General features: G+C 41.0%; 1 protein-coding gene and 2 long non-coding RNA genes across 3 annotated transcripts in view; 2 read left to right on the top strand and 1 right to left on the bottom strand.

Annotated features, from left to right (window-relative positions):
• The window catches only part of LOC121396100, a 7862-nt gene extending 2124 nt beyond the window's left edge, over positions 1 to 5738 (top strand). The window contains exons 3-4 of the long non-coding RNA XR_005962819.1: positions 3365 to 3488; positions 5177 to 5738. This is a non-coding gene — a long non-coding RNA (uncharacterized LOC121396100). The remainder of the gene's footprint in view (positions 1 to 3364; positions 3489 to 5176) is intronic.
• Positions 1803 to 9154, bottom strand: LOC121396070 (coatomer subunit delta-like). Its single transcript, XM_041570669.1, has 7 exons — positions 8822 to 9154; positions 7077 to 7256; positions 4627 to 4838; positions 3859 to 4023; positions 3359 to 3524; positions 3008 to 3155; positions 1803 to 2176 (listed from the first exon to the last, which is right to left on the bottom strand). The coding sequence occupies exons 1-7, from the start codon at positions 9137 to 9139 to the stop codon at positions 2064 to 2066; spliced, it is 1302 nt and encodes a 433-aa protein (XP_041426603.1). The 5' UTR covers positions 9140 to 9154; the 3' UTR covers positions 1803 to 2063.
• Positions 9155 to 46455: 37301 nt separating this feature from the next.
• On the top strand, positions 46456 to 71240 carry LOC121396098. The gene is made up of 5 exons (XR_005962817.1): positions 46456 to 46740; positions 51349 to 51499; positions 65036 to 65152; positions 68015 to 68345; positions 71180 to 71240. It is a non-coding gene; the product is annotated as an uncharacterized LOC121396098 (long non-coding RNA).
• The last annotated feature ends 849 nt before the right edge of the window (positions 71241 to 72089 follow it).

Below are 72089 nucleotides of genomic sequence, written 5' to 3'. Positions count from 1 at the left end.
CTGAATTGAAAAAAGTGTTTGGAAGGTGAACAACCCCTTTACAGAGGGTCCAGTATATCCATTTAGCTGTAAATTTAGTGACATATTCAGGGGCTGTAGCTGAGATTTCCTCAGAATGGTATAATTCACTCATTTTGTTTATCCAGTCCTGGATTATTGGGGGCTGCAGCGATTTCTATCATGTGGGGATCAGCAGTTTTGCCACATTGAATAGATGAGGTGCTATAGTAGAGAGGGACGGTGAAACATTTCTGGGACCATATAAAGGAACAAGGATACAGGCTGAGTTATACAGGGAACAATGAGTATATTTTGTGTATTATAATGCATAATGTACCCCTACTGTAAATTATAAGGATTTTACAAGTTAGTGGTCCTCTGGCCATATAAAGGCACAAGGCTGCAGGTTTAGTTATACAGGGATCTCTCTGTACAGGCTTTGAGCAAACTTACGGACTGTTCCAGCTAAACTGTACTTAGTACAGGGGAATAGATATGCTGCCATAGTTTTATGGGATCTCGATGTACAGTCTATGAGCAAATTTAGTGGTCGGTTGCTGCTGGATTGTGCTTAAGGGATACGGTCATGGGAAAACATTTTTGTTTCAAAACACATCAGTTAATAGTGTTGTGCCAACAGAATTCTGCACTGAAATCCGTTTTTCAAAAGAGCAAACCTTAGTACAAGGGAAATCCTATGCTGCCATAGTTTTATGGGATCTTTCTGTATAGGCTATGAGCAAACTTAGGGACTGTTCCTGCTGAATTGTGCTTAGTACAAGGGAAATCCTATGCTGCCATAGTTTTATTGGATCACTCTGTATAGGCTATGAGCAAAATAGCAAACAGGGACAGTTCTTGCTGAATTGTGCTTAGTACAGGGGAATACCTATGCTGCCATTGCTGAAGCATTGTTGCTGGCGTGGTGTTTCAGGGGCTCAAAAGTAATTGGACAAATTAAAAAACTGAAAATAAAATGTTCATTTCTAATACTTGGTTGAAAACCCTTTTCTGGCAATGACAAGCCGACATCTTGAACTCATGGACATCACCAGATTCTGGGTTTGCTCCTTTTTAATGCTCTGCCAGGCCTTTACTGTAGCAGCTTTCAGTTGTTTTTTAGAGGTTTTTTTTAGCAAAGTCCAATCTAGCCTTTCTATTCTTGATGCTTAGGATTGGCTTGCACCTTGCAGTGCACCCTCTGTATTTACTTTCACGCAGTCTTCTCTTTATGGTTGACTTGGATATCGATACGCCTACCTCCTGGAGAGTGTTGTTCACTTGTTTGGCTGTTGTGAATCGGTTTCTCTTCACCATGGAAATGATTCTGCGATCATCCACCACTGTTGTCTTCTGTGGACGTCCAGGTCTTTTTGCGTTGCTGAGCTCACCAGTGATTTCTTTGTTTCTCGGGATGAACCAAACTGTAGATTTTGCCACTCCTAATATTGTAGCAATTTCTCGGATGGGTTTTTTCTGGTTTTGCAGCTTAAGAATGGCTTGTTTCACCTGCATGGAGAGCTCCGTTGACTGCATGTTGTCTGTTCACAACAAAATCTTCCAAGTACAAGTACCCCCCTCATATCAGCTACAGGGATTTTTACCTGCTTCATTGATAATGACATAACAAAGGAATTGCCCACACCTGCCCATAAAATATCCAATTGTCCAATTACCTTTGAGCCCCTGAAATGAAGTGATTACATTTTTATGCAATCTTTTTGTTCAACCTCTGCAGTTCAACTGCATCTGAGTTGTTTTATTTAAAATTCATTGTGGTAATGTACAGAACCAAAATTAGAAAAAAAGTTGTCTGTCCAAAGATTTATGGACCTAACTGTATACTGCCAATGGTAATATGTAGCATCCATAGAATATCACTAGGGGGAGATTCTTCCAAGCTATAAATAGGAGTCGTAGCTTAATACTGAATACAGAACATCCTTATACTTGGACCTTCAGGAAAAACACACACTATGAATAGGTTGCCTGCAAAAAGGAGAGAATGAGATTGTTGCTATACCCATGTTTACACTGTAAATGTTGTGCCTTGTTTGCATCACTTACGGTAGAGGAATGGTAATGACAACGTCATTCAGCTCCAGCCTTTCTTCTTGAAGCTCATATTCTATGTTAACATCACAGCCATTCCCACTTTCTGATGGCCAACAGTTAACTAAGGTAAGAAAAAGACATTTGCACACATATTAAAATGTTTTGTTAGCAATTTTATTTCATCCTTTTTACAAACAGTTAAGGCATTTTCTGGCCCCCCGGTGTAGTTCTATGCTAGATGGTAACCTTTAGATTTCATCAATTGATAAATACGATTCTAAAATCTCATAGGCTCCGCCATTACCACGCTAAGGTTTGACGTATTGTAAATTTGAAAACAGGCCGCAATTGGTCCGCAGACTTTGGACCTGCCTGGTGTATTTGTTTCAGAAAGACAACTGTAGTTTATATAAACAAACTGCTGTGTAGACTTCGGGCAGCCATTCAAGCCCAGGATACACAGTAGATAAATTCTGAAGAATCCCATTGTATACTACAGAGCTTATCAGCTATGAGTTCTGTGCCTTTACTCCCTTTTCAGCTTTGAATGGCTGCCCCTGTGGCTACACAGCAGCTTGCAGCTTTCTGTATCTAACAACTCAGTTTTACCAGTGCAGGGCAACAGTACATCATTGTCATTCCTTTAAAACATTTTCATTTTTGGTGTTCCTGTTCCTTTAATAAAAACATATAAGTGTCAATAAGTGAAGGAGAAAAGACTAGTACAGAAGATTTGGTATATAAAATATAGTATTTTAATTCATTATTTTAGGCTCAAGTCAGTATTGCTTGAAACAATTAGCTATTTTTCACTTTACCTGGTTTTCATTCTTATCTCATATGCTGTGTGTGGCGATCTTTTAAATAAGGCTTGTCCATATATTAATGTGTAATATCAACTTTAATATGGATTTGGGCGTCCTGTTTGTAACCAAGTTAACTCAGTACTTACTGGTGAGGGGAATAAAAGACTCCTCTGTGGTCTGTAGTCTCCACTTCAAGACGCCCACATCACTATTCACGGGGAAGGATTTTTCCGGGTTTTTCAGCCCAATTACCGAATCCAAAGTGAAACGTTTTTTGTCTACATTAGGATGAGTCTGAGACAAGAAAACAAAATAATATATGGCATCCATTGATAATCAGACTGAATGTCTATAAAAAGATTTCACTTAATTTTTCAGCCTTTCCACCACTGTACCACTGTAAATGAGTGTACAAAGCATGGTATACAAAGACATTGTTAAAAAGGTCTACTTGTTTGTGTATTTAAAATTAATATTAATCCATTTTGATTCCTTACCTGCAGCTGTACTCCTTTTTTATCTTCATTATCAATGTGGACACGAATCCTGCCAAACTTGTCATCCAACACCCTGAGCATGATAAGTCCATGGACCTCCATATTCTGAAGGCCTCCATCACGACTGCAGGTAAGGGAGATTTTTTCTTCAACTCTTAAGTGAACACTGTGGATAAAAATAAAGATTTAGTCTATAAAATGTCAAGGGTTGTTTTTCTACAAAATAAAAAAAAAGTATCAGAAATCTGTTCACATTTCACTGAAAAAATATTCCCATGGCCCCGTTGGGAGATGCAAAGCAGACATAGGGATTATAGCATGAAAGGAAAGCGATTTGGCACAAGCTTGTTTTGTTTAACCAACAAATTGTTACAGATATAAAAAAATAACTTTTCTATTGATACCGCACAGAAAATACCGGTTAAAACAGATTGAAGCCTATTTTACCACAACTGAAAATATCAGACTGTCATTGTAAATTCTCAACACTCAACACTGACCTCTCCATGTTCACAGGGGGAGCAAGCACTTTGGCCACTTCTGACGGTCTCTTGCCAGATGAAGGGGTGACGATAGTTTCTCCTTCAGATTTCAGTTTGTCCACAAAATGATCCACCTCCTTTCCTTTTGCTCCAAGTTTCAGGGCTTTGCCAGAACCAGAAGGCCTACAGGTGGCAAGAAAATAAGCTTCATCTAAACACTTTTTGATAACCATAATTCTACACTTCCCACTAAATAATAATAATAATATGCAGTTAAATGAGAAGGAAAGGCTAAAACTAAGTAATCTTTATCAGAAAGGTCTACTTTATATAAATACACTAGTAAACCCTCAACATAATGTTGCTCTGAGTCCTCTATCAAAAGAAACACAGCATTTCTTTCCTTCTAGTGTGTATACATGGGCTTCTGTATCAGACTTCCTGTTTTCAGTTTAAACCTTCAGGGCTAGGACTTGAGCATGCTCAGTTTGCTCCTCTCTCCCTCCTCCCCTCTCTGCTGTAATCTGAGCCCAGAGCTATGAGGGAGCAGGGAGAGACTCGGGCAGGAAATGATGTCACACCAAGCTAATATGGCAGCTGCTTTCCTAAACAAACAGAGTTTCTAGAGCTGTTTACTCGGGTATGGTAAAGAATTCTGCAGAATAAATAGTTTTATAGCTTGCACTATTGTGGCTAATCTATTGGCAATAAACTGCTAAGGTAGATTTGCTTCTATTTTAATCTGGTTTGCAGTTACATTTCTTAAATGTATTCTCCCTTGTATACCTTGATGGAACAGGAGCACTCTTTGTTTTCTCTGGTTCAATAATAGTCTCTGAAATCAGCGACACTGCATTGTTAGACATGGAGGAGCCACCTGAACTTCCAAATCCGCCAAATCCAGGGGCCTTCTTTCCCTGCCGCTCTGCATCCCTTCTGGCCTGCTGAAGCTCCTTGGCCTTACGTCTCATCTCTGCCTTGGCTTCTCTTTCCTGTGTCTGTAAAGAATGTAGAAAGAAAATTACATAAACACAAATCAGAAACTTTTTTTTTTTTTAAATGTTTTGGGGAAAGCATTCGGATTTAACTATTTTGCACACATGCAAGTTTAATGTGGACAATACCCTTAAAAATAATATTATATACGTATTTACATATATGGTGGGAGTGCCCCAAGGCAGTCCTTTTCTGGATACGAATATACACGATGATTACAAATGTGACAGGACTTTCACTTAAAAAGGATCCAGGGGAAGCATTGATCAACAAGCGAATCCCAGGAATTAACAAATTCACCAGGAAATTAATAACGCATATTTTCTCTGCCTCCAAACAGGTCATTGCAGCAGCCTGGAAGTCTCCCATCTTGGACTTTCCTGAGGTTAAACGGAGGCTGGATAATGATCTCATTCTGGAGAAACTAACTAGCTACACAAATGGTGCGCAGAAATCTTTCCACAAAGTCTGGTCCCCCTGGTTATCATACCGAAATATCTCTTTAACCTAAATGCTCTTAGTTGCCCTCCCACTCTGACTCAAGGGATACCCTAAATTTTCTTGACCCAATGCTGAACCTGTAAGTGCAGAAATGACGACAGTACTCGCACGTGTTAAAGGCAAATGTTTGTTTGGTTTATCTGTTTCCTTTTGATCATTTCTTTTCTTCATTTTCATTCTTCCTTTTTCTTTTCTTTTTTGTATAATTTCCTTGCCTGCTACTTAGGCTACTCTATTACACAACTCAGGAATGTACTTTATGTACCAATGCGACACAATACTGCTGCAGCCTGGGAATTGTCCAGTGCCTGCAGATTCTGAGTTTTACTATGTACCCATTTTTGCTACATGCTGATCTTTGAAAATAAAAATTTTAAATAAAAAAAAAAATATTATATAAATATATATGATTATTATTAAATGTGAATGGGGGGGGCACTAATTCTGATCGATAGCCATGTGCTATGTATCCAGGTCTGTTCAGAAATTGGGCTGATGCACTACATTGACTAAAGCAATGCATCAGCAGGTGAGGAAGTGAAGACATTCAGCTCCTCCTCACTTTCTGCTGTTCTGATCTGTTTGCCCCATGAGCTGAGTGAACAGGCAGAGAATGCATACCAGCCTTAAAGAAAAGGCTAAAATGAAGTAAGAAAGGTCTATATAAATACACCAGTCAACCCTCAAAGTAATGCTGCTCTGAGTCCTCTGTCAAAAAAGCACAGCATTTCTTTCCTCTATTGTGTACACATGGGCTTCTGTATCAGACTTCCTGTTTTCAGCATAAACCTCCAGGGCTAGGGCTTGAGCATGCTCAGTTTGCTCCTCTCTCCCTCTCTGCTGTAATCAGAGCCCAGAGCTATGAGCAGGCAGGAAGTGATGTCACACCAAGCTGATATGGCAGCTGCTATCCTAAACAAACAGAGAGAGCTTCTAGAGTTTACTCAGGTATGGTAAAGCATTCTGCGGAATAAATATAGTGTTGTAGCTTGCATTATTATTGCTAATCTATTGGCAATAAACTGCTTTGGTGGCTTTCCTTCTCCTTTAAGTTAAACGGGAGCTAAAAGAGGTGATTTTGGGTGCTTCTCTGCTGACCGAAACATGCGTCAGAAATGGTGCAGAAAGGTGCACTGCATTAAGGTTCTGATAAAAATCCCAATAGTAATTATTTTGACATCCCACAAACGTATTGATAAAAGTGCAGAGGGTTCAGAATACCCTTGGTAAAATATAAGAACTCAAATTCTCTAAACTAATCGATGGTACCAATCAAGGTCAATAGAAACGAAGGTTAGGAAAAAGTGCCTGTGGCTATATAGTTACTTCCATAACTTTCTTTAATGGATCATTAAATATCCATTACTACAGCTAATTAAAGGACAAACCAGTTATACACTGAAAAGAAATAAGAGCTAAGATCAGAAAGTGTAACGAGATTCAGACTGATTCTTAAGTTACAGATTAAAGAGAACATTCTCCATAAGTATGATATGCCATACCTCCTGCATAAGTCCTTATTGTGGCTTCCCATAAAACAAAGAATAACTTACAAACTCGTCCTCATGAACTTCATATGGCAGTGTCCCTCACTGTAACCTACAGCATTTAATATCCCACCTATTTGTGTCTGTAAGTTACCCTTCCATTTAGATTGTAAGTTATATGGGGCAGGGACCTCCATCCTCTTGTCTGACACTAAGCTCTAAATCTTTATTGTACATGTAATGTAGCCTTACCTCTCTGACTGCCCGGAACACCTTTTCCTCATGTGAGTCCATCTCTGTGAAAGTTCTTATTTGAGCCAAATTCACATTCTCTCTGTATCCAAGAGCTACAATCTCATCAAATGCAAAGATCAGGTCAAAGCAGTGGTCTGAAATCTCGGTCTCTTCCAGAGCTCTGCAGTACTCCGGAATCTAGATTAGGAGCATACAACAACATATATTATGAAATATGCATGGATCATCTATATATTAAAAAATTACCACCCTTGTCGAGCTGGCAAATTGTAAGGACCAAAGGTTAATTTACATTATGAGCAAACCTACACTATGCTACACTCTGCATCCATTCCAAAACATATTAACACATTTTGAAATATAGAGTATGGAGGCTCAGTTACCATTTATAGTCATCGGGGGAGAAGACATTTAGCTTTATATATTAGTATTATCACATATCTATCTATCTATCTATCTATCTATCTATCTATATATAGATATATAGATATGTTCTAATACTAATACTAGTATATAAAGCTAAATGTCTTCTCCCCCGATGACTGGTATTTATGGGAACAGAGACTCTCTGTAACATGTATTCAACATTGATAAGCATCTCAAGCTTGACAATATATGATGTGGTGTGTGTGTGTGTGTGTGTATATACATATACACACACACATACATAACATCATATATTGTAAACCTTGAGATGCTTATCAATGTTGAATACATGTTACAGAGATTCTCTGTTCCCATAAATACCAGTCATGTATACATAGCGTGCTTGTGCTATGTCATCATTTACTTTAAGTGTACACTCCTGAAGTGTGTCAGCTTGTAGAAAGGGGACTGGGGAGAGACAAAGCAGATAAGCATACATCATTGAGTGTGGAAGGAGCTGAAGTAGTCACCACACATTTTCACACAGGATTGCAACTAAGACAAAACAAGGAATTTAAAAAAAAAACAAAAAACCCTTTAAGGTTAGATTTATTATGGTTTGACTTGTAAATTCGAATTTAAATTCAAACTGGAATTCGAGATTTATCATACCTTGACCTTGGGAACACCTCAAATTCGATAGTACGCCACGCAAAACCTGGCGAGTTCATGTAGAGGTCAATGGCAGAGGTCCAGTGACCCATTTGAAGATGTTAATAGTTTTCCTGATATTCAAATTTATTTTTTTTTGGAGAAAAAAAAAACTCTATTCGAGTTTAGTCAAATTCAATTTCAGGTCAGTAATATTCTTTTGAGTTTTTTCTTAAATAAGATACTATTCAAGTTTCGAGGTCATTTGAGTTCATTCAAGGTAAAGAAAAACTCTATAACTAGACCTTTGATAAATATGCTCCTTAATGGCCTTCCATTTTAAATCTTAGGGTCTGGCCACACAGGCCCATTCGGGGAAATTAGTCGCCAGGGCGACAAATCCCCTCTTCTTCGCTGCGATTAATCTCCCCGATCTGCCTTCCACCGGCTAAAATAAAAATCGCTTGGAGGCAGATATTCAGAGCACTTTGTTTTCCGAAGTCGCCCGAAGTTTCCTCGTGAGGCAATTACGCAGACTTCACAAAACGAAGCGCTCCGAGTGCCTACCCCCAGGTGATTTTCATTTTAGCCGGCAGAAGGCAGATCGGGGAAGATTAGTCGCGAAGAAGAGGAGATGTCGCCTGGTGACTAATCTCGACGAATCTGCCCGTGTGGCCAGACCCTTAATTGTACAGGTGTCCGAGCAGAACACTCTGTGTACTTACCACCCTCGAGAACAGTCTGAGTGTTTCAAGGTCCTCCAGGATGTTGCTGTTCTTGGTAGTGATAAGAACCATGTAGAGCTTCTCCATGGGTTGGTAAACATACCGAACACTTTCAGTCTCAACAAACGTATGTTGCTTTCCTGTGTTCAGAAGCTTTGGAAAAGCGGCCAAAAGTCCTTCGATACGTGTGCGGGTCATCTCAACAAATTGCCTCGATACAATGGCCTTACCAGCCTTGGTGCACACTGCTGCCGCCAGCAACACCTGAGTAACAATATAAAAAGCCAATCCTAGCACTGGAATTTTAAAAGCAGTCATACAGTTAATGAATTTATTTAAAAGCAACAGAAGAAAAACTATTATCCGCACCTTTGCCGTTGTTAACATTTCTACACATACTCTGCCTCAGGGCAAATGCTAAAAGATTATGGGTTTGTAGGTCTCCTGCTTTTCAGTTTATATTAAAAAAAAAGTGTCATCTATGCATGTAATCAATGGGCGCCCAGAGATACGTGAGCATTGAAACAGAAAAGCTAAACCAAATTCTTCATACTGGTGGCTCAGAAGACTGAGTCAAAGTAAACTTTAAAGACAAAGTAACACCCAATCTCCTGGAGATGTTTGTTTTGCACTGCAGTCTGCCTGTCACAGTTCTGTGCATGTTCAATATGGTGTTTGTCCTTCAGTAAAAACACCATAGTAAAATCAAGAATGATGACAAACAGGGGCATCTATTGCGGTTTCATCAAAAGTCAGTGGAACAAAGGAATGCCCATCGCCGTGGCCCTAAGGCCACGTTTCCCAACCAGTGGCTCACAAGCAACATGTTGTTCACTGACCCCTTGGATGTTGTTCCCAGTGGCCTCAAACCAGGTTCTTATTTGTAAATTGTTGGCCTGAAGGCAAACTTTAGTTGTATAAAAACAGGGTACTGTCAAACAAAACCTCCTGTATGCTGCCAGTCCACATAGGAACTACTAATGGCCAATCACAGTCCAAATCTGGCACATCCAGGAATTCTTTTCATGCTTGTGTTGCTGTCCAACTTTCTTTACATTTGAATGAGGCTTACGGACACAAAAGGTTGGGTACCCCAGCTCTAAGGTATCCAAACTGCAGTAGTATACTACAATGTAAGTAGTAATTTTGAATAGATGTTTTAGAGACAATGTTATGTAATAAAAGGCACTAAGTTTGCCCAGGGGCAACAACCCATAGCAACCAATCAGCAGGTAGCATGTACTTGTCACCTGTTTAAATGAAAGAATCTTATTGGTTGTCATGGGTTACTACATCTGGGCAAACTTAGTGCCTTATATTACATATGGGGGAATATATCTTATTTTCTTTTGGGCAGGGGCACACAGGCAGATTCGGGGGGGATTTAGTCACCTGGCGACTAATCGCCTCTTCTGTGGGCGACAATCTCCCTGAACTGCCTTCCCCCTGCTAAAATTAAACAATTACCAAGAAATACACTCCCTCTTTCATTTACTTAAAGGGATACTGTCATGGGAAAACATGTTTTTTTTTTCAAAATGCATCAGATAATAGTGCTGCTCCAGCAGAATTCTGCACTGAAATCTCTGTTTCAAAAGAGCAAACTGCAAGTTTGAGTGATATCACCCCCTCCCTTCCCCCCAGCAGCCTAACAATAGAACAATGGGAAAGTAACCAGATAGCAGCTCCCTAACACAAGATAACAGCTGCCTGGTAGATCCAAAAACAGCACTCAGTAGTAAAAATCCAGGTCCCAGTGTGACACATTCAGTTACATTGAGTATGAGAAACAATAGCCTAGTTCCATAGTTTAGCACAGGCTCTTTCTGAAAGCACATGACCAGGCAAAATGACCTGAGATGCACCTACACACCAATATTACAAGTAAAAAAAATACACTTACTGGTTCAGGAATGAAATTTTATGCGGTGGAGTGAATTATTTGTAGTGTAAACAGTGTAATTTAGAAATAAAAACGACACCATAACAATCATGAAAGAATCCCTTTAATTGGCCTATTTTAAGCACTGAGCTGACTCAATGAAGCATTAAATCGATACACAGATTTGCAGTGGGTACAAAAAAAAACATATTTTTGCTTTTAAGAGTAAAAAGAGCAGTAACACCAACAAATGAAAGTGTATTAAATTCATTAAAATATAATGCACTATTGGCCTGCACTGGTAAAACTGGTTTGTTTAATTCAGCAACTCGACTATAGTTTATATAAACAAGCTGCTGTGTAGCCATGGGGTCAGCCATTCAAGCTGGAAAAAGGAGAAAAGGCACAGGATAAACATATCTAACACTTGTGCTGATCAGTTGAGAGTTTGTAGCCAGTATGGAATTAAAGATTTTGAAATATTGGATTTATACAAAAATATGAAAAGTGGATATATTCAGCCTCTACAGAAAAAGGAGAACTGCTACCTGAGCATGGATTAAAGATTTTCACAAACCATTTACAGGGCTAGTATAGACATATGCTTAACATGAGAAAAGTACATACAAAATCAAAAAACGTGCTGGAAATGTATTCTGCGTATTCTTTTAATAATAAAAACAATCCATATAGTCAAAATTTTGCTATTATAAATTGGAAAATTGGGTTGTTAACCATATAACACACCCCTCCCTTTCCTAAACTGCAGACTATAGTAGGCTTTGAGATAAGGAGCAGCACGAGACAACGTAAGTGGATAGTCAAACATGCTTATTTTTGTTTGATTGTTTTCTTTGACTATTATTACTGCAACTCATGGACAATAGCCATATACAACGCAAATGACCATGTCACTACAAAAATAATGCAGATAATAATTTAGTGCTAAGAGAATACTAAATATTTACTAACGGTATACCAGTTAAGTAATAAACAAAAATACATATTATACAGTTTGGTAATGTCAAAATATCCCATAGATACACCCATATCCAAATAGACTAGGATGGCCATAAGTAGATGAAAACACACAAAAAAAACAACATAAATCAGGAAAAGAGTGAACACAAAGTCCAGAAAGGTAAACAAGATGAAACTGAACAAAAATGAATTGTTAAGAGAATGTCACATAGGCACAGATAAGTGACTTTAGATGGAGCGCAGCATTGGTGCCAATTTCCTGCACCATTATTTGTGAGGTCTATCATTGTTCCCCCAGTCTCTACCCCATATAATAACACATGTCTTTGCTCCACCAGTCTTTCTCTGTATCCACATCTAAATAATGCCTGTTACGTCTCTCCCAGCCTCTCTGTATTCTATATAAACAATACAGCTCTGCTCCCCCAATTGGTCTCTGCAGCCCATTGAAATAATGCCTGGCGGTCAACCTGTCTTTAGTAAACCATATAAACCATATAAATCATTCTTGACACTGTCCCATCCAGTCTATGTACCCATATAAATAATGTCACTGCTCCACCAGTCTGCCTCTGCATCCCATATAAATAATAACTTGCTGTCAATTTTCCATAGTCTGTCCCTGTATCTCATATCAACACAGAATGGCTGTCACTGCCCCCCCCCTATGTCTATTTATCTCAAACGAAGAGGATGGCTGTCACTGCTCCCCGGGTCTGTCTCTGCATCCCATATAAATAATAATAATCATCAGAATAACCCCCAGCTGAGAGCTTGTTTTCATCCTGCCCCCGCTGTGCTTATGTCTCCCTGTACTTTACCTTCCCTGTCCTGTCACGGTAGCTGCTAGTTCCAAGTTGCTAACAGGCCGTGGGTGACGTCACACACACGCGAATGTCTCGGGGAACGTCTCCGTCACGTGACATTCAGCGCATATTCGGCGCCTTCTTCAAATGGTGGTCAATCGGGGATTGCCTGGGCTGGAGAAGAACCCTGCCACAGTGCAGCACTGAATGAGTATGGGGCTGAGCTGGGTAGCATTAGGTTTTTTTCTTGGGGCAGGATTTTACTGCGGTCTTCCTTACTGTAATATGGGGGCGTTTGCTATTCAGTGGAGGCTGCTAATCTTTTACATACTTACATTTGCTGTTGCTGGACGTGTCTCTGTATGGTGTGTGCCCTTAATTTAAGAGCTTATTGGAGCCTACTTATTTATGAAATTTTTTTTATGCCCTGCCTGCCCTCTGCCCCCTCTGTGTTCCATGCCCTCTGCCCCCTCTGTGTTCAATGCCCTGCCTTCCCTATGCTCCATATGAAAACTAGAAGCGCCGAAGTGAAGGTCCTGGGAGAGGAGAGCAGCGATCCTCAAGTGAGTAACAAGCAGCCTTACCACTCCAGTCATGTGGTTCACTAAGCAACAATTCAGAAAGCACACAGACAGGCTGCCAGAAACACTGGATCCATGGGCCAACACGGTTAAAAAAATTTCAATTTTATTCAGAATGTTGCATTAAAAGCATTGTGCAAACGTAAATGAATTGCAGGCAGAGTGAGAGCATGGCTTGACATGTTTCGTGACTCAAACTAGTCACTTCCTCAAGAAGCCAATGCGCTCTCTGCCAGATACCCGTATATGTAGCTAACCCCCTCTGCTGTTCACTTAGGGAAATAGATAAAACAACATAGTAATTAAGTTATAAATTAAATGCTACAAAGACAGATATATAAAAACACACAGTCACTACTATCGCCCATCATAAATGAATATGAATAGTATAAATATGGCCCTTAAAGAATTAATCACTTTACACCCTAATAGTATAAAGAATTATTCTGGGTTAATATAGATTGAAATATATAATATAATAAGGACCGTCTACATACAATATATACTCATGTGTGCTTATTGTATAATTTAGCAGAATGCAATTTGGAGGAGATTGTAACATTGGGGATACATATTGGTAAACGATATAATATACAGAATGCAGTGTAATTGCCATAATACATAAAAACAATAAATATATATATAACTATACTAATGTATCCACATCTAGAATACAATCTCGCAAGAGAAAGAGGGGGAAGATGTAGCCACAAAAATAGAAAGCTGTCAAATCATGTAATGTAACTCAGTCAATCTACAAAGAGACTAACTTCCCAATCCCTATTCAGGCCGCTGGGCATAATGGTATCTAGAGTGTAAATCCAAAGGCCTCCCTCTTGAGGAGTCGCTTTTCCATATCTCCTTTTCTGACACCTGGGTTTACTAGATCAATAATTTGAAAAGAGATGCATGTACTACCGTCGTGTTTCTCTAATAGATGTTTTGCCACTGCTGAACTCTTATCGTACTTAGAAACACATCTTAAGTGCTCAGAGATCCGTTTCCTGACCGGTCTAATGGTCTTACCAATATACTGTACACCACACCTACATGTAATGAGATAGACCACGTATTTGGTGCCACAATTAGCAAAAAAGTTAATCTTTAAGACTGGGTGCCTGTCCTGGAGGTGAATTCCTTTGAGGGCCTCATAAAACCACATGCAGGGGCGTAACTACAGAGGAAGCAGACCCTGCGGCTGCAGGGGGGCCCAGGAGGTACAGGGGGCCCCATGAGGCTCTCATTGATGAGCAATTTGAACATATGTTGGTAAAACAGGACAGACACTGGATATGTTGGGGGCCCTAAAATTAATTTGCTGTGGGGCCCAGCAACATCTAGTTACGCCACTGACCACATGAATGACATCGTGGCCTCCCGCACTTATAACATCCCTTGATACTCAGCCAATTGGACTTGGCCGTGTTACTAGCCTCTGAGTAGAGGCTGGGTGATAATTGTGAACCTAGGCTTTTTCCTTTCCTAAATGTAAAACCTGGTTGGGAAGGTATAAGTTTATTCAAAACTGGATCTTGCCTCAAAACATTTGCGTATAATCTTTTGGAGGCGGGGGGTATCAGATGTATACGTAGTAATTACACGGGGATATCGTGATCCAGTATGAATCGTTGTATATTGTCCTGTATGGGTATTGGAACTAGTACAACTGGATTTGTTATTCAATAAATTATTACGGTTTGCACCGATCGCCCTGTCATATGCCTTTTTAATGTCTGTTAGGGCATAACCCCTCGCCAAGAAACGATCCCACAGGGACATCGCCTCCTTATTGAAGGAGTCCCAAGTGGTACAGATCCGTCTCAGACGTAAAAACTGACCAGTGGGTATCCCTCTTTTCACATGCTTAGGATGACTACTACTAGCATGTAAAAGGGTGTTCCTGGTAATGGGTTTACGATATAACTCAGTATGTATATAGTCCCCTTTCACAGTAAAGACAATATCCAAACAGGGGATCGACAGTAAATCCATCTCCATGGTAAAATTGATGCCCCAGCCGGTGTCATTACAGTAACTAACAAAGGCGTGCACTGTACTAGGATCCCCATCCCATATCAAGATCAAATCGTCAATATATCTAAAATATTTGACGATATGTGTGCGAAAAGGATTTTTAACATCGTATATGTACATGCGCTGCCAAAAGCCCATAAAGAGGTTGGCATATGACGGTGCAAACCGTGCCCCCATAGCCGCACCCAGCTTCTGTAAGTAAAAGAAGGAATTAAACATGAAGTAGTTAGTACTTAACAAATATTCCAACGCTTGGACCAGGAACTCATTCTGTAAGTCACCATACAAACGGGATTGTTTAAGCCAAAAATGAATGGCCGACAAACCCTTGTCATGGAGGAATATAATGCGGTAACATCTAAGGTAACCCAAATATAGGTGCTATGCCAAATTGTCCCCTGAATTTTGTTGATACAGTCTATGCTATCTCTCAGATAGCTGGGTAATGAGGTCACAATGGGTAATAATAAACGATCCACATATTCCGAAAGAGGTTCATTGAGAGATCCAATACCTGAAACAATTGGTCTGCCCCGTACGTCAACTAGACTTTTGTGGACCTTAGGTAGCCAATGAAAAATCGGTATGCGGGGACTCAATCTGTTAAGGTATATAAACTCATTCTCATCAATGATATGATTAAATCTGGCCCAATCTAACAAATGTGTAAGTCTGCTCTGGAACTCCCTAATGGGGTCACGGTTCAAAACCCGATAAGTAGTCTCATCGTGAAGTTGTCGTAGGGATTCTGACAGGTAATAATCCGCATTCAAAACCACCACAGAACCCCCCTTGTCTGCATTCTTAATTACTATAGACTTATTAGCAGCCAAATCAGACAGCGCCTGTCGTTCCTGGTTACTGAGGTTATTGCCAGCCCTATCCCTATGACCAGAGGTTTTCAGTCTACATAAATCTGCAGTGACTAATTTTTGGAATAACTCTATGTGTGGACCTCTGCTTTCTATGGGATAGAAATCAGATTTATCTTTTAGACCTGTATGTTTGATAGGTCTAAACAATTCGTCTCCACTAAAATGTTCATCTTGTAGATCCTGTAACATAGTAATGGCGCATAAATCCTCAAAAGTAAACATAGATGAATCATGTGCAGGAGGTAATGTACCCCCTTCCTCATGCTCAATGGTGTTTAAATCATACTCATTGTGGGAATCAGAAGCATAGTTACTGCCATCAATATCTACATTCGTATTGGTCTCATGGGACCGAGATTCAAAATGTCTCAAAAGGGTAAGCCTGCGGATAAATTTGTAAATGTCCACAATAGTGTCAAAAGTTGGCATGCCCTTACAGGAACAAAGTTCAAGCCCAGGTTCAGTACTCTGGATTCCGCCTCCGTAAGTTGATAACTAGATAGATTGATAACGTTGTTCACATCTAGTAGTCCCTCATTAGCCACTGCCCCTGATCCATCAGAGACTAGACCCGTCTGGTGTTCTCCTTGTTCACATTTTCTCTCCGTACCCACTCCACATCTCGTGGATCGTCGATGTCCAATTGGCTCCTCGTCTTCATTCGTTTTCTGTTGAATTGGGCGCGTTTCTGGGTTTTCCCACCTATGGCACCCTCAGTCTCGCCTTGGGACGAGTCCCCCTCTTTGTATAAAAAAGACGAAGATGACGCCTCACTATCTGATGTCTGCGGGTCAGTATCCTTGAAACGCACTTTCTTCTCTGACTTTTTATTGGTGCGTGTGACATTCCTTGGACGATATTTGCTATGGGAGGATTGATAGGTGCTACGGTAATTCCAGTCATAAATTCGATTGAGCTCATAATCCTTCTTGTCTCGAAGGAACTTCTCTCTCTTTGTGTATTTTAACTCAGTTTCTAACTTGTTCACATGCTTGGTTATACTCTCTAAACGGCTAGCTGTTTCAACATTGGCCTCTCGTTGGAGTAAATTTGATTGTATCTCCTTGATGTTCATTTGAACTAGCTTATGTTGTTTGGAATGAAAATCTACAATTAGTTCCATCAATTTACATGAGCATGAAGATAATACATTATTCCACGACTCAACAAACTGACGAGATACATCGGAGAAAGCTTGAAATTTCTTAATGTGGAGGCCCCTAGGTATACGGCCGACTTTTATATAGTTTTCTAATGTGGATATATCCCACCACAGACGCATTTCCTTTATCATATTACGTTCCAGCTGTTTGCATAAATCTAATGAATCCTCAGAAGCCAAAAAACACGGAAAAATGCCCTCATTGGTATCCGAAAATATATCGGCAGCCTGCCTCTCTCTCAAATCCATATTGCTTAAAACAGCGCTCATGCAATCCACCCTGCCCGCCTGTGTAGAAGAAGCATGGTCCTCCATTCTGCAAATATCTGTATAAATATGACTATATTGGCACTCTCATAATCACAGCAGCGGAAAATATATGCGTGTAGAACAGCACGGGATAAAGACACTAAAAATCCATTCTGATGAGAGCAGGTTAAAACATCCTGCCCGTGAAACAGGAATGTGTATTCAGAAATCAGCGTGTGTGTTCAGTATATTAACCTAATGTGTTCCTACAATAGACTGCAACAAAGTATACCGATGGCATAGAAAGAAGAAGAAAAAGTATGACCCATATGGTTGCACCTTCCCACCTTCATTAGCTGAGTTCCCAAAGCAAAAAAGTAAAGCGTAACTTTTATTGATCACATTCTAAAATGAATATGAAACGAAATAAACATAAAGTGTGTATTAAAATCAAGGTTAGGTGAGGAAGCTGAAATAGACTCGTGGTCAATAGCTTGTAAACAGTGTTTGAAAGTGGGAATAGTGTGGGTTTTTAAACACCAATAATGGCAATTTGCCCACACCTATCCCCACAGTATTGGAATGCTGGCGGTCCACTGTGTATATATGGAGCGGGTGTAATACAGGGTAAGGTTGGTACTGAAAATATGAGCCAGAAATGATTTATGGGCCCAAGTCACACAACATACGTCTGATTGGGGCAGTCTGTAGTCACTTAAACGCTATTAGGGACGAGTGTCGTGAGCAATAGTCTATGTGAAGACAGAGGAAATCGTCATGCTTAAACTCACACAGCGTCCTTAAGAGCTAATACATAGATTTTATGACTGAACTAACCCAGTTTTGTCTAAACCACAACTTTTTCGTCTTTAATGACAAGTTCTATTTACAAGTAAGAGGGGTCGCCATGGGTGCTGCATTTGCACCTACTTATGCCAACCTTTTCATGGGTTGGTGGGAAGCTTCCTGGGTATTTGGTGACCAGATGTCCCAATTCACCCAATATATAGCCACTTGGTATCGTTACATTGATGATTTGGTTTTTTTATGGACTGGCAGTCGTGAATGTCTTGAGGAGTTCTTGCTGGTACTGAATAATAATGATCTTAATATCAGACTGACACACACAATCAGCAACCAGAAGCTGGACTTCCTGGACATCACATTAACTCTGGATCAAGATGGTACAATTTCCACAGATCTATATCGTAAATCCACTGCCATCAATTCCATACTACACTTTCAGAGCCATCACCCAATCTCGACCAAAAGGGGAATTCCAGTTGGCGAATTCTTGAGATTACGACGGAATTGTTCGGATATGGCTACCTTCAAACTGCGAGCGTGTGAACTTACTGAGAGACTCAGAGCAAGAGGCTACTCTAACTCCATAATTCAAAAAGCCTACTTCAGGGCAGTTAATACGCAAAGAATTGATTTACTAACCAAGACTAAAAACTCTGCTAACCCAACTGAGCAACCAACCAGATTCATCGGTACCTTTTGCAGACAATGGCCAGAGATTAATTCCATTCTGACAAAACACTGGCATATATTACTTACAGATCCTGTCTTGGCTACATCAATAGACTCCCGTCCACAAGTATGTAGCCGTAGAGCACCAAATTTACGGGATCGTCTGGTTAGAAGTCATCTTTCTAAACATAAGACAAAACCTGTGAGAACAGGCACATTTCCATGTGGGAAATGCAAAGCGTGTAAGTACATACACAACACAACAAAGGTAATGGATAGATTTGGTAAACCATATAAGGTGACACATTACTTTTCCTGTAACACGACCAATGTGATTTACTTGCTAATCTGCCCATGCAATAAAATGTACATAGGTAAGACCAATCGAGCTTTCAAGAGGAGAATCCTTGAACACGTGACAAGTATTGACAATGCCTCAGATTGGGTCAAAGCTAACAAGAAACTTCCACCGGTTAGCAGGCATTTCATGGAATATCATAATAGCATAAGTAAGGGATTACAAGCGGTTGGTCTATTTAACATTAATTTAGGGATCCGAGGAGGTGACTTAGAGACATCGCTTCTCTCCAAGGAAAGTGAATTAATTTTCCTACTAAACACCTTAAGTCCGCAAGGTCTCAACGAAAGCATTACCATGAATATTTTCATTTGACTATACTATGTGCCATGTTATGCTTACACCTGCATCTCCATATATATTTAATTTCTAATTACAATTGAATTATAATGAGGGGACTTTTCCCTATGTATTGTTGCTTTTTGTAACATATGTTCAGCTGTTTCCACAAATGTTGCTAAAACAACTTCAAGATTCCACAGTATGATACTTTTTTATTTTAATATACTTGTACTATTGTTGCCAATGACACTAACTACAGTTTGCCCTGTGGAGGTATTGGGCTGATGCATTGGGTAATGTATAGCTCCACCTCTTGTGTCGTGATTGGCTCATTCAAATTTTGAGAGGTATTCACCTCCCTATTTAAACCTGCACTGATTCAGCGCCAAAAATTAGCCTTTGACAAAGCTTGCAGCTCAGCAAGCGAAACGCGCGTCAGGCGCTCCTTGAATTTCTTTTTTAATTGTTAGGCAGGGACGGTGCACTGGAAAACTGGTGGCTAAAACGGAAGGGTGGAAGGGTGGTCTGGGCTGTACCGGTACGCTAACACGGCGCATAGCGCTCCGTGTGTTGGACACTTTCTGTCTAGCAGTCTTATAGAATCACTAAGGAAGGGCGGTGCGGGGTTAAGCCGGCAGTTAAGTTTAATACAGAGACCTGCTCTTCCCTCGCCGACGATGGCAGGCGTATTGAACGGGGAAAGTAGGCAACTGTCTAATCCGCACGCCAAGCATCCATGTGTAGCTAATTCTGGCGGAATAATATAGCAGACAGCACATGCAATTTGGCAGATCTGCTCGCCTTCCAGCTAGAAATGGTATTAGCTCTTAAGGACGCTGTGTGAGTTTAAGCATGACGATTTCCTCTGTCTTCACATAGACTATTGCTCACGACACTCGTCCCTAATAGCGTTTAAGTGATTACAGACTGCCCCAATCAGACGTATGTTGTGTGACTTGGGCCCATAAATCATTTCTGGCTCATATTTTCAGTACCAACCTTACCCTGTATTACACCCGCTCCATATATACACAGTGGACCGCCAGCATTCCAATATTGTGGGGATAGGTGTGGGCAAATTGCCATTATTGGTGTTTAAAAACCCACACTATTCCCACTTTCAAACACTGTTTACAAGCTATTGACCACGAGTCTATTTCAGCTTCCTCACCTAACCTTGATTTTAATACACACTTTATGTTTATTTCGTTTCATATTAATTGTAGAATGTGATCAATAAAAGTTACACTTTACTTTTTTGCTTTGGGAACTCAGCTAATGAAGGTGAGAAGGTGCAACCATATGGGTCATACTTTTTCTTCTTCTATCTATGCTATTAATTACTATCATTGACCTTGCACACCACCTTTTTGTTTCAAATCTCTACCAATGGATGGTGCTACCTACCAAACCAATATATCTAAAGTATACCGATGGTTGCAGATTAGTGTCAAAATATGTCCAGGCGTTGAAAAACACAGTTCCGCTTACTTATCGTATATAAACCGGTTCATCCGGTACAAATATATGAAATGCCATAGTTCCACTCACCAAACACCAGTCCTCCTCGATGCAGTCAGACCAGAAAGTGCGCCATATGAAAACTAGAAGCGCCGAAGTGAAGGTCCTGGGAGAGGAGAGCAGCGATCCTCAAGTGAGTAACAAGCAGCCTTACCACTCCGGTCATGTGGTGGAAGACGTAGCCACAAAAATAGAAAGTTGTTAAATCATGTAATGTAACTCAGTCAATCTACAGAGACTAATTTCCCAATCCCTATTCAGGCCGCTTCCCTATGCTCCCACTGTGTGTCCTGCCTGCCCTCTGCCCCCTCTGTGTCACCTGCCTGCCCCCTGCTCCCTCTGTGTTCCATGCCTGCCCTATGCCCCCTCTGTGTTCCATGCCTGCCCTATGCTCCCACTGTGTTCCATGCCTGCCCTATGCTCCCACTGTGTTCCATGCCTGCCCTATGCTCCCACTGTGTTCCATGCCTGCCCTATGCCCCCTCTGTGTTCCATGCCTGCCCTATGCTCCCACTGTGTTCCATGCCTGCCCTATGCCCCCACTGTGTTCCATGCCTGCCCTATGCCCCCTCTGTGTTCCATGCCTGCCCTATGCTCCCACTGTGTTCCATGCCTGCCCTATGCTCCCACTGTGTTCCATGCCTGCCCTATGCCCCCACTGTGTTCCATGCCTGCCCTATGCCCCCTCTGTGTTCCATGCCTGCCCTATGCCCCCACTGTGTTCCATGCCTGCCTGCCCTTTGATCCCTCTGTGTTTCATGCCCTGCCTGCCCTCTGCCCCCTCTGTGTTCCATGCCCTGCCTACCCTTTGATCCCTCTGTGTTCCATACCCTGCCTGCCCTCTGCCCCCTCTGTGTTCCATGCCCTGCCTGCCCTTTGATCCCTCTGTGTTCCATGCCCTGCCTGCCCTTTGATCCCTCTGTGTTCCATGCCCTGCCTGCCCTCTGCCCCCTCTGTATCACCTGCCTGCCCTATGCTCCCTCTGTGTTCCATGCCCTGCCTGCCCTATGCCCCCTCTGTGTTCCATGCCCTGCCTGCCCTATGCTCCCTCTCTGTGTTCCCTGCCTGCCCTATGTCCCCTCTGTGTGCCACAGAAGGTGAATCGGCAGGGGAGAAAATTCATATGCACTGTTTTTATTTGGGGTCCACACATGCCAGCTGTTTGGTATATCTATGCACACTGGCCATCAAACTGTTCCATAGGCCCTTGGTGTCAATATTTAGGGTGTTGTACAATTGTTTGTAAAAAAAATTGGGTGAGATAAATGCAGCCAATTGCAATATTTTTAGGCGATTTTTCAGAAATTTTTTGCCTTTAGCGTTGCTTTGCAGTATGGTAATTTGAAGTAGAGAGACATAATTTCCTATTATTACATATATTTGGTATATTACAAATACCAAATCCGTTTGATTTTTGTTCATAACATAAAATTTGGTATAAATCCCTATTTTGTGAAATATGGTAATTCATTCCATTTTTGTTTTGTTATTAAGAGCTCTAAATCAGTTTGCGGAAATATGAAAACTGAGGCTGGTTTAGAAAACTCCGGATCTTCCAAATTAAATCAATGTATAGTTTTCCTAGGTAAACTAAATATCCCCCCCCCCCAGAGGTTCAAAAAAAACCTCTGGCACTGAGTACAATTGAAATATAAAATTCTACTGGCCCTTAAAAGGGATAAAACATACTTAGGTATTGCTGGTGCCAAGATTTGCCTAGTATAAGAAAATTTTCCTTTTAACACTTTAAGGCAGGGATCCCCAACCTTTTGAACCTGTGAGCAACATTCAAACTGTTCCTGGGGTGCCAGTAAGGGATGTGATTGGCCATTTTTAGCCTCTATGTGAATTGTCAACCTACATTGAGGCTCTGTGTGGCAGTGCACCTGTTTTTTTTACAACCAAAACTTGCCCCCAAGCCTGGAATTCAAAAATAGGCTCCTGCTTTGAGGCCACTGGGAGCAACATCCAAGGGATTGGAGAGTAACATGTTGCTCACGAGCTACTGGTTGGGGATCACTGCTTTAAGGCAATGGTGCACACACAATAGACAATTAGTGATAATTGGATTTGCTAAAATGCTGTGTGTTTTAGCAGAGGTAATTCTTAGTATTGTCTATGCCAGGGTATTTATTTGGTGTTTTGTAGCCACAACAAGTAGCTGCCTGTAGTATCTCAATGTGTTATTGCCCTAATGCTGATGGCACACAGGGAGATTAGTCGCCTGCAATTACAAGAACAGTAACATTTAAAAAAGCGATGTAAAGCAATGAAAATTGAATGCAGTGTTGTCCTGCACTGGTAAAACTGGCGTGTTTGCTTCAGAAACTACTATACACTACTATAGGTTTTATAAACAAGCTGCTGTGTAGCCATGAGGGCAGCCATTCAAGCACAGGATACACAGTAGATAACAGATAAGTACTACTATAGTTTATATAAACAAGCTGCTGTGTAGCCATGGGGGCAGCCATTCAAGCACAGGATACACAGTAGATAACAGATAAGTACTACTATAGTTTATATAAACAAGCTGCTGTGTAGCCATGGGGGCAGCCATTCAAGCACAGGATACACAGTAGATAACAGATAAGTACTACTATAGTTTATATAAACAAGCTGCTGTGTAGCCATGGGGGCAGCCATTCAAGCACAGGATACACGGTAGATAACAGATAAGTACTACTATAGTTTATATAAACAAGCTGCTGTGTAGCCATGGGGGCAGCCATTCAAGCACAGGATACACAGTAGATAACAGATAAGTACTACTATAGGTTTTATAAACAAGCTGCTGTGTAGCCATGAGCTTACATCTTATAGCTCAAAATTACCCATGTATTGCTGGTCTCATAGACACACTAATTCTGGCCACTTCTGCAGTTGATGGACTTAGTGACATTAAGGTTATTCAGATCCACCACTTAGGAAACCACTGGCTTGTCTCCCAGAGCAATGGAAAATGGGTGACCATTTATGACTCTTTGAGGTTTACAGGCTTTTCAGAAAAACTAAAAACACAGATTCTCAAGCTTTATGCCCCCTTGTTTGTAGGTGAACATCAAATTCTTGAGGTTTTCTTAAAGTGCACACAGAAACAACATGGACCAAATGATTGTGGACTGTTTGCTGTGGCTAATGCTGTTGCACTTGCAGAAGGTGTGGAGTTAGCCAACATAGGGGCAAATTCACTAAGCGCCGAAGCGCCGAACGCTAGCCTTAATTCGCTAGCGTTTGGCATTTTCGTTACTGCGCAAATTCACTAACGAACGCTGGCGTAGTTTCGCTAGTGTTACTTCGCACCCTTACGCCTGGCGAATTTTCGCTAGCGACGTAAATACGCAAATTCACTAACGCGCGCAGTGTACTGAACGCTACTTTTTACGCTAGACTTCCTTCGCCACCTCAGACCAGGCGAAGCGCAATAGAGTAGATAGGGATTGCTTCAAAAAAAGTCAAAATTTTTTCTAAGTCCCAAAAAACGCTGGCATGTTTTCTACATGATGGGTGATAGCCTGAAATAGATCGAAAAAATTTTTGGGGCTCCCCTACTTCCCCCCTACATTTCCTGACTCATGGCAACTTACCTAGACAGTGGGCACATGTGTAGGGCAAAATAAAATTTTTATTTGATGTTTTGAAGGTTTTCTAGCCATTTGTAGTGCTGATACGTATTCCTCCATTGAAATTTGAATTTGGCGCCGTATGCAAATGAACCATCGCTTCGCTTGACGAATTAACGCTAGCGCAACTTCGCAAACTTACGCTACCCGTGAGCGCAACTTCGGATTTTAGTGAATTTGTGGAGCGTTGCCGAAAATACGCCTGGCGAAGTGCGGCGAAGTTGCGCCTGGCGCAACTTCGAATCTTAGTGAATTTGCCCCATAGAGTTTTGTCAAGAAGAAATGAGAGCACATTAAATTAAATGCTTTGAGAGTGGGCATATGTCAATGTTTCCTTTGCAGCTGTCATATATACAGACCTAAGCAAATCATTATTGAATGCTCTAAGTGCAAAATGTGGTTCCATTTCCCATGTGTGAAAATGCAAAACATGACCAGTGTGTTACTACAAATTGAAAGTTCTACTGTGATAATTGTCAACAGTAGTAGACTCCTCACCAACTGTTTTCTTAATTTTTAATAGCACTTTTTTTTAAAAAAAAGTTTTTATTTTTCAAAATTTTCAAGAGGTGGATGAAAAGAAAGAAGAAGAGAGAAGAAATCATACAAGACAGCGTTTTATGCCAGTGGAGCCAAATAAAATACATAGTTTGACCTTACATTCTGAGCCTTGTCCTTGACTATTCATCAAAAAGACTTTACCTTACATTCGCAAACAGTAGTCAGTGACAGTGTCATTAGACAATGGGGCCTGGCCTAGTGTCCTCCATTTCCAGCCACAGGGCACAGACTTTCTCAAATTTTTTCGGGCATCCCCGAGCAATGTAGGTCATTTTCTGATTAGGAAGGGTGTCGTTAACTAGAGATCGCCAAAAACCTAAGGATGGTGGGGCGGTGGACTACCACTGTAGTAGAATGGCCTTTTTTGCATAGTATAACAGTTGGAGATAGCATAACTTAACCCCAGCGTGCAACCCTAGGTCATCCACCACTCCCAAAAGACATACAGTACTAACGGGTTTATAATGCATGGGACATTTAGGGTGGTAGAGATATGTTGCAGAACTTCCCCCCAGTACACCTGAATAAGCGGGCAGGTCCAAGATACATGCAAATATGTGCCAACTTCCAGATTACATTTACCACAGAGGTCCGGAGTAGTTGGGTATATCTTCACAAGCCTATGTGGAGTGAGATATACTCTGTTAAAGAACTTCGCTTGGATGTATCTGTCTCTGATTGACATTGTGATGTTCGGAATTTGTTTAAGTGCATCCTCCCACATGTCATCCTCCAATTCTGGGATGTCTCTAACCCATTTTGCTTTCACCTTGGCTAGGGGGTCTGGGGAGGCATGACATAGTATGGTATAAAACCAAGGGCTTCCTTGCACAGGTATTTCTCCAGAGTGGAGTCTACCATATCAATGGGCCGAATGGGGAATTGCGTTCTAAATGCATGCCTTAATTGAAGGTATCTAAAGAACATAGAATTAGGCAAATTATAACACTCTTTTAGGGTTTGAAATCCCTTGATGTCCCCATTCTCCACAATATCCCCTAGAATTTTTACTCCGCTAGTGGCCCAAGTGTTAATGTCAGGCAGCGCACCCAGGTGAGGAAAGGAGTCATTACCCCACAAAGGTGTCCAGTGGGACCATACCGACCTTGCCCTGTGGACATGTTTAAGTCCATTTTTAAATGCTTCCGTCACTGTGGCCATAGGAGTGGTGATGTTGTAGTGTCCAGTGGGACCTCTATACGGCAATTTGGCCAAGGCTTCAAAAGACCCCATGGACGACGCTTCCAAGGTAGTGGAGGGATTGTCAGCCTGGGGCACCAACCAACCACCAGTGCGCATAGGTTAATTGGCTGTCTAGGAAATAGAGCTTCAGGTTAGGGAGCGCTAGCCCTCCACTCGTCACCGGGGCTTGTAGCGTATTGAAACTCATGCGCGGGTGCTCTCCCGCCCAAATGAACCTGCGCAGTATGGAATCTAGTTGCTTAAACAATTGATTCCTTGGTGATACAGGTGAATTATGGAACACATACAAGAATTTAGGCAGAAACACCATCTTGAACAAGTTAATTCTACCCGGGGCGGAGAGTGGCAATTGTTGCCAGACATCTGTTTTAGCCTTTAAAGCTTCCACTATTGGGGACAAGTTAAACTCCTCAAATTTTTTGCAATCTAAGTGAACATTTATCCCTAAATATTTAAAGGACTGTGTTACTTGTAGGTGGCAAATTTGTGCTGGTGAACCCACAGGTAATGGATCAATCGGAAATATAACCGATTTAGAACAGTTAATGCGGAGTCCAGAAAATTCCCCAAATTCTTCTATGACATGCAGGGCTGTCTCGAGCACTCTATGTGGATTAGCAAGATAAAGGCATGTCATCCGCATACAAAGATAGTTTTTCCATAATTCTTCCGATTGCTAGCCCTTCTGTCCCCTGATCTTCTCTGATTCTCACTGCCAAAGGTTCAATTGCAAGGGCGAACAGCAATGGGGAAAGGGGACAGCCCTGTCTCGTCCCCCTCCCAAGTTGTATTGCCTCCGTGAGTACTCTGTTAACAAGGACTCTGGCTTCAGGCTTATGGTACAGTGCCTTCACCCAACCTATAAACCGCTGTCCAAATCCAAACCGAACCAAGACTTCCCAGAGGTATGCCCACGAAACCATGTTGAATGCCTTAGCTGTGTCCAGCGACACAACTATTCTACTCCCTCTATTAACATGTTCTAGGGCCAGGTTATTAAATAATCTCCGGACATTGATGTCCGTAGCCTTAGAGGGCATAAATCCAGTCTTGGTCTGGATGCACTAGGTCAGTGACGACCCGTTTGTCTCTGTTTGCCAGCACTTTTGCAAATATTTTGGTGTCACAATTGAGCAAGGAGGTCGGTAAGAGTCACATCTGTCAAGTGGTTTGCCTGTCTTGTGTATCAGTACTATATGGGCCATGTAACAAGACGCTGGGAGTGAGGCATCGTGAGATGTTCTATTAAATAACGCACAGAGTTTAGGGGTCAGAGTCCTTGCGTGGTTTTTGTACCATTCCGTTGGAATGCCATCCGGGCCAGGAGACCGCCCTGTTGGCATGTCGGCTATAGCTTTATCTATCTCCTCGTCTGTCATATCCAATTCTAACTCAACCTTTTGTTGTTGGCTAAGGTATGGGAGCAGTATCCTGTCTACATAGGAAACAAGGTCCCGAGTTGAGGTTGGTGGAGGAGCTGCATAACTTTTTTGATAGTACTGCTGAAACCTATGTACCAAGGGTGACCTGTCAGTGATCATTGCACCATCCTCCCCCTTAACCCTCTGTATAACTGTGTGTGGGACATCTCCCTTAGCTAGAAGGGCGAGCGATTCCCCATTCTTATCCCCCTTGTCAAACCATGCTGCTTTCCGGTACACCTCTTTTTGAGAAGCTTTATTCTTAAGCAGCAGGTTTATACGTCTCTGCGCTGCTGCAAGGTCCTGTTTGGTAGCGTCAGAGGGGCAAGATATAAGGCTACTCTCAAGATTAGCTAAGTCAATCCTGGCTGATTCCAGACTAGCTTCATTATCCCTCCTGGAAGCTGAAATCAAAGAAATATAGGTGCCTCGCATATGGGCCTTACATGCGTCCCAGACTATGTCTTCAGGGACACTCCCTTGGTTATCCTGCCAGTAGGCCTCTAGTAATGGAGCATAGTTCTCCGCGACTTTAGCATTAGAGATCCACTTAGGGGGGAGTCTCCAATGCCGTGGGGCCGCAGTGTCCCTAGCCGCTATTGTTAATATAACTGCGGAGTGATCCGAACACACCCGGGTGGAGAAATGGATGTTCTCCAGGGCCTGCAACACTTCCGCACTGACCAGGATGAGGTCAATCCTGGACATAGCCGAAGAGGAAACAGTATAACAAGAGAATTGCTGGAAATGGGGGTTACGCCATCTCCAGGTGTCAGTGAGGCCAGCTGACTCAATCCATTGCGCAAAGATTTTATTATCACTTGCTATGGGCCTCAGTCTATCCACAGCAGGGTCCGGGACCATGTTGAAATCCCCAGCCCATATTATGGGGAAGCTACCCATTGTGGACACCTTCTGTAATACCTCGTTGAGGATTTGTAAATCTGCGGGCGGCGGGAGATACACATTAACAAGTATAAAAGTAGTGCCATCTATTTGCCCCTTAAGAATTATGAATCTTCCTACTCTGTCAGTTATTATCTTCACAAATGTAAAATTGAAGGGTTTCCTAATCAAGATGGCCACTCCCCTGGAGTAAGTGGAGTATTCTGAATGGTAGACAGTTGTTATCCATAACCTTTTCAGGGCCCTGACTCTCTGACCTACATGGTGAGTTTCTTGCAACATAATAATGTCAGCCCTCGACTTCCTTATTTGTTGCAACACCACCGACCTTTTTAAACCCCTGACATTCCATGACAGCAAACTAAACTGTTGTTGTACCGACATTGTGCCTAGTAAGGTTGTAAATGGGGAGGGTGGCCAATGGCAACCTCCCTAGTATGGAAAACCACAGGTAAATCACATCAAAACATTTTCGTAAACATTTTCGTAAATAACACACATATTCAAAACATACCTGGCTCCACCTTGGCAAAGAAAGAAAAGTCAGAAAAAGACATGCAATAAAACATCCCCAGATTATACGCCCCCCTCCCGGTATCCTCCCCCCAACTTGGAGATACATCATTCCCAAACTAACTCTTGTTCCAGGGACGTGTGGAACATTATTTAACTTGTGAGATAAAGAAAAACAGATGGCAGTTCGAGCTCGCTCTGTGTTTTGTAAGGAATTGATTGCAATGACCAGATGTTCCATGAACAGGATCAGTCAGCCCTGCAAACAGTTGTGTCAGAGAGGTACAACATTATGGCTCAATTCTGTTGCCAATCTATGAGCCGCAGTACGAGCTGCCACCATAGCACCCCTCTCCCGAGTTGGGGGCCCAGGCACTCCAATCTACATTTGAATGCAACAATGGGAAGCAAAGCGGGCAACCGTCGTCATGCCTGAGGGCAGGTCCCAGCGCCGGCCTGGGGGCCCCCATGGTAACCGTGCAATGGACTAAGACAGCCCAGTAGGTAATGACTCACAGGTCTCATGGAACTGCAACGGCAGTGGGGTTGCAAAGCATAGTACTTGGACCAGACAATTCTTAATAGTAGTGTTTTGTAACTCAAGGCTGAAGCATTACAATGAGCCTCTGTGAGACCTGCCAACATGGCACAGCCCACCCCGGAATGGGAACTCAGGCTCCCCCAAATACAAGTGAGTTACTGCAATAAGAGGTGAAATAACCAGCCGCTGCCATGGCTAGATGTATGGCACCGCGCCATTCTGAGGGTACCCAATATTAGCAGTGGTTACAAACAGGGTCAGTCCCAAGGGAGATGAAAGAAGAACAGGATATGTGATGCTCTTGGAGTTGAAGACAATAAGGCCCTGGGTTCGGCCCCAACTCCGAGTGAACATCCCAGATACGAGGGACTTTTACTGGGCCCGGGGACTGAGATTACCTCTTGGCTGGCGTTCGAGCCAGTCCAGGACATCCTCAGATCGGTCAAAGAATATTGTCTTGTCTCCTTCGACCACTCTCAGCTTTGCTGGATATAGCATAGAATATGTGATGCCCAGGTCTCTGAGTTTTCTCTTGGCTCCAATGTAGGCTTCTTTTCTGTACCACCACCGAGTAGTCGGGGTATAGCGAGATTCTGACGCCAGCATAGTGTAGCTCTCCCTTGTTCCTTGCCTCTCGTAACGACGCATCACAGTCTCTGTAGTTCAGCATTTAGATGAGAAAGGGGCGAGGTGGTGCACCCGGCGGACCAGGCCTGGTCGGGACTCTATGGGCACGCTCCACCACGAATTGCGCAGAAAAAATTTAGGCGCCCAGGATTTCCTTCAGCCATGCTTCCGTAAAGGTCTCTGGAGTGGCCCCCTCACTGCGTTCTGGTAGGCCCACAACACGGATATTTGACCTCTGTTGCCTGTTTTCCATGTCTTCCAATCGGTCAGTAGTAGCCAGCAGTTGGCAGTGCAGGTGCCTCATGTCCTCTCGCAGAAAAGCTGTTCGGTCCTCCAGCTCACTTATTCTGCCTTCTGCCCGGCTCGTCCTCTCCCGCACCGACTGGAGATCCTGCTTAATCAGGGATAGGTCCACCTTAAATTCCTCTATTTTAGAGGTAAAGGTGGTAGTCAGCGTATTTTGGAAGTGTAGGATGGCTGCCATGAGATCTGTAGGTGTCGGGTCTTCTTGGGCCACAACTTCCTCAGGCTCCATAGCTTTATCGGGGCTCCGTGGATGCATGTGCGCAGATTGTTTGGTGCTATGCGACGGGCCGCCGCCATTTTGATTTGGAGTGCGGGCAAACTGTTCGAGACGCGCTGCGGCGTCTGAGCGCACTTTGGGAGCATTTCTCTGCATGACTGGTTATCACTGCGCTAGTCGGAAGGTAAGTGTCCTGCAAACGATGCTTACTCAGTCCTAGAAATGGCTAGGATCAGGATCTTCAGCGAGTGGAGCTCCCCTGCTGCACGTCTACTCAGCCTGCCATTCAGCCACGCCCCCCCCTTTAATAGCACTTTTTAAAAAGCTAATCACTGATTGGTTGCTATAGGTAACTGCCCATGGGCAAATTTGCCCATTGTTGATAAATGAGCTCCCATGGGGTTAAGTATCCACCTCCAGAGGCAGGACAGAAGAAAAAAACTGAATCTCGACTCCTCCCTCTTCATATAAGCTCTTGCTCCTCCTGATTCCCCTCAGTTTTTTTCTTCTGTCCTTCTAGGAGGTTAGCAGTTTCAATTATGGATCCGCACACACCAATTTTCTGCAGTTTTCTTTTATTTGTGTTCACCACCAGTATCAACGTTTCGGGGGGTACAACCTCCCTTCGTCAGGATATCCTGACGAAGGGAGGTTGTACCCCCCGAAACGTTGATACTGGTGGTGAACACAAATAAAAGAAAACTGCAGAAAATTGGTGTGTGCGGATCCATAATTGAAACTGCTGCCATTGGAAGGCCACGTCAGGCCGAAGGATAACCAGCACCACTAAAGCAGATAAAGTGAGTAAAATTCCAGGTGTGCGGTGTAACCATTTCAATACTTCTAGGAGGTTAGAACAGTAATATGTTTTTTTCCCCTTTTATTTCAGGTTATTTCTTCTTTTTATTTTTATTATCTGATCTGAAGGAATCCACTAAGAGCAGGAGGCATCCTAGCTCTAATGGCACAATATCTGTGCACCTTTCCCAGCCTAATCCACTCCTCAGGACTGGCACGGCTTCTCTGGGGGAATATGTTCAGCACAGCCACCCTCTCCCAGAGACAGGTGCTGCTGTTGCAATGGAGGACAGGCGGACAAAGCTTATTATGCGCAACGAAGGCGGCTAGCTGAGCGCTATTTCGCAGCAAGGACGCCTTCATGGTATCCGCGCGCACTTCCGGGTCTGTTCCTTCGCGCCAATCTGACGTGCGTGCATGCACGCGCGTGCGCACACGTGTAGAGGCGCGCTTATGAAACGCATACCGGCGGCCATTTTAGAACCTACTGCGCACCGGAGCAGCGTGTGAACAGCACAACAAGAGCTGTTAAGCTCACACCAGGTACAAGCCTGTAACTAGGATCCCAGCACAAGGGTTTTAACCCAAGCTGTTTGGCATATAGATATATATATATATAGATATCCAACGAGCGCATTATACAGCCTTTAGGCTTATGTACATGCGTCCAGTTTTTGGGTCACATACATTCACAGCCTGTAGGCTGCTGTTCACCTTGTACCTATGCCTTCCCCAGTACATATGCCTACAGGGCACATAATTACAGCCTTATCAATGCCCACAGGGCCAGCCCTTAGTAATACATTGGTTTTTTTATAAGGGCACAGTAATTACTATGATATATACTCTAATTTCAGATATTCACCATGGATACTAATGTGGGCCTGGAGGAGCATAGGAAGGATATGACAGTTACACCCAAGACAAGAAAGGCAGCTAGAAAATCTCATACCCAGCTAAAAAAATGCAAGTTTTATAAACATACACTACGCAAAGGGGAACAAGGTGTATGCCTAGATTGTGCAGAACCAACAGACTCAGCACCTACTTTGTCACCACATCCAATTCCATTGCAACAGGCAGACGGCAGCCCTCCCCCGACTTTGGAGGCTCAAGGTCCTTCTACATCAAAGCCTCCGCAGTTGGAAGAATTATTTGACTGGATCAAATCAACTATCCAAACTTCCATGAATCAACCTACAAAACATAGGGAACAAAGTAGGAAAAGAAAGACACAAGCTACTGTAGACACACAATCATCTGATTCTGATGAGGCTAGTGATCAAGATAGTGATGTTGAGTCTGGAGAAATCTCTGTCAGTGAGAGCCAGAAATAGCCAAACGACTGCTGCGTGAAATGCTAGCTACGCTAGAAATTAAAGACGAATCAACGGCCACATCAAAGGCGGACAAAGTGTTGGGTGTACAACCAATGAAGTCTAGGGTTTTCCCTATCTTCAAATCAGTTACCCAAGTTATAGACAGAGAATGGTCCAAACCAGATCACCGGCTCTCCCAGACTCAACGCTTCCTTAACACTTACCCTGTTCCAGAAGAACAGCGAAACATATGGGATAAGGCACCTAAAGTGGATTCAGCAATAGGCTGGCTGCTAAGACCAGTGTAGACACAGTGGTGGCAAGACGAGCATTATGGTTGTGCCACTGGTCTGGCGACACAGCGTCCAAAAACAAGTTAATGAATCTAAAATTTACCGGAGATACTCTTTTCGGTCCCGACTTAAAACAGATTATTACAGAGGTTACCGGTGGTAAGAGCACATTTTTACCTTCTGGTAAAAAATCCAGATCTGAACGACCCAATAGCTCCTACAATAGACCTTACAATAGGCCATGGAATTCCCAGGGACGCTCATTTCGTTCCTTTCGCAACTCCTCATTTCACTCTTCCCAATCTGGCGGAGAGCCTAAAAAGGGTAGACCAACCTGGTCAAATCAACAAAGATAGGCCAACAAACCAGGTCCCCCAAAGCCCAACTCAGCCTGACTCAAGGCTCAGCGTAGGGGGAGTGGGTGGTCGTCTTCAACAATTTTTCCCAGTATGGCAAGACCACATTCCGGACAATTGGGTCCTATCAATCATTGCAGAAGGATACAAAATTCCCTTCGACAGCCTACCCCCTCGCACTTTCAAACGCTCAACCACATCAAAATACCCAACCAAAAGACTTGCTCTTTTACAGATTGTCAACAATCTACAACACAACAATGTCATTTCACTAGTGCCTCACAAAGAATGCTACAAAGGTTTTTACTCAAATCTTTTTTTAGTCAAATAAAAGGAAGGCACCTTCAGGCCTGTTCTAAATCTGAAGTCACTAAACAAAGTAGTGTCCAAACAGAAGTTTCGAATGGAGTCGATTCGCTCAGTGGTAATGTGAATGACACACCATTGCTATATGACAAAAGTCGATCTTCAAGACGCATATTTTCATGTACCCATCAAAAAGCAATCTCAGCAGTATCTACGATTCACCGTACTGGACCAACATTACCAATTTCGGGCACTTCCATTTGGCCTTTCCACAGCACCCAGGGTGTTCAAAAAGATACTCAGCCCGCTGATAGCACATCTCAGGCATCTGGGGATATCAATCACTCCTTATCTAGATGACCTGCTCATCAGGTCCCCCATCATACCACCAATGTCTCAGGGACACTCAAACTTGCGTCATGACGCTGCAGCAATAGGGGTGGGTCGTGAACCACAAAAAGAGTCACCTCACGCCCACTCAACGTCTTCAATTCTTGGGGATGTTGTTCGACTCAACCCTTCAGACCATTTCTCTACCTCCAGAGAAAATACAAACGTTTACACAATCAGCCCACCAGGTCTGTCTTCAGACCACCATCTCAGCAGAACGGTGTCTACAGTTATTGGGCTACATGGTAGCAGCACTGGAAGCACTACCCTTCGGCAGATTTCATATGAGGGAGTTTCAGAATCACTTTCTAAAACATTGGAACAGAAACCACACGGACTTGACTCAGACAATTCCAATTCCCCTGTTGATCAAAAAGTGGTTAGGTTGGTGGACATTACCTCACAACCTAACCGAAGGCCGGACATGGGCCTCCCCCAAATGGACAGTAGTGACCACAGACTTGGCCACCTCACACATGCCAGGGAACATGGTCATCTGCAGAAACAAAGCTTCCCATAAACGTGTTGGAGATCAGAGCAATAAGAAATGCCCTACTGCATTGGTCGCGAGATTTGACAAACAAACCACTCAGAATTCAATCAGACAATGCCACAGCGGTCGCCTACCTAAACAAACAGGGGGGGGCCCGCAGCAACAGAGCAATGCGCGAAGTAGCGCAGATTCTCACCTGGGCAGAAAAGCACGTTCCAACCATCTCAGCAGTTTTCATCCCAGGGGTGCTAAACTGGGAGGCGGATTACCTAAGCCGACAGCAGCTCAAATGGGGCCTGCCGGACATAGATATGTTAGCGTCCAGACACAATTTCAAGGTACCTACGTACTGCGCCAGGTCACAGGACCCAAGGGCGGCATACGTAGATGCCTTAGTCATACCATGGACTTTCAACAAAGTTTTCATTATCCACCCTGAAAGGACAAGTATCAGCTCTTTCCTTACTACTACAACATCAGTGGGCAAAGGAACCTGATCTCATACAATTTATGCAAGGGGTGGGCAAGGTCCGACCACCGTTCAGAGATCCAACACCACCCTGGGATCTCACCATGGTCCTCAATGTCCTTCAAGGACCCCATTTGAACCTTTAGCGACATGTCCACTAAAATTCCTTACCTGGAAAATGGCTTTCCTTCTGGCTATTACGTCAGCAAAACAAGTATCAGACATGGCAGCCTTATCTCACAAAGAACCATGGCTCATACTGCACCAGGATTGTGCTGTTTTCAGAACTCTACCTTCTTTCACTCCAAAAGTTGTATCAGCCTTCCATATTAATGAGGAAATAAATCTTCCTTCCCTATGCCCTAAACCCTCTAATGCTAAAGAGAAATCCCTATATAAGTTAGATGTAGTTAGGGCAATACGTTACTATCTTGACAGATCCAAATCTTATCGAAAGTCTGATGTTTTTTTAGTCACTTATGGCTTCAATAAGGGTTCACCTGCTTCCAAACGCACAATTGCCAGATGGCTGGTGGAGACAATTAACTGTGCATATGACCTTAGCCATAAAGCTAGGCCTTTTACTGTCAAAGCACATTCTACCAGGGCATTAAGTATGTCCTGAGCATAACTAAATTCTGCTACTCCAGAACAAATTTGTAAGGCAGCCACTTGGGCTTCTTTGTCTACATTTGCCAAATTTTATAAACTACATGTTTATCATTCCGCCCCTGCAGCATTTGGTAGAAAAGTTCTTCAAGCTGCAGTGAGGCCACAGTAATTCGTAGACCCAACCCTAGAAATGGGACAGCTTTTGGATGTCCCCATGGTGTCAAAATCATTTTCTAGACGGCCTGGATTGTCAGTGCAGTAAGCCCCACCCTTGTCAAGTTACTGTTATTAGTTAGCAAGTTAATAATGTTATATTGTTATGAATCTCTTCTCGCTCTTTCTCTGCTATCCTTTCCATTCTCCTAACTGAGCTGACAGACTAAACTGAGGGGAATCAGGAGGAGCAAGAGCTTATATGAAGAGGGAGGAGTTGAGATTCAGTTTTTTTTTTCTGTCCTGCCTCCGGAGGTGGATACTTAACCCCATGGTGTCTGCACTGACAGTCCAGGCCGTCAGGAAGAAGACGGCACGGGACAAGGTGGAAGCTGCGAACCTACACGAAAGGAACTGGAGTTTGGGGGTAAGTTTCAAGTTAGGGGCAATAGCCCAGGGGGGGAGGTAGGCCTGGGGGGAAGAGGGAGAGAGGCCGGGGTTTAGCGCCCATGGGGTTGAATTCCCCTTTAAGACATACTGTTAAATCCATAAGCCTCCTGCTCACCAGTGGATATGTATATCTTCTTATGATAATGTGGGTATGGTTTAGAAAACATAAAGTGGTCAACACTGGTTTCCATTATTTGACGACAGGGCAAAAAAAAATCCAGCCCTCAGTACCATAGAATTTGGACAGCACTGGTTTATAGTATTCAGTAGCCCATTTACAATATTCCATAGTGTTTATCCCACTGTGAAATAGACCTATTCCATAAAATAGACTAGTTGATTATAGTAACCCAATAGAGCAAAACAGGGGAGTCCATTCTCAGCAAATCATAATGTGAATGCCACTAGGAAATGCTATTTTTAGAAAATACACTGGATCCTAGAGGATTCTAGTTTCCCAGAAAAGCAGAACAGGGAGTCCATTCACGGTATTCCATAGTGTTTAACGCACTGGTAAATAGACTCTTACCATGAAATACACTAGATCCTAGTGGATTATAGTATCCCAGTAGAGCAGTATAGGATGTCTGTTCATACTATCTTAGTGTAGCCCACTGGGAAATACTATTTACTGAAAAAAAGACTAGATCCTAGTAGATAATCGAATCCCTGTTGATCAAAGATGTATGTAAGCAACTAGGAAATAGGTGCTTCATACTAAAAAACACTAGATCCTAGTGGTATCCCTGTAAAGCAAAGATGTATGTAGGCAACTAGGAAATAGACGCTTCATACTAAAAAACACTAGATCCTAGTGGTATCCCTGTAAAGCAAAGATGTATGTAATCAACTAGGAAATAGACGCTTTTTACTAAATACACTAGATCCTAGTGGATAATCGTATCCCTGTAAAGCAAAGATGTATGTAGGCAACTAGGAAATAGATGCTTCATACTAAATACATTAGATCCTAGTGGATAATTGTATCCCAGTAAAACAAAGATGTATGTAAGCAACTAGGAAATAGACGCTTCATTTAGAAAACACTAGATCCTAGTGGATAATATCCCAGTAAAACAAAGATGTATGTAAGCAACTAGGAAATAGACGCTTCATTTAGAAAACACTAGATCCTAGTGGATAATATCCCAGTAAAACAAAGATGTATGTAAGCAACTAGGAAATAGATGCTTCATTTAGAAAACACTAGATCCTAGTGGATAATATCCCAGTAAAACAAAGATGTATGTAAGCAACTAGGAAATAGACGCTTCATACTAAAAACACTAGATCCTAGTGGATAATATCCCTGGTAAGCAAAGATGTATGTAAGCAACATACAAAATACACTAGATTCGAGTGTCTTACAATATACCAGTAGAGCGGAGCAGAGAACCCACTATGAGCATATCATATTGTGTTTCCCACTAGGAAATAGACTCTTTGTGTAAAATACACTAAATCCTAGTTGCTGACATTATCGTATAAGAACCATGATATACTATATAGAGTGAAAGGGAGAGTATACCTTTAAAATAAATGAGCTAAATCATACGCACAAGTCCTTCCAAACACTAAAAATAAGTGGGATGTATTTTACATGCACTATATTGTCTAGTTTCTATTCATTTTCCAACTAGAAAATTGTACCATTAGCAACTTGGAACTAGCTATGTCTGACTGAATTGTCTAGTTTCTATTACTGTACCTTTTCCCACTAGGATTTAGCCCAACCACACTGAAAGATCTATTTCCTAATCTGTAAAGATCCTCTGTACCATTAGCAACTTGGATCTAGACGCAACCTACAAGGGAAACGCTAACGTCGCGCTAGTTCCGTGTCAATATTAGGCCTCTGGTGACGTCACGCACATGTGACTTGCGGCGCCTGCTTCGTTTTGAATCTATAAAGGGAAACTGGCGACCGCAATCCTCAGTTCAGCGAAAGGAAAGCAATATGGCTTGACATTGGAAGGAATTAACAGAAAAGCACATTAGTTTGAGAGAAGTGCAGTAAGGCATTCAGTAGAACACCCATAGAAAACAATGTATAAGGAGGGAAACTTCAAATCAAAGGATTTAAAGCTGAAGTTTCACTGTATGAGAGGGTAAAGGAGTAACGCACAGCGTGAAGGACAATTATTCAAAATACTCTAAGGGTTTCTTTTAAACCAGAAAAACGATTTAGTTGACAAAAGTTGCGGCACGGTACCGGCTCCATCCTACTCCTAAGCGGCAAGTCGCAGTTACTGATTGAATTGGAAAAGCGACTGTCGGCTAATGGGTTTTGTAGGCCCCAGAGAGGTGTATTGGGCCAAGGACCCGATATTAAGGACTGGAGATGTGGGATTAAGAAATGTCACATCTGTTATTGTTGCTAGCATGCCTCTATTGCATTCAGTCCGGCCCTCTTAAAGGAAAACTATACCCCCCAAACAATGTAGGTCTATATTAAAAAATATTGCATAAAACAACTCATATGTAAAACCCTGCTTCATGTAAATGAACCATTATCATAATAATATACTTTTTTAGTAGTATGTGCCATTGGGTAATCATAAATAGAAAATTGCCATTTTAAAAAATAAGGGCCGCCCCTGAGATCGTACGATTCACTGTGCACACATACAAACCACATGTAACGTCACATTAACCAATTAACAGACAGAGTTCTGCCTTTTGCTTCCTCACTTCTTCCTGTTACAGTTAGAGTTGTAGTATTTCTGGTCAGGTGATCTCTGAGGCAGCACAGATAGAGTCACGAAATAGTGGTTCAAGGCAAGAGATGTAAAAGGGCAATATTTATGTAAATATATATTCCAGTTTGGTAAGATTCTTTAATATGTCATTCAATTTGTTGCTTAAGTATTCATTTTGGGGGGTATAGTTTTCCTTTAATCTCCATTTATTCTTAACTTTCTCCTGTAATTGCAACCCACTTCCTAAGGGTAGGGACACACTGGGCGATTTGGGGAGTTTTAGTCGCCTGGCGACTAATCGCCGCGACTTTTCTCCCCGAATGCCTCCCCTCGCTCTGCGCCTGGCTAAAATGAAAAATCGCCTGCGCTAATCACACGCGGCGATTCATTTTCCGAAGTCGCCCGAAGTTTCCTCGTGAGGCAACTTCGGGCGATTTCGGAAAACGAATCGCCGCGTGTGATTAGCGCAGGCGATTTTTCATTTTAGCCAGGCGCAGAGCGAGGGGAGGCATTCGGGGAGAAAAGTCGCGGCGATTAGTCGCCAGGCGACTAAAACTCCCCAAATCGCCCAGTGTGTCCCTACCCTAACTGTGAGTTCCAGGCCTCGCCTCCATGTACTGTAAACCTCGCCCACATATGCTTAAAGCCTCATCTCCATTTGCTTAAAGCCTCACCTCCATTTGCTTTAAACCTCGCCCCCATTTTGCTTTAAAGGAACAGTTCAGTGTAGAAATAAAAACTGGGTAAATAAAAAGGCTGTGCAGAATAAAAAATGTTTCTAATATAGTTAGTTAGTCAAAAATGTATAATGTATAAAGGCTGGAGTGACTGGTTGTGTAACATAATGGCCAGAACACTACTTCCTGCTTTTCAGCTCTAGAACTCTGATTTATTCGTGGACTTGAAGAGGGGGCCACATGGGACATATCTATTCAGTGAATTTGCAATTGATCCTCAGCATTCAGCTCAGATTCAAAAGCAACAGATATGACCAGTGGTCTGCACCCCCTCAGGGCTCCCGGCAGCCCGCGCGCCACTGAAAATGCGGGTGGTATGGAGGGGGGCGTGGACCGGCTGCGCGTCACAAACCAGGGCCGCTACTGGATATGACCCATGTGGCCCCCCTCAAGTCTCTGATTGGTTACTGCCTGGTAACCAGGGTAACCAGTCAATGTAAATCAAGAGAGCTGAAAAGCAGGAAGTAGTGTTCTGGCTATTATGTTACACATCCAGTCCCTCCAGCCATTATACATTACATTTATGCCTTATTAACTATTAGAAACATCTTTTATTTTGCACAGCCTATCCATTTACCCAAATTTTTTTTTTACACTGAACAATTCCTTTAAGCCTCGCCTTTATTTGCTTTAATCCTCGCCTCCATTTGCTTTAAGCCACGCCTACTTCCTGTCACACTGCTCACCGCCGGGCTTCTAATTGAAGAGCAAGTGGTAGACTCTTCCAGTTGCTGCTGGGTGCTGTAGAGTTTCTTACAATTTAGTATGTCCAGTGGCCTAACTAGAAGTTATTGGGCCCCAAAGCAAACTAATTTTAGGACCCCCAAAATACACAGAGGTTGACCTGTTTTACCAATATATGTTGAAATTGCTCTTTATTTGGGCCTCATGGGGCCCCTGAGTATGTCATTACAAAAGTATGAAGATCCAAATTATGGAAAGATCCGTTACCTGGAAAATCCCAGGTTTTGAGCATTTTGGATAACGGGTCCCATGCCTGTATTTATTTTTGATCTTATTCAGGAACTCTCATTCATTTTTTTGTCTCTTATTCAAAGCAATGAATGGTTGCTAGGGTAGTTTAGACCTTAGCAATCACTGGAGAGCTGTTAAACTGAAACACAGCAAACAACAAAACATGAAAACCAATTGCAGATTGTTTTAAAATATAACTCTCTACATTCATACTAAAAGTGAACAACCCCTTTAAAGGGGATCCGTCACCCAAAAAAATTATTAAAAATCCTATTTTATCACATTAGTCAAGCAAAATGAACTAAAATTACACTATATAAATTATTTGAATCTTGTTTCCTTCAGTCTGGGATTTCAAAATTATACCAAGCAGGCAGCAGCCATTTTGTGCACACTGTTATTAAGACAAGCCTTCCATCATCTCAGAATCTTGTTTGTGCACCAGAATGGGGGACCCGATGTCCATTCCCATGCCCTGGCTACACAATTAAATGGTAAAGAGAATGGGGGAATGTGTGGAGAGCAGTGACATCTAGGAAGTGCTGAATGGAAAGTGAAAGTAATTGTCTGCCCCGTCTCTATGCCCATGGCATAGAGGAGGGGCAGACAATATTTGATTGACAGCTGAGATTTTTAAATTAGTTTACAACAGCTATGAATGCTTTCATAAAAACCAGAAATTGGATTTCATGTTTAATTTGAAAAGGACTTTTATAATACAGATTTTTGTGTCTGGGTGACAGGTCCACTTTAACAGTTCAGAATCTGCTCATAGATCACTGAGCTGCCAGACTCAAACAACAGAGACAGGAACATTCAACTTCTTGATTATAGAAAAAACTGTAAAAAGTAAAAGATGGAAAGTAATTGTATTTATTACTGGTGAATAATTGGAAAACAACTAAACTAGGGATGCACCGAATCCAGGATTCGGTTCGGGATTTGGCCTTTTTCAGCAGGATTCGGATTTGGCCGAATCCTTCTGCTGCCTGCATATGCAAATTAGGGGCGTGGAGGGAAATCGCATGACTTTTAGTCACAAAACTAGGAAGTTAAAATGTTCCCCCTTCCCACCCCTAATTTGCATATGCAGATTCGGATTCCTTTCGGTATTTGGCCGAATCTTTCGTGAAGGATTAGGGGGTTCGGCTGAAACCAAAATAGTGGATTTGGTGCATCTCTAAACTAAACTAAAAAAAAGTGTTAGGAAGGTGACCAAGCCCTTTAAGATAATGTTTATGAATCTGAGTGTTACATTGCAGATTTATTCAAATGCGAGAACAGAACTTGCCACAGAAAAACTCACTTTCTATTCATTCCTATGGGATTTTGAAAAGCACATTTATCAAATGATGAACTCCAGTGATAAATATGATTCTAAAACTCCCATAGGAATGAATAGAAAGTGAGTGAGTTTTTCTGTGTTGAGTTCTATTCCCACTTTTTGATAAATCTGCCCCTAATGGTGATGAGCCCGTTTACTAACAATTGAGTTGAGTTTTTTCCCCCGCAAATTTCGGAAAATGTATGGTTTTCCTATATTATAAGCTCTAAAAACTAAAACCTCAAATGCCAGACTTCTCCAAGTAAAAGTTGTTGAGGTGCTATAGAAGTCCATGAGAGCTGTGCTGATCTTATTGGACCAATGTAAATCATTTTGGACTTTGTGTTTCAAGGTATTCATAATTTTTAGCGAATCGGTTCAGCATTTTTTTTGTGTCCATACTTTTTATATATGGATCTTTTAATAAATTCAATAACATTTAGGGGCCGATTCACTTAGCTCGAGTGAAGGATTCGAATGAAAAATACTTCGAATTTCGAAGTATTTTTTGGGTACTTCGACCATCGAATGGGCTACTTCGACCTTCGACTACGACCTTCGATTCGAACGATTCGAACTAAAAATCGTTCGACTATTCGACCATTCGATAGTCGAAGTACTTGCCCTTTAAAAAAAACTTCGACCCCCTACTTCGGCAGCTAAAAGCTACCGAAGTCAATGTTAGCCTATGGGGAAGGTCCCCATAGGCTTGCTAACCTTTTTTTGATCGAAGGATTTTCGTTCGATCGTTGGATTAAAATCCTTCGAATCGTTCGATTCGAAGGATTTAATTGTTCAATCGAACGAAAAATCCTTCGATCGTTCGATCGCAGGATTAGCGCTAAATCCTTCGACTTCGATATTCGAAGTCGAAGGATTTCAATTCGAGGGTCGAATTTCGAAGTATTTTTAACTTCGAAATTCGACCCTTAGTGAATCTGCCCCTTGGTGTTTAAGAGCTTGTGAGTTTAGGCTTGGTTTCAAAAGCCACTAATATCCAACCTTTAATAAATAAGCCTCCATGGGGTGAAGGGAGATTTGTCACCCCTGATAAAAATCCATGGCTGTGGGCTACAAACCTCCCAAAAATGCTTTTCCATTGGCAATAACTGAAATTGACAGTGGTGAAACCTACACATTGCAAAGTCACCTACAGTTTGTCCAGATGCAATTTCAGAAGAACGAAGAGATGGGTCCCATACACCCCAGTCCAACATTAGTTAGATTGTTGCAATTGATGGATAGCCACTTTATATTTAATAGGATTGTTAGAGGTGCAATGGTAATGTTTCTCTGGTTGAATGGGTGTGAGAACTGGCAATTAGCGACTTTTGTGCTGATGAGTTCTAGTTATTTATATACAGTCTATTCTGATACATTGATTTATTCACCATTGTTTATTCACTTAAGGGGGTAGTGGTTGGAGAAATGATGCTCATGCAGGCCCGGACTGGCAATCTGTGGGTTCTGGCAAATGCCAGAGGGGCTGCTATAAGTTGCCATATAAAGTCAGTATTTAGTGGGCTGGTGAGGGCTGATTGGGCCTCTGTGTACCTGAAATGCCAGGGCCTATTTTAATTCTCAGTCCAGCCATGTGCTCATGCAACTAAGTGGGTTTAACCTTTTAAATGCCATAGAACCTAGAATCTACTTTCTGCAGCGTTTGCTACTGGGGAGCGAAGGAGCGGCCTTTAGTTTCTGCTTGTTCCCCCGCCTCTAGGCAATGAGGGACCCCTTCGCCCAGGGGCCCCATAGGAACAGTGGACAAGTTTCTGTTGCTTCCTGTATCACAGCCTACTTCCTCTCCCTCCCTGCGCAACCCTCGCCCTGGATCAGCGTGGGACACCTACCTCCAGCGCCAGGCCCGGACTGGCAATCTGTGGGTTCTGGCAAATGCCAGAGGGGCTGCTATAAGGTCCCATAGAAAGTCACTATTTAGTGGGCTGATGGGGGCTGTTTGGGCCTCTATGTGGGCTGATTGGGCCTCTGTATACCTGAAATTCTCAGTCCGGACCTGTCCAGCGCCTCCAGTCCAGTTCAACGATATTCAACGTGGATCTGCTGCTTACAAACCCCAGGTTAGTGTAACACACACCAAATACACCTACACAAACTTTTTATGCTAATACACACTTACATTTACACTTACACACAATCACATACATTTTTGGGGGATCAGGGGTGGGTTTCACACATTTACACACATTCACAACTAGGGATGCACCGAATCCACTTTTTTGGATTCAGCGAACCCCAAATCCTTCACGAAGGATTCGGCCGAATACCGAACCGAATCCGAACCCTAATTTGCATATGCAAATTAGGGGTGGGAAGGGGAAAACATTTTTTACTTCCTTGTTTTCTGACAAAAAGTCACACAATTTACCCCCCCGCCCCAAATTTGCATATGCAAATTAGGATTCGGTTCGGCCAGACAGAAGGATTCGGCCGAATCCGAATCCTGCTGAAAAAGGCCGAATCCTGCCCGAATCCCGAGCCGAATCCTGGATTCGGTGCATCCCTATTCACAACACTCACATATACTTGCACAAACACACACATAACACACATTTTGCCATGTGTACACACACATATACACAATTACATTTTTTTGTAGCTTTTTTTTAACTGTATCATGTATCATGTATCATGGCGTATTCACTAATTGCATTGCGCAATACCTTTTGCATTTTATTTCGTTGAAACTGTGATTCTGACTGCTGATTACACTAGGCGGAAAAAAAAAAGCATTGCTTTTTGTGTTTTTTTTTTGATTTTAGTGATTTTATCGAATTTCGCTCTGTTCTTTGTTACTTCGTTTTGCCCATGGACATTTTGTCAGCTATATATCCATTTTGAGGTCTCTGTGAGCCATATAGTTTGGTTTATCTATGCATATTGGGCATCAAGCTGTTCAGTAGACCCCTGGCATTCATCTTTAGGATGCTGGTACGTTATGAACTGTGGGGTATGCAATAGGGTAAAATGCAAGCTTTGTGACAATTTTCAGAAATATCTAAAAAAAAACATTGTTTAGCATGGCTTTGCAGTTTGGTCATTTGCAGTAGAAAGACATATTTACTCGTTTTAGGTTCGTTGGAATGTGTACTGACAATATATGGTTTTCTAGGGTCTCGATACTGTTAGAGGGTCTCAAGGCACATAATAATCATACCGGGTGCTTATATTGTAGTAGCCAGCATGTCATACATGAAAATTCATATGCACTATTTGGATTTGGGGGTCTCTGTATGCCACATAGTTTGGTAAATCTATGCATATTGGGCATCAAACTGTATTGTAGACCCCTGGCATTCAGAACCTGTTTGGAGGGCCCCTGGCAACCATATTCAGGGTGCTTTTTCTTGGTACCTTATTCGGTGTCGGAGATGTGGAGCAGCAAAATAAAACCTTTGAAGTGATTTTTTTCAGAATTTTAATACATTTTTATAAACTGCTACATTCAGACAAGCTTTGATGTTTGGTAGTTAGGAGTATAGAGACATAGTTACCCATTTTGGAATGTGTACTTTTTTTTAAAAATATATAGTTTTTGGGGGTAATCCTATTGTTTAGGATTTTTTGGCCTTGGAATCTAAAGTATGCTGTTTTCTGCCTTAGTGCTTTCAAAATTCGGTAATACACTGCCTGGAGTTATTGGCACATTCAAAAGACATGAGGCTTTCCAAATCAGTTGGGTTTTCATGTGTAAAATTAAATATTTTTCTGTTATATATTCATATACTGTGAAAAATAGGAATTGTTTGTATTATTTGTATTTAGTGATATAAATCTTTTTGCAGCGGTGGAAATACATGAAAACTCAGGCAGATTTAGAAAGCTCAGATTCTCCCTAAAAAAACAATGTATAGTTTTCCTAGGTAAACTAAAGGTTTCCCCTCAGAAAATGCCCTTAAAGTGAGAGAGCACAAAATGTTTCAAAAACGTTTCGCATTTCATGCAACTGAAATGCGAAATGTTGCTGGCACTTAAAGGGTTAATGAATGTTAGCTTTAATTGTAAGGTCATTATGATGTTTGATTAATTATGCCTTTTTTATTAACTAAGAAATGTTTCCTATTATAGGGGAAAATGAGGTTTAGTTTATTTTTAACACTGGAGAATAACCTGTAAAAAAAAGCAGCTATTTTAAGGTAATTACTAAGTTGTCACTAGTGTTAAGAAAAGTACATTTAGGGTGCAATTTTAGTGTGTAACCAACAGAGGGAGCAAAAGAGAAAGGGTGCAATTTTATTGTGTGGCCACCAGAGGGAGCAAAAGAGACAGGGAAACGCCCCAGAAATCCTTCCAGAGGGGTGCGGCCCAAGGCTATAAAAGGAGGGTGGGACCGAGGCCTGTGTTTAGAATAGGAAAGAAGCCGACAGAAGTGCGCCACCTAGAAGACACCACCTGCAAACAAGTAAGTAGAGAGGGTGCGGCTTAGTCAGTGTCGGGTCAGTTGTGTGAGTGAGTTTAGATTAGTCAGAATGGGAACAATCACATTGTAAATCACATGAATGTTCTGCTCAGATGGTTGTGTTCTTTATATCGACTCAATACATTCAGCAGGAGTTCTAGTGGATCTTCTCTTAGTGGTGGCACCAATACAAATTCTATAGAAAAATCTACATTAACTCCGTCACTTGGGCTGTTTGTGAAAATGTTTTGGAAGTTTAGAAATTAGACACAGTTTCCTTTTTTGACTTTTTTTTTTTAAACAATAACAGAAAGCAGCACAAGACCTTAAATCCCAAATTTCAGCTGAATCAGCCATTCGATGTCATTGTTGTTAACCCCAGAAGGTCTGTTCTTAAACCTGGTTCTGTAGAATATTTTAACTCCCTTCTGTATTATCAGAACAGCAGAAAATGCAGAACATTTATAGGGCATCTTGGTTTTTATTTGCTTGTGGTGCCTGCGGGTATTGGGATTATCTGCCTTCATTTTACACGTGGGAATTAAATCGTATATTCACTTGAGCTGTTTGTGAAAATATTTTTGTTTTAGAAGTTTAGAAATTACAGACATACTGTTTACTTTTTTTTTATAAAATGTTTTTTTTTGTTTTTATTCAAACAATCACATACATAAGAACAACAGCGATGTTATACATGAGCTACAGCATAATATCAAAACATAACATGGGGTATGGGGGGGAAACTAGCTGTTTCCCTATTGCTCATTTCATGTTTTGTAGGTCGTCTAATCCAGATCTTCCTTGTGTTAACCATGGTCCCCATACTTTATATTTTGCTCTTTCCCCTTTTCTCATGCGTCGGTTTGTATAGAGGAAGTACCGTGTTTATTAACAGTCTCCACTTTTTTTATAGTGGGGTTTTCCTCCCCATCCAATGCGTAAGGATCGTTTTCCTACCATAGTAATGTAGGGTTTTTACTAAGATACGTGTAGCTTTGCTTGTATTTGGCAGGTCTTCTATAACATCTAGTAGCACCTGCTTGGGTTCCGTTGTCAGAGGCAGCCCCAGATCATCGCCCATGTATATCACTATTTTGCCCCAATATTTTTGATGCATGGGTATTACCACCACACGTGAAACCAGTGGGCAGGGGCTTGGTTACATCTATCAAGGTTCCTTTTATCCAAAGATAGCTGTCCCAAGGCTTTCTTTTCCATAAAAAATATTTCTTTATTTAAATTAGCATTAAAAGTTCAATAACAAACAGACCCCCCAGGCCCACCTTACGCGTTTCGCACCCTCCGGCGCCTATGACTAAGCGCCGGAGGCCTATGACTAAGCGCCGGAGGGTGCGAAACGCGTAAGGTGGGCCTGGGGGGTCTGTTTGTTATTGAACTTTTAATGCTAATTTAAATAAAGAAATATTTTTTATGGAAAAGAAAGCCTTGGGACAGCTATCTTTGGATAAAAGGAACCTTGATGTATATATCGCCTGTGAACTGGGGCGAGTCCCTTGGGCTTAACTAAGTTTAAATCAGAGGTGGACTCCCAATTTTTGTATACAAACTTGGTTACATCTATGACATCTGTCATTTGTTCTCTGTCATTTGTTCTTTGTCCTATTTGGTGAAGTTTTTTGGGCATTATGTATACCCTGTGCAGGAACTTGCACTGAATAAGTTTGTCCCTGAGGGCAGGTGGGTATATGGGTCCTCAGTGGCATCTTCCCATTTCTCTGTCGTTAAATCGGGTATATTTACTTGTCACTTTAGGTAAGTGTTGGAAGTTTAGAGTCTTTGGTGCTCATAAGTGCTTTATAGACTCTGTACTCGTCGGATATATGTAGTTTTTACCTGCAATTTCTCATTCACTTCTTTTATCTTATAGACATCCGACACGTCGCATGCGCGTCATCGCATGCCAACAGATTGCTCCTTGGCGCACCGTGGAGTTCAGCCTTTAGTCTACTATAAAATCATGTAAACATTAAATGAACCCAATAGACTGGTTCTGTTTCCATTAAAGGGGTTGTTCATCTTTGACTTTTATTATGAAGTAGAGTGATATTCTGAGACAATTTGCAATTGGTTTTCATTTTTTATTATTTGTGGTTTTTGAGTTATTTGGCTTTGTATTCAGTTTGCAGTGTCAGCAATCTGGTTGCTAGGGTCCAAATTACCCTAGCAACCATGCATTGATTTGAATGAGAATATGGAATATTAAAGGGGAGGGTCAGAACAGAAAGATGAGTAATAAAATGTAGCAATACTAATAAATGTGTAGCTTTAGAGAGGATTTGTTTTTAGATGGGATCAGTGACCCCCTTTTGAAAGCTAGAAAGAGTCGGGAGAGGAAGGCAAATAATTCATAAGTTATATAAAAAAAAAAAAATAATGAAGACAAATTGAAAAGTAGCTTAGAATTGGCCATTCTAGAACATACTATAAGTTAACCTGAAGGTGAACCACCCCTTTAATGACTAATTATATCTTAATTGGGATCAAGTACATGGTGCTGCTTTATTATTTACATAGAAAAATGAAATTATTTTAAAAAATTTGGATTATTTCATTATAATGGAATCAATGGGAGACTGCCATTCTGTAATTCTGAGCTTTCTGGATATTGGGTTTCCGGATAACTAATCCAATACCTGTACTAAAATTGCAGAAAAAACCAGTATAAAGCACAACGGAAAGTGACAAACTGGAATCTAAAAATGTAGTTCTGTACATTACCCAAAAATACATAATGCACAATAAAGTATCACAATTATTTATTTAAAATATTCATACATTTTTACAAAAAAGAGGAAACCATAGAAAATTGCAGGAGAGAACCAGAAGCCAATAGTAACAAGATACTTCCCACTCTTTATTCATTCCACCAGAAATTTCTATTGTTTTCAAATGCTAAATCCATTATGCCTCCTTCATAGATAATCTTTTTTTATCAGAAGACCCGAATTTAAAAAAGCATGCAGTTATCTTTGATTCTAACTAGTAATGGTCCAATATTCTGGGGGGGGGGAAATATCTCAATTAGGAGAATTATCCCAAGACCTACATGTAATTAGGCTGTTTCCTGAGGTTTTAATTTGATTAGACAGTTTAACATATCCTATAAGGGGATATAACCAGATACTATAGGGGAAGCATAAGCGCATTGGCAAAATCTACCTTCACTTGCTAGAGACATACATTTAGACATGGCCCGATGACCTGACAAATATTTTGCTGATACATAATATTTTAAAGTTACCTTTCCAGCTCTGCTATATTTGGGACTCAATCTCAGGAATAAAATATTTTTGTAGCCCCAGGGAAAGTAGAAAATCCTCTTAATCACAGCTCCATACCTCCGAACAGTGCCCAAGTTATGTGATTTTTTTTTTTTAGTAACTAAAGTCATATTATATTAGCTATAACTTTGAGCTATAGTAGCCTTATAATAGGTTAATAACATTTCAGTTTAAGGTGTACTGTAGAACTGTTTGGCCAATCAATCTTAACTAAAGTTATAAATCTAAAATAGTAACCAGACCTATAATATTAATACAGGTATGGGATCAGTTATCCAGAAACCCTTCATCCAGAAAGCTCTGAATAACAGAAAGGCCATCTCCCATAGACTCCATTTTATCCAAATATGTTTATAAAATGTCCTTATTCTCTGTAATAATACTTTGTACTTGATCCAAACCAAGATATAATTAATTCTTATGGGAAGCAGGATCAGACTGTTTGTTTAATGTTTTTATGATTTTCTAGTAGACTTAAGGTATGAAGATCCAAATTACGCAGAGATTTATTATTCGGAAAACCCCAGGTCCCCAGCATTCTGGATAATACAACATAATACTATTATCTTGGAAAGTACCTTACTGGGCTGTTTTTCATCTGTTTTTATATATAAGAATAGTGACAATGGCAGAATCATCAAAAGTAAACGCAGTTCACTGTATTCTGGGTCATTTTTAAATCCGTTCCAAAACCTTTAGTTCTAGCCTTGTTTATTAATTCCGAATTTTTCTGATTATTTTAATGAGAAAAGTCAGACCAAACTAGAATCCAAGATTGGACCTTATTTATTAAAAAAAAAAAATCACAATTTAATCAGATCGGGGGGCAAACACAAAGAAAAATTTTACAAATGAAAATTCTAATAGTACGATTTTCTGATTTTTGGCTGAAAAATCCGAAATAGTTGGATTTTCAGGCTAATTCCAGCACAGATCATAGAAACTTCCAAATAGGATAGGGACCTCTCCCATTGACATATATTCAAGGTCGGAAGGCTTGAGAATGCCGAATTTACAGATTCTGACTTTTTCCATTCACATCTCAAAAATTTGTTTTTTTTTTCTCTAAAAATTGGGATTTTATAATTACATATTTTTTTGAGCATTTGGACTTATAATAAATAACCTTCGCAATGTCCTGCTGATAACTGCTTGTTAATCTTGAATCAAAATAAAGGACAATTTAGTAATCATTTGAGAACATATTTTTGCATGTTTATGACCAGGTACAAAAATACATTTATTATTGGCTTTATATTTTTTTTTAAGCAACTTCATTCTAATTTGGTTCTGCCTTTTTCTATCTTAGATACAATGGGCCAAATCTACTGCTAAAATATATAAAAGATTTCACCTAGTCCATATACTGTAGCTGTGGATGAACGGAGCTCTCCATATTATGCTTTACGAGATCGCCAAGGTAATGCCATCGTGGTCGCTGCCTGTGATATTGATGGAAGGTAAGAAATCTCTTTTCTAAACACAAGCAATGACTTTTCAGGTAATCCTGCTTTACCTACAGTTTATCTCATGGAAAACATTAAGGGGCCGATTCATCAAGAGTCGAATATCGAGGGTTAATTAACCCTCGATATTCGACTGTGAACTAAAATCGTTCGACTTCGAATATCGAAGTCGAACGATTTTGCGCAAATCCTGCGATCGAACGATCGAAGGATTTAAATCCAACGATCGAAGGAAAATCCTTCGATCAAAAAAAGGTTAGCAAGCCTATGGGGACCTTCCCCATAGGCTAACATTGACTTCGGTAGCTTTTAGCTGCCGAAGTAGGGGGTCGAAGTTTTTTTTAAAGGGCAAGTACTTCGACTATCGAATGGTCGAATAGTCGAACGATTTTTTCTTCGAATCGTTCGAATCGAAGTAGCCCATTCGATGGTCGAAGTACCCAAAAAATACTTCGAAATTCGAAGTATTTTTCATTCGAATCCTTCACTCGAGCTAAGTGAATCGGCCCCTCAGATTCCAGACATACTTAATGCTTTAGCTCATATGAAGGTAGTATTTTGTTTATACAGTATGTCCTTTTTAGGGGACAATAATAAATAACATTTTGTAGCATAGAGTATTTATAGTTATTATATATCGTACTGTATAAGGAAAAAGTATAGGACTACTTAATTGAATCTCTGTTTATACAATATAGATATTAAAAAACAAGGTGTTCACCATTTTGTTGTTACATTTTTGCTGAACTGTGGACTGTGATCTTTCTCAAGGGTAAACAAACCAGTTTGTTACATATTGGAGTATGAGACAAACTTTGGAGCACACCATTAACTATTTTGTTTTTTAATGAAAGTAAAGCATTTAGTAAAGTTAAGGTTCATGTAGCAGCAGGGAGCTAATCACTGGTGAGGAATTTTACGGTGGCACACATGGACAACACACAGGTATTATTATGTGTGATTAGGTGTGATTTTATGGATTTCTTTAACTGGTTCTGCTTGCAAAGGGACAACTTATCTATTTGTGCTTAAGACAAGGAAATCTAGATTTATTCTCTCTATGTATATCTCGTTTTAGCTCTCGAGGGTCCATTAAGAATAAGTCCCAGTAAATCTGCATTGGGATTGGATCCCCTTGTCCAATCCCTGTACAGCTTTACTTGGACTTATTTTTAAAGGACCATCTTTTTTTTACTTGCAGGGGGGGCCCAGATCTCCAATGACTTTTTATAACTTGTGGAGGGTGGGGCAGGCCATCAATTTTTTTTTTCAATTTTAAGGGGGGGTCCTGTCACCAATTTAAAAAAAAAAAAACTAAAATAAAAAAATATTTATGGGGGGACCTGACCTGGCGCCAATGTTTTGTTTTTTTTAACTTATAAGGGGGCCTGACAATCTCTAGCTTTTTATAACTTGTGTGTGGGGGGGAGGGGTTACCTTTTTTAGCACTGATGTCTATGTGGTCTTTTAACTGTAGTGTGGAGTGGGCGGGATCTGAAGTGGGGCTTGGGGGGCCGTGGTAGGCGGGTCCCAGGGGGCCCTGAAAATTTTGTTGTACGGGGGCCCTGTGATTTCTAATGGCGGTCCTGGCCGCAGGCAGAGGAGGAAGAGGATGGGGACCTGCTGATGCCCCGCTCCCCGCGCTGCTCCTTAACCAAATACCCATACAAAGCGGCAGGGTCGGGTTGGGTCGGCAGGAGTACATTGGTGAAGCCCCTTACTCGTACATCGCACTGATCACATAGTCCATCCTGCCCCAAGAAGCCCGCTGCTTGACAAGGGGTGATGCACAGACTCTACCAGACCCTGTCCCAGCACGGCTGGGATGCTGCTCCTGAAGGTTGAGAGGACGGGGCTGAGCTGGAGCCGCCGCTAGCCATCTCTCCCAGGGAAGAAGCTCATGCCTTGGCCTATGGGAGCGCTATCCGCAGGGCTTCCCAGTCGCATGCTGTCGGTAGTATAGCCAGGGAGGAGAAATCGAATGGTCCCCCTGTCCCCTTTCTGAAGAGGGGAAGCAGAGTTTTGGTAAGTTATTTCTTAATAAAGACTTTGTGATTTTAAAGTTTAATTTGTCTTGGTGGTTTTTTTTTCCGTAAACCAATGCATTTTTTTTTTTTTTTTTGAGGTTACTGGTCCTTTAAGGTTTTCTGGCAGATATGAGCCTCCTTTAGCCACTGAATTTGAACTAGTTCTTTTGGACAAGGCTGTTCAGATATTAAATGTGCCTGGCAGAAAATCCAGTGCACTGAGGTCTATGTATAACGCCAATAGATAATTATTTTGTATGGGCCGGTCTTGTGCCAGTCTTGTGCCACACATGTATTATGCATCTCCAGGTTTTCTCTTCCTATACCAGCTGTACATTTAGAAATGCAATATAGATCTGTTATAAGTAGGAATTTACTAACAGTAAAATAGGAGAGCCAAAATATTTTGTTTATTAGTACAGGTAGGGCACCTGTTATCCGGAATGCTCGGTACCTAGGGTTTTCTGCATAATGGATCTTTCTGTAATTTGGATCTTCATACCTTGTCTACTAGAAAACCATGTTAACATTAAATAAACCCAATAGGCTGGTTATGCTTCCAATAAGGATTAATTATATATTGGCTGGGATCAAGTACAAGCTACTATTTTATTATTACAGAGAAAAAGGAAATCATTTTTAAAAATTTAGATAAAATGGAGTCTATGGGAGACAGCATTACCATAATTTGGAGCTTTCTGGATAAACGGTCCCATACCTGTATCTCCTGTCATTTTTACTATTTACTGGAGAAGCTGTTCAAGGCAAGTACAGGTAATGGTATCCATTATCTGGAAACCTGTTATCCAGAAATGTCCTAGTTATGGAAATACCATCTCCCATAGACTTCATTTTAGCAAAATAATCCAAGTAAAAATGATATTTTTCTCTGTAATAATAAAACAGTAGCTTGTACTTGATCCAAACTATAATTAATCCTTGCTGGAAGCATAACCAGCCTATTGGGTTTATTAATGTTTACATGATTCTCTAGTAGACATCCGGGATGAAGATCTAAATGAAGGAAAGATCAGGTCCAGAGTATTCTGGATAACAGGTCCCATACCTGTAATATAGCAACGTGCTCCCATGCAGAAATGTGAATTTGATTGTCTAGGCTTCTAGGTTTAGGAAAGTTTATGATCTAATCTAAAATGATTCTTTGAACGTTTAAAAAAGAACAAAAGCCCTAAACAATGGGTGGTGCCAAATTTTAATGACTTACCTTATACCCTGGGCTGGTGCTCCTGTTGGCAAAAAACTGCACCAGCATGGGGCACTTGTGAGCAAGCGATCCTCCTCTTCCCTTCTTCTTTCTTCAAAACCCAGCAGACAACACATGGGCATTATAGCGGAAAGGGCATTTTTTTTTTTTTTGGTTAAAGTCCACCTTTTGACTCTACTGCACATGCACACCCATGCAAATAAAGAAGAGAGAAAAACAATTGGTCACTCACTAGTGTCCTGGACCGTGCAGTTTTCTGCTAAGAGAAGCTCTGGCCTGGTGTATCAGGTAAGTAATTTCAATCCTTAGGGATTACCTAACATTTGGCACCCCATATGTTTGCTTTGGGAAGCCTAGCATGCATGTATTGTAAAGTTGGTTTTGTATATTGTGGAAATTATATTTCCTTTTTTTCTGTGTTCATAACCATATTGGCACAGGTACTTGTGGAAGATAAGTGATACACAGTTACTACTTATAATCTGTGGAGATGACTAAGTGTAGTACCTTCGAGGCTGTTAGTCCTGGTGGACACCCCCGCCACAGGTGTATCGATTCAAAGTTTCAAATGGTTCACTCAGGAAGTCAGCCAACACGCAGAGCTTGCTGCAAAGTGCTTTTATTCACAACATGTTTCGGGCTAAGCAGCCCTTTATCAAGTGTTATATACAGGCATACAAAGTGCATACATTTATAGTGTGGCAAGGAAGTGAAGTCATCACCTAGGTAGGTGGGTTAATTTTCACAATTAGCATAAGTGTTCATTTAGTGCAGGTGTAGAAATAGAATGTATGTATATCCACAATGGTACACATAATGATTTTAGCATAGTTTCAATGTCCATAGTAATATTGCAAAATGATTCAAAAGTCCATCATATCACTGCAAAGAGCCTAAAAGGCAAATAAACCAATGGAACTGCCCTCTATTTGGGCCTACCACAGAAACTTGATAAAGTAAGATAACCTTAGTCTTACCCATAATCCTTATCTGGATTCTACGTATAGTATTCACTATATTTTTGCTTGTATATATTGGGTACCCAAAAATAACTTTATCTGTAGAGGAAGAAAATAAAGTGTTAATCACACCTATTAGGGAAAACAACTTTTTATCCAAGAAAACATTTTATGCTCCAGCTATCATTTAACCCTTTAGGTTGCAATGTATCTAGTTTTTTTTATCCAAAAAGCTTCTCGCTGTAGTCTGAATTTCTGTATATCACCTCCTCTTTGTAGTGGTTGAATTGTTTCTAGCACTGTCCACTTTAGTTGGGTAAGGTTATGGTTTGCTAGATTAAAGTGTCTTGCGACTGTTGTATCTGTCGATGTTCCCTTTTTAAAGTTCCGTATACTGCCTCTGTGTTCTTTGATCCTTGTTTTAATCGATCTCCCAGTCTGTCCTACATATCCCATTCCACAGGGACATTTAAGTAAATAGACAACATTACTTGTATCACATGTGGCAAAGTGTCTAACTTTTATTGGGGTACCCTGTGTGGGGTGGTGTAATGTCTCTGCTAGAGAGCTGCAGAAACAATTCAACCACTACAAAGAGGAGGTGATATACAGAAATTCAGACTACAGCGAGAAGCTTTTTGGATAAAAAAACTAGATACATTGCAACCTAAAGGGTTAAATGATAGCTGGAGCATAAAATGTTTTCTTGGATAAAAAGTTGTTTTCCCTAATAGGTGTGATTAACACTTTATTTTCTTCCTCTACAGATAAAGTTATTTTTGGGTACCCAATATATACAAGCAAGAATATAGTGAATACTATACGTAGAATCCAGATAAGGATTATGGGTAAGACTAAGGTTATCTTACTTTATCAAGTTTCTGTGGTAGGCCCAAATAGAGGGCAGTTCCATTGGTTTATTTGCCTTTTAGGCTCTTTGCAGTGATATGATGGACTTTTGAATCATTTTGCAATATTACTATGGACATTGAAACTATGCTAAAATCAGTATGTGTACCATTGTGGATATACATACATTCTATTTCTACACCTGCACTAAATGAACACTTATGCTAATTGTGAAAATTAACCCACCTACCTAGGTGATGACTTCACTTCCTTGCCACACTATAAATGTATGCACTTTGTATGCCTGTATATAACACTTGATAAAGGGCTGCTTAGCCCGAAACATGTTGTGAATAAAAGCACTTTGCAGCAAGCTCTGCGTGTTGGCTGACTTCCTGAGTGAACCATTTGACAGTTACTACTTGTTACCATGCTAACTTTTCAGATACATAAATGACGCCCAGAATCATTGTCATGTATAGTACATTATTCAAATTATTTTGCGGAACTGAAAGACATTTGTCAGCATCTAGCCAGCTAAGATAATCACATGATTATAGATGTCAGTGGTGCACTCTGAACTTAACATATTGTTACCTGCCTGCATTCAGCCCACCCCTCACATAGCAGCTGGGTTCCTACAGACAATCTCTGCCTTTGACAGCCTATCCTTGAATTTACTTGCCAATAATCTTCTCAAAAGCAACCTTATTTTTATTGCCCTGACATTTCTACTTGACAGTCTCTGATAAGATAACAACACCAAGTGCTCAGCATTTCTTCAAGTCAACATTTAGCTGTTTATCGGTTTGTTCTAATACTGTATATAATCCATTTTCAATTTGGTTGTGATTTTATAATCAGCTTTATAATAAAAGGCACACACACAACACACAAACACACACACACAAAATTAGTCTGACTGTGGCATATCGTTGCTAGAAAGTGTTATAGGTTTTTCAATTGACTATACAAAATCAAGAGACCTTTGTCATTTTGATTCTTGATGGAACTGCTTACCTTCTTGCAGTTATAGAATAAGCCAGTTATCCTAAAAATATTCTTAGCAAAGTTTGTCAGTACAGGACCAGATGCTGGTTTTTACCCATCCTAGGATTCGGTTCAGCCGGGCAGAAGGATTCGGCCGAATCCTGCTGAAAAAGGCCAAATCCCGAACCGAATCCTGGATTCGGTGCATCCCTAGCTTTTTTTTGAACATTTAGCTTTGCATGGACTCCATCAGAAAGTAGTAATATCCAGAATATAGAAGCTTTAAACAATCCTTTCACTACCCCAGAATACAAACACAGCTGTATGCACAAATGTGAAAATCTCATAGGTTGATTGGAAGAATGGGATGCAATCTGGGACACTACCAAAAGGGGGGGGGAGTTACTTGCATTAGACAAAAGGATGACATTTATAAAATCCTTATAGATGTGTAACAGGTGAATGGGTCAGGTATTACCAAAACCTTCCCTTGGGTTACTATCCACTGGTTTCAGTACCTGGGCAAGGGGTCCAACTCCCAGCAACTCCTGTTAGACACAATATAATTAGACTCTTTATCCTTATGTGGGGCCCCCCCGCTTATGGTATGGAGGAAAGGATTACCGCGCTGGTATAAGCACACAGCAGTCACTCTTGATAAACTTTGGCACCAGTGGTTCTTTAAAACAGTCAAACGATTTGTTGAACTGATGGTACACTTCTCAATATTCAGTCACATATTCAAGATGTATGCTCAGATGGTACACTCCACGAAGCAAGTAGTGGCAGCAGGTTAATTACACACAATTGTATTACTCACGGTTACTGTCTGATCCTTTGTAGTTGTGCTAACCCTTCACTGAACTCCTTGTTGGAGTCTTAGCTGCTCACTAACTGTCCCTCCTATAGTGACCTATTACAGTTTCTGACCAGACACTGGCTTGCTCCTATACGGAGGCCTACCTCCACCTCAGACCCTCCCAGCTATACACCACCTCCTCCAACTGTTCAGAGGACCCCAGGCTTTTACATTTGGGGTGATCCATCTTGATACCTAGTAGTATGTGGGAAATAAAATGCTGCAGGGTGGAAGTTTTGAGGTGACTTTTCGAAATGTCGCCAAAATCACCAAATTTAGGAAAGGTTTGCGGCTTGGTGCTTTGTCGTAGAAAGACATGTATACCCAATTTGGATTAGGGAGAGTGTGTAATTTTTTCGAAATTATATTGTTTTCCGGATGTGAGCATACTTTTTTTTTTTCTATCTTTGCCCCCCCCCCCCCCAAACCATGTAAAGGTGTTCGATTTTGCAATATCTGGAAAGCTCAAATGAGTTTACATTTTGGGGCTCCTATATGCCACATACTTGGGTATATCTATACATACTGGGCATCAAACTGTTCAGTGGACTCATGACATTCATATTTAGGGTGTTTTTACATTGGTAATATAAAGAATAGACTCTGGAGAACCAATTGCTGATTAGTGATTCATTTATTCAAAACCAGTGCACGACATGTTTCGGGCCCAGTGGCCCTTCCTCAGGTGCTACAAGCACTTGAGGAAGGGCCACTGGGCCCGAAACATGTCGTGCACTGGTTTTGAATAAATGAATCTCTAATCAGCAATTGGTTCTCCAGAGTCTATTCTTTATATTGTGAAAGTCACTAGGTCTGGCGGTGCCTAACTCTGAAGTTGAACCAAACTAAACAACGAAAGGACTACATCATCCAACAACTCATATCTGTTTTTACATTGGTACCTAATGTGTGAGAAAATAAAGAATTGTTATAAAACCAGGCAGTTCTTGTTGCTAGCCCAGGTCCATGGTAATTTATACTCTACAGTAACTCCTCCAAAGGTTATATAAAATCACACAATGCTGAATATTTCTTGTCTTAATTCACTTAATAGATTTTGCAGTGTCCAGTACAAATAACTCATAGGATATTCTTATTAGAAAGCTTCAAGGACAACGAAAGGTTAATCAACATGTAGGCTGAAAGCAAAGGCATTCTCCCTTATCACTTGTGCACAGTGAATTCTGTGTCCATGCTTTCATTCATATGTAAATTAACTGCCAGCAGAATCCAAACCACTGAGCTGGGTGACGTCAGTAAAATCTCTTCATGTTCCCACCCCACTGCCTCGGGCACAGAACAGACTCCTAAACTCATTTTCTTTCAATCTGCGCATGCATCTAATTAAAACACTCCTTCTCTCCGTCCTGGCCTCCTAAATTCATTTGCATGCTCTTCATTTGCCCGCCCACCAGCCAATAGGAATCTATGCTGCTGGTCTCCTGGACAACGCTCGATCCCTTTCTTTCTCAAAGCTGCTGGCAGGTTCACAGCACAGACTGCAACTACCAGCAGTGAGGGGCAAGTTTAACCCTTTTTATATCACTTAAATTTCTTCCCACCATGGTATAATGATAAACACGTCAGGGGTCATGTAGAGGAATGTTGGTGCATGCGCATTGATTATTTATTGCAGCAGTGTGTCCTTTTCTAAGATGGCAGCTGTTTCCATCAAAAGGCAGAGACTTTACCCAGTAGAAATCTTTAGTAAAACAAGTTACTTCTTAAAAAAAATACCTAGCGATTGGGTAGTGCTCTGAGGACTACTATCAGGGACACTACATAGATTTTGACTTTCGTTCTCCTTTCATGTAATCCATAGGGCCAAGTCAGCTTGAATTGACTCTTCTGGTGGGAGACCAGAAAAAAAAACCAATTGGCCCCAGACCTGGTGGGCCTTCTCCGGGCCTTCACCATACCACATCAAGGTAAACCCCATATGGCGGTCCCTAACTTGTTTGCCTCTGGCCATAGTATAAAAAGTCTTACAGTGTCTGTTGAACCTTGGTTTCAGTATGAAGGATCTATCCTCCCTCACCAGTATGCTCCCATACTTAATGGACGTTGGTTTGGACAATTCCTCTCCCTTAAAAGCCGCATACTGGCGGGGGAGGTTAGATCCTTCATACTGAAACCAAGGTTCAACAGACACTGATTACAGATAATGCTACTATGCAGAGAAGTAAGAGTTTTTATACTATGGCCAGAGGCAAACGAGTTAGGGACTGCCATATGGGGTTTAAAAAAAATGGTCTGAAAAATGGTCTGGCAATAAAAGTTCATAATATCTGTGCTTCATAGTTGTGACATCCCTCTCATGTACTATAAGGGAAAATGTACCCCCAACTTTAAATTATAAGGACATTAGAAGTCACTGAGGGGTTTCTGTGACCGTATTAAGGCTCGCGGCTACTGGCTGAGTTATACAGGGAACTGTATCATTGAGTATTATAAGGGTTACTATTCCCCTTACTTTAAATGATAAGGATATTAGAATTCACTCAGTGGCTCTGTGACCATATAAAGGAACAAGGCTTTGGGCTGAGTTCAGTCATGTATTACAAGGGATTCTGTATCACTTTTTATAAATTTTATACTGGGGAATCTTGAGTATCACTCATGTATTATAAGGGATAATGTACCCCCCCTACTTTAAATGATAAGGATATTCGATGTCACTGAGGGGTTGTGGGACCATATAAAGGTACAGGGCTTGCAGGTTAAGTTTTATACAGGGGACTCTGAGCATCACTCATGTATTATAAGGGATAATGTAACCCCCTACTGGTAAATAGTCAATGAAGGGTTAAGTTATTAGGCATAATGTTGGAGGCTTAGTTATACAAGAAATTCTGCCAATCACTCATGTATTGTAAGGGGTACTGGTTCCTCCGTACTGTAACTGATAAGGATAGTAATTGTCACTGAGTGGTTTTGTTACCATATGTTACCATACCAAGGCACAAGGCTACATGCCGAGTTAAACAGGCAACACTGAGCATCACTCCTATATTATAAGAGATAATGTACACCCTACTGCAGTGATCCCCAACCAGTAGCTCATGAGCAACATGTTGCTCTCCAACCCCTTGGATGTTGCTCCCAGTGGCCTCAAGGCAGGAGCTTATTTTCGAATTCCAGGCTTGGAGACAAGTTTTGGTTGTATAAAAAACAGGTACACTGCCAAACAGAGTCTCAATGTAGGTTGACAATCCACATAGAGGCTACTAAATGGCCAATCACAGCACTTATTTGGCACCCCAAGAACATTTTTCATGCTTGTGTTGCTCTCCAACGCCTTTTACTCCTGAATGTTGCTCATGGGCTCCAAAGGTTGGGGATCCTGACTGTATTAGGATAAGGATATTGGAAGTCACTGAGTGGTTCTGATACCATATAAAAGCACAAGGCTGCAGGTTTCATTATACAGGGAACTCTTTACAATCACTCATTTTTTATAAGGGATAATGAAACCGCTATTGTGAACTACTGTTCTGTGACTATATAAAGGCACAATGCTACAGGCAAAAATTGTTCATGTATTATAAGGGATATTCTACACCCATTATAAATTAGGATATTAAAAGTCAATGAGGTTCATTTATAAACACTGGACAAATTTGCACCTGGGCAGTTTCCCACAGCAACCAATCAGATGTTTGCTTTCATTGTTCTCCTTGTAGCTGGCTGGAAAAATCTAATCACTGATTGGTTGCTATGGGTTACTGCCCAGGTGCAAATTTGCCCAGTGTTTATAAATGAGCCCCACTGATGGGTATTTATATGCAGGGATCTTAGCATATCACTCATTTATAATAAGGGATAATGTTTCTCTTGCGTTACTTGATAAGGAATTTAGATTTCACTGAGGTGAAATTAATTTATCATAAGGGATACTGTACCTCTTGTGCAAATAAGGATATTAGAATTCACTGAGGGTTTCTGTGACCATATAAAGACACAAGGCTTCAGGCTAAGTTATACAGGGATCTCTGAGTATTGTTCATGTATTATAAGGTTTAACGCACCCCCTACTGCTAAGAATATTAGAAGTCACTGAAGGGTTCTGCGACCATATACAGACACACAGTTGCAGACTGAGTTGAACAAAGAACTGTCACTTTTGTATTATAATGGATATTGTACCTCCTACTGTAAATTATAAGAATACTAGATACTGAGGGGTTCTGTGACCATATAAAGGCACAGGGCTACAGGCTGAGATATTCAAGGAACTCTGTGTGTCACTCATGTATTATAATGGATAATATCCCCCTACTTTAAATTATAAGGATATTAGAAGTCACTGAGGGGTTCCCTGGCCATATAAAGGCACAAGGCTGCAGATTGAGCTATACGGGGGAATCTGAGTATCACTCATGTATTACATGTGATAATGTGTAAATTATAAGGATGTTAAAACTCTGAGGGGTTCTGTGACCATTTCAAGGCATAGGGCTGCAGGCTGAGTTATACAGGGAACACTCTGCCTTGTGTTATAAGAGATAATGTACATCCATCTCTCATATTATGGATAAGGTACCCCCTACTGTAAATCATATGGATTTTAGAAGTCACTTAGGGGTTTTGTGACCATATAAAGGCACAACGCTATAGGAGGAGTTATACAGAGGACAAGGAGTAGCACTGCTATATTATAAGGGATAATGCCCCCCACCCCAGGCTGAGTTATAAAGGGAACATTGTGTATCACTCACATATTATAAGGGGTAATGTACCCCCTATCGTACATTAAAGGATATTGGAAGTCACTGATGGTTTGTGACCATGTAAGGGCACAAGGCTAGACTGTACTTCCTACTTTAAGTATTTTTATAATGGGTTCTGTGACCATAAAAGACTATGATTTATAAAGTGGACTTTGACTATCAGTCATGTTAAGTGATATTGTACCCCAACTGTAAATTGTAAGGTTCTGTGACTATATAAATGCACAATTTGAAGGCTTTGTTATACAGGGAACTCTGGGTATCCATCACTTTTTGTAAGGGATAATACCCCCCTACTGTAAATGATAAGGATATTAGAAGTCAGGGGGTCTGTGACCATATAAAGGCGCATGGCTGCTGGCTGTGTTATTCAGGGGACTTTGAGTATAACTTTTGTAGTATAGGCGATAATGTACCCCTCTTTTAAGCCATAATCACTTACCATATCACTTATATGCAGTATAAGGGATAAGGTACCCACTACTGTAAATGATAAGAATAGTAGATGTCACTATGTGGTTCTCTGACCATATAAAGACATAAGTTGCAGGATGTGATATATATGGGGAACTCTTGGTATCTTATATTTTAAGGGATAATGTTGCCCCACTGTAAATTGTAAGGATATTGGATGTCGCTGAGGGGCTCTCTAACCTTATAAATGCACAAGACTGCAGATTGAGTTATACAGGGGACTCTGAGAATCACTCATTTTTAGTTTATGGGATAAGGTACCCCCTACTGTAAATGATTAGGATATTAGATCTCATCGAGGGGTTGTGTGAACATATAGCAGCACAAAGCTGCAGGCTGAATTATACATGGAACGGTGGGTATCACAAATCTATTATTATAAGGGATAATGTCCCTGTTACTGGAAATAATAAGGATATTAGAAGTCACTGAGGCCTTTTATCACAATATAAAGGAACAAGGCTGTAGGCTGTGTTGTACAGGGAACTCTATATATTATAAGTGATAATGTACTTCCTGCTTTAAACAAGGATATTGGATATCACCTAGGTGTTTTGTGACCATAAAAAGTCTCAAGTCTGCAGGCTGAGTTATACAGGGATCTCTGAATTCCACTCATGTTTTAAAAGGGCTACTGTAGTTCCACAGTATGTCACTGAGTGGTTTTATGACCATATAAAAGCACCAAGTTGCAAGCTGAATTTTACAGGAACGCAGATCACTTTTTTTTTTTTTCATTTTTATAATTTTCCCTATCCCCCCCCCGCTAAAACTGATGTCATAGCGTGTTTAGTGTTCAGAATACTCAAGGCAAAAGTCACCCTATCTGATCAGTTATTTTATTGATTTGCCTAATTGTATTTGTTTTTTTGGTGATTTTTTTTTTTTTTTTGCAGTTTTTTTCTTACATTGCTTTGCAGTTTCACAGTTTGCAGTAGAAATACATAATCGCCCATTATGGAGTCATCATAATGTGTAGTTTACAAAATATGGTTTTCAGGGGTCACTTTAATTGTTTGTAGCTTTTATTCCACATAAAACTGCCAGTGTTTATAAATAAATGTAAGCCATCAAATAAGTATGCACAAGGTAGATTTTGTCTTTACATGTTATGTACTTCAATAAGCCTATGTACGTACATTGGGTATCAAAACTGTTCAGTGGACCCCAGTCTTTCATATGTGGGGTGTTTTATATTGGTACCTAATAGTATGTGGTGGATAAGATGCTGCAAGGTAAAAGTTATGAGGTGATTTTTGTAAATGTCACCAAAACCGCCAAATTTAGGAAAGGCTTGTGGCTTGGTGCTTTGGAGTAGAAAGAAATAAATTCTGAAAATATATGGTTTTCTGGGGTGAACATACTTTATTCTATCTTTGCCTCACAAATTAATGCTGTAAATGTGTTGATTTTGCAGTACCTGAATTGACCTACCATGTGGGGAGGTCTTCAAAGCCGCAAAAAGAGCTGAAGTCACGAAAAGACCCGAAGTTGAAGTCCTGAAGCCTTGAAAGGACCCAAAGCCAGGAAAGGAGTAAGGTCCACTGAACAATTGGTTTTTACATTTTATTAAACCCCTGGCTACCAATGTATTATGTTAATACTATATAGGCCCCTGACCACCAATGTTTCTTAACTTTTAAGAGGAGGCCATGGCCACCAATGTTTTTTTTTTATTTATTTATTTATTTTTTTGGGGATCCTGGTGCAAAGGTTTTTGTTTAATTTATAGGGGGAGGGCCCTGGCCACCAATGATTGTTTTTTTTTTTTTAACTTGACCACCAATTTTCTTTTTTAAAAAAAAAAAACTTATGGGGGCCCTGGCACCAATTTTTTTATTTTTAACTTATGGGGGGCCCTGACCACCAATGATTTTTTTAAAAAGGGACCCTGGCCAACAATGTTTTTGTTTTAACCACCAATGGCTTTTTATAAATTATGTGTGGGGGAGGTTAGTTTTTAGCGCTGACGTCTATGTGGGCTTTTTACTAGGAATGCACCGAATCCAGGATTCGGCCAGGATTCAACCTTTTTCAGCAGGATTCGGATTCGGCCGAATCCTTTTGCCCAGCTGAACCTAATCCTAATTTGCATATGCAAATTAGGGGCGGGGAGGGAAATCGCATGAGTTTGTCAGAAAACAAGGAAGTAAAAAATGGTTTCCCCTTCCCAACCCTAATTTACATATGTAAATTAGGGTTCGGTATTCGGCCGAATCTTTCACGAAGGATTCGGAGGTTGAGCCGAATCCAAAATAGTGGGTTCGGCGCATCTCTACTTTTTACTGTGGTTTTTACTGAGGCTGAGTTACACGGGACTATCACTCATTGATTAAAAGGGATAATGCACCCCCTACTTTAAATGATAAGGTTGTTAGATGTCACTGACTGGCTCTGTCACCATATAAAGGCACAAGGCTGTAGACTAAGTTATACATTGGACCCTGAGTATTACACAGGTATTATATGGTATTGTGTCCCCAACGTAAATGATAAGATTAGCTGTCACTGAATGGTTCTGTCACCATATAAAGGCACAAGGCTGCAGGTTGAATTATACAGGGATCTCTGTACAGGCTTTGAGCAAACTTACTGACTGTTCCAGCTAAACTGTGCTTAGTACAGGGGGATACCTATTCTGCCATAGTTTTACGGGATCTTTCTCTACAGGCTATGAGAAATTTTAGAGGACTGTTCCTGCTGAATTGTGCTTAGTACAGTGGAATACCTATGCTGTCATAGTTTTATGGGATCTCCCTGTACAGTCTATGAGTAAACTTAGTGGTCTGTTCCTGCTTAATTGTGCTGAAGGGATACAGCCATGCGAAGACATGTTTGTTTCAAAACATATCGGTTATTATTGTTGCTCTAGCAGAAGTCTACATTTTTCAAAAGAGCAAACAGATTTTTTTTTTTATATTTAATTTTGAAATCTGACATGGGGCTAGACATATTGTCAATTTCCCAGGTGTCCCCAGTCATGAGACTTGTGCTCTGATAAACTTCAGTCACTCTTTACTGCTGTGCTGTAAGTTGGAGAGATATCATCCCCACCAGCAGCCTAACAAAAGAACAATAAGAAGGTAACCAGATAGCAGCTCCCTAACACAAGATAAAAGCTCCCTGGTAGATCTCAGAACACTCAATAGTAAATGCCAAGTCCCACTGAGACAAATTCAGTTTCATTAAGTAGGAGAAATAGCCTGCCAGGAAGCAGTTCCATCCTTTAGTGGTGGCACAAGTAACCTGTTAGGGACAACTGATAAACTGACAATATGTCTAGCCCTATGTCAGATTTCAAAAATGAATATTAAAAAAGATTTGCTCTTTTGAGGAATGGATTTCAGTGCAGAAGTCTTGCTGGAGCAGCACTATTAACTGATTTATTTTGAAAAAAAGATGTTTTCCCATGACAGTATCCCTTTATTACAGGGGAACACCTATGCAGCCATAGATTCATGGAATCTCTCTGTACAGGCTATGAGCAATCTTAGGGTCTGTTCCTCCTGAATTGTGCTTAGTAAGGAGGAATATGCTGCCATAGGTTTATGCGATCTCTCTGTACAGGCTATGAGCAAACTAGCAAATGTAGGGACTGTTCCTTCTGAATTGTGCTTAGTACAGGGAATGCCTATGCTGCTATAGTTTTTGGGGAACTCTGTACAGTCTATGAGCAAAGTAGCAAACTTAGTAGACTGTTCCTGCTGAATTGTGCTTAGTACAGGGGAATACCTATGCTGCCATTTCTGAAACATTGTTGCTGGCGTGGTGTTCTCTTCTTCCCGCAAAGGGGATGCGCCGTCATCTAGTGGAGCAGTCCAGGCATAGTGTTCCAGCCTGGCGGCTGCATCTGAACTTGCTATCAAGGTCTTGTTGCCACCCATAGTGTCTAGTGGTGTCGGGTATGCCATACTTATAGGATTTGAGCTTCTAGCCAGTTGCCACCGGGGTATTCAGGATAGTTGTCACGGAGCTCCAGAACACACATCTGCTCAGCGCCCCGTGCAGACCACACGCGAGTAGTTTTATTTTTAGTTTTATTATGCAAGTAATAAGAATATGTTTTCTCAGCCTGGTGTAAAGCTGCCAGTGTAGGGGAGGGATGCTGTTGCACATGAGAGCTAAGATTGTCAGCTTGTAAAACTGTATAATGATGATGGAGCAGGCACTCATGGAACTATCTTAAAGACAGACGTAAATAGAATGTACCTTTACGTTCTGAATAAACTACATTCTTTTTACACATCTGTCTAGAAGAGTGTTGCATGATTGTCTGCTCCATCATAATACCGTTTTCATCTGCTCCCCTAGCTGAAGGTTCAGGGTGGTGCATGTGGACCTCCTCTATTTCTTGGTGAGTTAATACTTTTGATACCTCATTTTGTGTTATTTGCAGAGCGGCTGGGAGGATTATCTGCAAAGCTTCTGGATAATTTTTGGAGCAGCTGGATTATCTTCAAAACAATTGGGAGGATTATCTTCAGAGATGCAGGGAGGATTATTTTCCGAGCGGATGGGAAAAATTGTATTCAGAAGGACTAAGATGATTCTCTGCAGAGCGTCTGGGAGGAGTGGTTGGATTATCTTCAGAATGGTTGGATTATCTTCAGAGCGGCTAGGAGCATTACTTTAAGAACAGCTGGATTACCTTCAGAGCAGCTGGATTATCTTCAATGGATTATCTGCAGAAAGAGCGCCACTGCCAACATGCTGTTTTGACTGCAGAGGTAGGAAAGCGCGTCGCTGCGTGTCTACATCTAATTACATTTTAAATATGCCATAGAACTGCCCAATCAGTAGAGTGTCCCATTGCTAGTTCGGGCCTGTTACTCGCTGCTTATGCTTTAAATTAGAAGATGTTTTTATAAGATCACCACCAGAAGGAAAAGTGATGCATTATATTACTAATAGATTTGTCACAATAGTGCAAGATAGAACGCTGTTTATTATGCAGAATGTTCTACCATACCTGCATAAAACAGCTCTAGAAGCTCTCCATTTGCTTATGATTGCGGCACCATATCAGTTCTGTGTGATGTAACTTCCTGTTCCTGCTGAATTGTGCTTACTACAGGGGATACCTATGCTGCCATAGTTTTATGGGATGTCTCTGTACAGACTAAGAGCAAGCTAGCAAATTGAGGGGACTGTTCCTACTGATGTGTGCTTAGTACAGGGTAATACATATGCTGCCATAGTTATATAGTAAATTTTGTACAGGCTATGAGCAAACTTAGGGGCTGTTTATGCTAAATTGTGCTTAGTACAGAGGAATTACCCATGCTGCCCCTGTTTTATGGGATCATTCTGTAAAAGCTATAAACATTTTAGGGGACTGTTCCTGCTGAATTGTGCTTAGTACAGGGGAATTTCCATGCTGCCATATTTTTATGGGAACTCTCTATACAGGCTATGAGTAAACTTAGGGGCTGTTCCTGCTAAATTGTGCTTAGTACAGGGAATTCCCATGCTGCCGTATTTTTTGATATCTCTCTGTACAGTCTTTGAGCAAACTTAGGCATTCCTGAGCTGCCTGTTTTCGTTGTCGTCCACCTTGTAGGAGGGAGAGGTCGGTCTTAACCTCCTCTATATTTAATGATAAGGCTGCCCAGCAATCAATTATTGCGGTGCATAGCAGCTGTACTGCCTGGTCTTAAAGCATTGTGCCGCCATCTTGTGGAGCAGTCCAGTCATAGTGTTCCAGCCTGGAGGCTGCATCTGAGCATGCTCTCTGGGTCTTGTTGCCAGCCGTAGAGGTGTCTGGGTATTTGGGATTCGGCCAAATCCCAGAATCCTTCATTAAAGATTCGACCGAATACTGAATCGGAATCTTAATTTGCATATGAAAACTGACAAGGAAGTAAAAATATTTTTTCCACTTTTTTACATTCCTGTTTTGTGACCAATAGTTATGTAATTTCCCTTCCCACCCCTAATTTGAATATGCAAAGCCTGGATTCAGTGCATGAAGCTTAGTACAAAGGAATACCTATACTTTTTAAAAGTGACTTTTTCTCTAATAATAAAACAGTGTCTTGTATTCGATGGTAACTAAGTTAAAGTTTATATGTTTTTAGCAGAATTAAGAGATGGAGATCAAAATCCCTTCTAGGGCTGGACAAGATTATACAGAAAATAGAATTTATGCAAATCTCTCTCAAAATGTTTTCCCTGCTGGTAATAAAAAGTTCCTGAAGTTGCATTTTGGGAACAAAGTGCCGAGTATGTTTTCCGACTGACTTTACTTTATTGCTGGTGGCAGAACAACCCAGATGCACCCAAAGAAGGAGAGAGCAATGGAGGGGAGGAGAATGCGACGAAGGGTGGGTAGAGAAAGCAACGGAGGGGAGGGTGACGAGGGAGGGGAGAGCAAAGGGGAGTAAGGGGTGGGAATCCGGCTAGGGGAAGGCAGAAGACATTTTTAAAGGTAGCTCCCAGCGCCCCCTTTCATTGCGTCGTAGGACCTGCCTCTTCTGCCTGCTCCTAGTGCCCTGGCCAGTGGAAAAACATTTCAGGGATATATTTCACCCATGGTTGCACAAATTGAAACGTGGGCATCATATCTCCCAGTGTGCCATTAATCTTTAAAGGCATTCACAAGTTATTGCATTGTAATTACAGGTATAGGATCCCTTATCCGGAAACCCGATAGCCATTCCGTAATTCGGAGCTTTCTGGATAGACTCCATTTTATCCAAATAATCCAAATTTTTTAAAAAGATTTCCTTTTTCTCTGTAATAATAAAACAGTAGCTTGTACTTGATCCCAACTAAGATATATTTAATCCTTATTGGAAGCAGAACCAGCCTATTGGGTTTATTTAATGTTTAAATTAATTTCTAGTAGACTTAAGGCATGAAGACCCAAAATACGGAAAGATCCATTATCCGGAAAACCCCAGGTCCCGAGCATTCTGGATAACAGGTCCCATACCTGTACCAACTTCTGCTCCTAGATGGCAGTGTAGAGTTGGGTTGGATCTATGTTATCTGTATATATAGTGTTTGGCCACTAGAGGGAGTGAGAGTAGTGAAACACATAGACAGGGATGGAGTTTAGAAGAAAATTGGAGACAAGCCACAGGGACAGATGTGCATCACAGGATGAACATCTACTGAAGAAGCCACCTTGCAGGAGAACCACAACCAGGACCCAAGTGAGTAGGAAGTGTGAGGCTCAGTTAGCATAGGTTTAGTTTTCTTATAGTGCACTGTAGCAGTGTTATGAGTCAGGTCAGGACAGTGAGCCAGAGGTTTTTGTGTGGGCTAAAGGGTTATGGGCTCATATTGGTGGTTGTGTGTATTTTGCAAAAAAAAGTCTATGGTTCTGTGGGGTGAACCTACAGTTAGTGGGAGTTTTGGACTTGGAACCTAAAGTATGTTGGTTTCTAAAGTGACCTTCAATTTGATCTTTTTCCCCTTCATTTTTTTAGTCTATATCTTGTTACAGAAATGGAATTGTACAAAAATTACTGCAGATTTGAAAAGTTTGTTGTCAAAAAAAAAACCATAATATAGGTTTTTTAATGTATTTTTTTTTACATACATTTGTCTTTATCAGGAATATGCAAATAAGAAGCTGAAGAAAAGAGAAGGATATAGCAGAAGGGATAGAAGAGAGATCAGAAGACAGAGGAAGACGTTTGCCTGGGACACTCTCATGGTAAGTATTATGGCTTTGGTCGGTACAGAACATGTTTGTATTTAGTCCAGCATTGCTGTGGGAGATATTGGGGGGTTGATATTGTGGGTTATTTTTAGCATAGATCCCATTTTTTAGGTTTTTAGTGTGATGTGGTTGGTGTAAAATTCTACAGAAGGTTTTTTTCATATATATATATATATATATATATATATATATATATATATATATATATATATATATATATATATATATATATATATATATATATATATATATATATATATATATATATATAGTGGTAGTTCTAGGATCACTTGCTTAAATTTTTTTTTACAGGTATTGGATCTGTTATCTGGAAACCTGTAATCCAGAAAGCTCTGAATGTCAAGAAGTCTTTCTCCCATAGACTCCATTTATTCAAATTATCCAAAATTTTAAAAACAGTTTTCTTTTTTCTCTGTGATAATTAAACAGTTCCTTGTACTTGATCCAAACTAAGTGATAATGAATCCTTATTTGAAGCAAAATCAGCCTATTGGGTTTATTTATTGTTTAAATGAATTTCTAGTAGACTAAAGGTATGAGGATCCAAATTACGGAAAGGTTTGTTACCAGAAAACCCTGAGCATTCTGGATAACAGGTCCCATACCTCTACTGAAGATTTCTACCAGTTGGGGAGCTAGGATTGCCTGGATGCTAATCTGGATAAATAGGATAATGATTTTTTGTTCTTTAACCCTTTAACCGCCAAGCACGTATGGCGTACGTGCTGGCGGTTCAGGGCTCAGGCTGCCAAGAACGTACCATGTACTTTCTCCTGCAGCT

The sequence above is a fragment of the Xenopus laevis genome, chromosome 7S, assembly GCF_017654675.1.
Source record: "Xenopus laevis strain J_2021 chromosome 7S, Xenopus_laevis_v10.1, whole genome shotgun sequence".
Classification (NCBI taxonomy): domain Eukaryota; kingdom Metazoa; phylum Chordata; class Amphibia; order Anura; family Pipidae; genus Xenopus; species Xenopus laevis.
The sequence above is the reverse complement of the archived record's forward strand: the minus strand, read 5'-3'. Positions and strand labels throughout refer to the sequence as shown.

Bases quoted from the DNA above. Each gene is read 5' to 3' on its own strand.
- LOC121396070 (XM_041570669.1), bottom strand. From the start codon at position 9,139: ATGACTGCTTTTAAAATTCCAGTGCTAGGATTGGCTTTTTATATTGTT. The intron at 7,257-8,821 runs GTAAGTACACAG...CTCCTAATCTAG, and splicing joins TCAGACTGTTCTCGAGGGTG to ATTCCGGAGTACTGCAGAGC. The intron at 4,839-7,076 runs GTAAGGCTACAT...CATTCTTTACAG, and splicing joins TGTTCCGGGCAGTCAGAGAG to ACACAGGAAAGAGAAGCCAA.